A 72,089-nucleotide genomic window follows, 5' to 3' on the forward strand; every position below is an offset into this window, starting at 1 on the left:
AATCGCATTGTTAGCAAATCCCGGAGTTTGGAAGGTCGGATTTCATCGTTCTTTATACCGTTGTGATCCTTGCGTCAAGAGTAAGACCTATATACCATTTTTATAATGTTTCCTTAAATTTGGTTAAACCGTAATTTGGGAATTGGGGGTTTTGTAGTATGTTATGCTTGGTAGTGATTATATGTTTGTATGTTAGGAGGAGGATTCGTGGAGGAAACCTTTTGATATCAGCTGTGAGATCGTCTGATTGTTGTGCTTTCCAGGTAGGGTTTCCCTACTCAGTATTAGTTACATAATGTGTGGTGATTGTGCTGTAATTAGTACTTGTTGTTTGGTTTCAGTAACGGTTGTTGATTGATTGTTGTTGATGGATGTGATTTTTGTCTCGGTTCTCGAGATGCGTTCTCGGCTGAGTGAAGTCACTTGCGGGAGTGGCTTCACGCCCTAGTTTCGCCCTCCGTGGAACCCGCCACGGGAGGGGATGTGCACATTAATGGGACAGGGTTATCGCTCGGTATGATGAGCGGGGCTTAGGTGGGAACGGCTGCGGTCCCCCACTGGCAAGGCTGGTCCAGTGGACAGTCGGTGACGGAGATGGAGTGGAGTGGATGATTGTGTATGATTGTATGAGATGTATTGTTTTCTGTTCAGTTGGTTATATGATTTATGTAAATAGTATCGACCCGATTATTGTTTTAAAACCTGGGGTGATCCATTCGGGGATGGTGAGCAGATATTGAGCAGGTATGAGATGAGTACTGGGATAGTTGGGATGTGCCACGGTATAATGATAGAAGTCTTCCGCTGTAGTTTAGTAGTTTCATGAGATTTCAGTTAGATCAGTAAACAGTCAGTTTGAGAACATGTATTGTACTTTTGGTTTGGTTTTGAGATTGTAACCTTTCACTAAGTATTTCTATTTAAACGTTGTTTCTCTATTGTTTATTTGATTATCATTGCCTCGGGTAACCGAGATGGTAACATCCTTATACCGGGGTGGTCCTGGTAAGGCACTTGGAGTATGGGGTGTTACAATTAATCTACTATTATTCGTATTATCGCCTAATTTCTGTTCGTTAATTTATTTGTTCTTTTTTCCCAAATTATCCGTTTATAAAAGTATTTTCGACATAAATCATTAATCCGTTGTAATTATTGTATTCTTCATTATTGTATTTATTATTGTATTTCTTTTATCGCATTGTTTGTATGCTTCCACATGTAATTTAATCTAAATCCCTAGTTCGACTCAATTGTATGTTAAATTAATTGTTCACCGACTTAGCCTAATTCTCACATGTTAGGATCAAAAATTGGATGTTGCATTGCATGCATATAATCGACAATATATCGAGTATAGACGATTTTCCCTAATCATTAGTAGAGGCCGCTATCGAGGCGGGCGGCATTAGGTGTTCGATCAAAAGAGCTTCCTAATACGTACGCTCACCCCTTACTCCAGATCTCTGTGAACATCCGTGTTCATTGGCATTCACGAGAGTCATTCTAGACATAGAATGCTAAGGGTAACGAGTTCTTGGTGTTCATGTCACTACTTTGTGTCTTGACATGGCACGAGGTATTCGAACGGTTTCCAATTTTCCACAATAAATTGGTGGCGACTCCACAAATGCAAACGCTTGTTTCCAAGCGCCCCCGTGGCCCGCGTCCACACATTGGAGTTAGCAATCGTCGCGAAGTAGTTACTCCGGAATCCAATGAACAACAACGATTACTTAGGATCAGCTTTCAAATTTGTGGCAGCTAAGGAAGAAGCGGTTGTCCGAGAAGCGAGACGAACGACAGCTTGCTATCTGGCTGAAAAACGTGGTCCAGAAGCTTCCAGCAAGCAAGACGAGATCACCACTTCTCTTGGTAATGGTCGGCAAGGCAGTTGAGGTTGCAACAGAAGAGAAAGGGGTTGAGGCAAAGAAAGCTCACAGACGAGGATGTCCCGGTCGTTGGTCGAGGAATCTTTTCCGCTTAGTATTAGAGGTGTTAGTCCCCTTGTAGATTTTTCTTTTAAAATAGAAGCTATTTTTATATTCCCTAACATATAATGCTTTAGGTACTTTTATAGTTCGACTATCTAAATCTACACTCTCATTTTTTAAAGATCCACTCTCCGGATTCCGATTCGCATTCTTCTGAAAGTCCTATCCTTTCACTTTCAAATGGAGTGAAGCCAGCGAAGGGGCTGAGGAGAGAACAAATGAATTGTATAAGCCCCTATACTCTTCCTTAAGGATGTCCCCCTTCAAGAGCTAGTCTAGATTAAGACCTCAATTTATCCTGTAGTTGGTTGTTGGCCATTGCATATTATGAGCAACAAAAGCAAAAGCAAAAGAGAGGCTGCTTACGGCACCCCGTGTTTCGTTCCTTTTCACAATCAACAAAGGTCGAGCTCGTGTGTCACTTTCAAACATTCTAATGACAAATGATGCCAAAACCACATTCATTACAAAAAAAAAAAAAAGATGAAAATCCAATATGGAAGACCACGATTTCACCATCGAGTTTTCCAGGACATCGTTTCATACAAAAATACTTTGAGCCATAATCATTTAAACATGGATCCTACAAACAACTAATCATCAATATCTATCTATATTATTAAAGGAAACTTTTTTCGAGCGTTTTTAGAGACTCCAAAATTGTCAAAACACATCAGCTTAATAAATAATGCTAAATAAATCTATAAGGAAAAAAACTCAACTATAACAACCGTACGGTACAACACTCCTATAACCTACCCAATTCTGTAAGAAATAAAACCCATAATTTTTTACTATTTCTATTAGAATTTTAGAGTGGGTAAACTTTTAGATTTAATTAGTTTGTGGTTTTCATGGTGGTCTATATATACTCTTAATTAAATGATTGTGTCCATCCTATCGAAATTTCTCATATACGTTCGTAGAGATTTTTTTTTTTTTTTTTGTTTTTTTTATACGGCTCTCCTTGTACAATTTCCTTGAATAGATGGCTCATATATATATATTTCTGATTTTGATTGTAGGTTTTTCATATTTATGAAGAAATGAGTCGTTTGGTTCACCATGGGAAGATAGAATTCCCGGGAAGATTAAATTCATATGAAGTTGAAAATCATGTGAATTGTAGAAATCTTGTTTGGTTGGATGTGGTAACTTGAATTCATGTGGGAACTCCTACTTACTTGAGGGGGGGGGGGGGGCTAGGTAAGTGGCTTCCTACATTATGTAGGAATTTGAGTTCCATAGGAAGTTCTACTTCCCATGAATTGGGAAACCAAACAAACCTTCATTTTACCTACTTCCCATAATTTTTCAATTCCTATGAATTGTAGGCTGCGCATTAGAGTTGAAGGGATTCACTATTATATGGTATTAATGGTAAGTAAGTTCTTAATTTACATTTATGTTTTGTACTTTTTGAAGTTTAATTATAGCATGGAGATGATATGACCCTAATTTTATGTGTGGTTAATCATTATTAACGTCATCAACAAAAACAACGTTTTACCTTGCAGATTTTTGCCCGGATTCTGTGTAAAGGTAATTACAAGTACAGTTTATCATGTTTCTCTCAAAAGCGTTTATAAGTTAACTATGATTTTATTTTATACGGAGTGTGTCATTAACAATATTAGGTGTTCCTTAAGATGGATATATAGTAATACCCCAATTGCATAGATCGATGAGACAAACCTTTTGATAATATCAATGCATTCTATTTTTGTCTTTATGTATGATACTTGACCCGTTTTAAAACGTCATCAACAAAAACAACGTTTTACCTTGCAGATTTTTGCCCGGATTCTGTGTAAAGGTAATTACAAGTACAGTTTATCATGTTTCTCTCAAAAGCGTTTATAAGTTAACTATGATTTTATTTTATACGGAGTGTGTCTTTAACAATATTAGGTGTTCCTTAAGATGGATATATAGTAATACCCCAATTGTATAGATCGATGAGACAAACCTTTTGATAATATCAATGCATTCTATTTTTGTCTTTATGTATGATACTTGACCCGTTTTAAATTTAAGACGAATAATCCATCTTAAATGAGAATTTGTACTCTTAACAATCAGTGCAGGTTTACTTACATGTATTTGGTGTATTTGGTTAAAGTAGATGCGAAGATTTGAGTACTCTTGAATCTTGATGTAAGATCAGGTCAATATAAAAGTTTGGCTTTTACATGATAAGTAATTATTTGTACAGTAAGTCTCCTTTATGAGAATTTATCTTATTTGTATTACTATGCTTTTAGCTTGTTGCAAATCAAATGACCGATGAAGGGTACTAAAACAGACGTATTCACGTATTCATCTCAATTGCATATAGTAATATAAGTGTATAATAATCTTATTATTATTCAAAAGGATTCCAAATAGATTTAATCTTACACGCTGTTGTTTCGTTTTGTGAAACTTACGGTCGAAATAAATAAAATAAACGTAGTAATATAGACGTATAATCTCATTTCCAATAAAACTCTCATAAACTAATTATTATTCTTTTAAAAGCTTATCTAACTACATATCAATCCCTCCAGTACCTTAACCCTCTTATAACAAATACGGAGTACTATTTGCTTTGCATTCAAATTTCTAATTTTAATCTTTTCATCTTGTGTGACATATTATTAGCCATATATATTTTGGCCAGGAGGCGGTGCGAAATTGTCGACGGAAGTGAGGTGGAATAACGTCTATCAAGCGGCCAATTTATTTATTCGTCTTTTACAAGACTTATATTGCCTTTGAACCCAAAAAAAAAAAAAAAAAAAAAAATTATATGTTGCCTTAAATGCATATAGTCATATACTGATATGGGATATTTTCAACGTAACTCTTCATATAATTCTAAGAGCTCAGTGGTATGTGGCACGATTTCGTAGTGTTTCATATGCAAGGACACAAATGTGACCTGATGATTCTTTTCATTTTTATTGTCGACTTTAAAACTATATAGGGTGTATACATTCCTAATAAATTAGGTAGTTTTTGAGACATCCAATATTAGTAAAACTATACTTCAAGCTACGTACAAATAGAATTCAACAAATTAAATTAGATACTCCCTACGAGTTTTAGAGATAAAATGAAAGTTCAGCAAAAAAACAATTACTTCGCACAAACTATGACTTTATTATGAGACCATTACCGTTTAAGAAGAAGCAACAAAAATAAAAAATGATCATTACAAATGCTATAAATTCTCCGTATTAAAATGGTTAAGTGAGAGACCATCTCCTCCAAATATATGATAAATTTAGTAACCGTAAGCATATCATCTAATCAAAGGCGGATTACCTAAACTGTATTGAATTCGAGTGCTTTTAGTGAATTAGGAATGTATTAGGATGAGTAGTCGGTTTGACGTTGGAGTTCACATCAAGCCTATTTGTAATCGGGAGTTCAAATTTGTAGTGGTTATTCTCAAACTTGACGTTTAACGGTGGTTCAAGAGACAGAATATTACAAGTGGCTTGTGCATCGCATGGGCATTAAATCTAGTATATATATATAAAAAAGAGGCTTTTTTCAGGCAATTCTAGAGTCTTCAACTATTCTAAAACACCTAAATAATTTTAAATTAAATTAATATTATTAAAACTAAATCTTAAAATTATTTTAAAAGTTAAAAATAAATCTTAAAAGATAGAGAGTTTGATAAGATGTCATATTTTAGTGAAATAGAATTCTACATTAAATTAAATTGGCTATATGCATCAATCAATCACATATCCATATAAAATAAAAAATTAATCCAAAATTGTTATCACATGGTTCACACCCATCAATCAATATAAGAATAATAATAATGAGAGTTATACTATATCTCTAACAACTTTGCGGTGATACTATATATACATTGCATCTCTACACGTACAAATATTATTGACGATTGATTGACTGCTGATTTATTATGTAGACTTTAAATTATATGTGGCCATTAATCTTGCTGATTAATACGTATGTTTCTTTACAGGAATGAAGGAGTCAAGAAGTAATACATAATATCGACATTAATTTGGTCTTCACGAGCTATACATGTGCAACTTCACCTCTCTGCAAAGGTATTCGTCAAAATATTGTTAGCATTTGATAAGTAGGACTTTGGCTCATTAATTTTAGAGCTCCATTTCTAGCGTGTAGTTTGTGACGTACTTTGCACTTTAAAAAATTTTTAAAATTGCGACTTTCGATTTTCATTATGTAAAGGATTTTTATTATTTGTCTAATATATTATCATTTGTGATTGTGGTCCCGCGTTTTAAAAACAGCTCCAAGACTATACAACTAGATGTACAATGCTCATTGTACATCCAAGGTTATTTTAGTCTTTTTCCAAATACTTTTACAAAAAAAAAAATAACGTAATCCAATTTTGAATCAAATCTTCCTTCTCTCTCTGACTGCTTCCATATTTTTCTAACTCCTCTCCATCTTCATCCATCATCCAGCTAATGAATCATATTCTCCTTTAAATTATTATAATTAATTGACTATATGGAACAAATCAATATGACGTGACTCGTGAGGAAGGAATTTTTTTATCCAAAATTTCTAATGCATGAAAATAGTTGAAGCTCGTATTCTTTTTACATTAGCTCGTATTCTTATCTTTATAGCTCGTATTTTAAAGCTTTTGATCTTTTAAGCTCGTATTCTTTTTACATTAGCTCGTATTCTTATCTTAATAGCTCATATTCTTATGTGCTCGTATTTTTAAGCTCGTGATCCTTTAAACTCGTATTCTTTTTACATTGGCTCGTATTATTATCTAAATAGCTCGTATTCTTATGTGCTCGTATTTTTAAGTTTGTGATTCTTTTAAGCTCGTATTCTTTTTACAGTAGCTCATATTCTTATCTTAATAGCTCGTATTCTTATGTGCTTGAATTTTTTAGCTTGTATTATTCTAATAATAGTTCGTATGATTGATGTAGAAATTTACCTCAAAGTATTATTAGATCCATTTTTCCTTCTTGATGATGATGTAAATTGCTTCTCGTTCACCAAAATATTGTTAGATGCGTTTTTCCTCCTTGATTATGATATCAATTGCTTCCATTTCACCATATTAGAATCAGAATTACGGAGAAAGGAGGTTTATCGTCGTTTAAGAGAAATTTAGTGAAGAGAAAGAGGAGGTAGGGTTTGTCGACTGAAGAGAAATCAAAATTAGAGAAAAATGGAGATGTGTAGAATTTTTTTTTTATTGGGCTTATATAGTTTAATATGTAATATATGGGCCTGTTGTACAATGCTACTGTACAATAGGTTGTAGGATCCTATTTGTGTTTTAAAAACTAGGTACATATTTATTGATGTTTGGATGGTTACACTTGCTTATTTCTACTTTCTCTTGAGTCTTGGCAGAGAATTGTTGTTATCAATTTGAGGATCTTAATTAAAAATACGTGTTAGTTCTTCTCCATTATTCTGTATTTCTGTTTTCTGTAACACTTGCGTTTAAATGTAAATATGATAGTTTTATGTTACTTTTATTTTTTACTCCCTTCATCGGTAAACAAATAAACAAGACATCATGATGGAGGGAGGGAGTTATTTAAATTATATTTTCCATGTTGTGTCTCCCACTAAATTAGTAGGAGACAGTCTCTCAAGAGACCTAATAATCGGGACGATGAGAATACGTATAACTCAATAGTCAATACAGTCGAGTTTAGATAAACTTAAACCACGACAAGCAAAGTTTAGATAGGTATAACTCATAACTCAATAGTCAATACAGTCGAGTTTAGATAAACTTAAACCACGACAAGCAAAGAACAACTCATTGGTATATGATATTTAGTTCGGTTTCATAGGAAGTCTCTCTACTACATCATAGTTGTAAACTAGTTTTCTTGCTCGTGCATTGCACGGATATGAAAATAATGTGTGATAAATTTCACAATAAAATGGAATATAGACATATAGTACATCGTTCATGTCTAAGATTTTATGTATGCCGCATGACCAACAAATAATTCCCGTTAACATAATATTGACATAAGAATAAAAGAGTGTTTGATTAATAAAATACTTTTTTTTTAGGAAAATAAAACCAATATGAAGTTTATACATATGATACTTGGACTGATAGTTTTTAGAATTTGTTCATTAATACCTGTTTATTTTTCAATTGGTCAAGGAAAACAATAATACCTACTCTGCATAATCAACTCAATGATGCAAAAAATCTCCTTCTTTCGACTAACAACCATAATTTAATCATTGCTGGATCAAATTGTAATTATGTAAAAACATTTAGAGGTAGTTAGAATGTTATATCTCGCGGTAAAACAATAGAAGTACGTTTGAATGTGAACCAAATTCCGACGCAATACTACATGGCTAGGGCTGCTTATGAACCACCCCCCCAATAGTCTTGGCCCCCATCTTCTCATTTAAAACAAAATCATTCACGCAAACCCCTATTTTTCTTCCCTATTTACACACATGATCTAAAACAATCTAATCCCTTGAAAGATCGATCATTGTCTCCGAAACTTATCTCAAATTTATCCAACCAAGTGAAAAACTAAACCCCTACTTCTAGAAAAATTCACCATCCAATGTAAATTATCCCTTACTCTCGACAATGTTGTTTTTTTTTTAAGAAAATAAAACCAATATGGAGTTTATATATATGATACTTGGGACTGAGAGTTTTAAATTTTGTTCATTAATACCTGTTTGTTTTTCAATTGGTCAAGGAAAACAATAATCATTATTGGGTCAAATGCTAGTTACGTAAAAATATTCACAGGTAGTTAAATGTTATATCTCCCGGTGAAACTATAGACGTATCTTTGAATGTGAACCAAATTCCAACGCAATATTACATGGTTGGGGCTACTTATGACACCCCCTATAACAATAGTCTTGCCCCCATCTTCTCATTTGAAACAAAATCCTTCACGCAGACCCCTATTTTTCTTCCTTATTCACACACATGATCTAAAACAATCTCATACCTTGAAAGATCGATCCTTGTCTTCGAAACTTCTCTCAAATTTATCCAACCAAGTGAAAAACTAAACCCCTAATTCTAGAAAAATCCACAATCCAATGAAAACTAACCCTTGCTCTCGACATTGTCGTTAGAATTATGATTTGAATTTAATTTGGATTGATGGGGTCAAGATTAAGTTTATCAATATGATATTTTGAGGTTTCTTGTTATTATTCATGTTACCTATATGTTTTAATGCAAGCGATATTTTGCTGATAAATAACCTTATTTATTATCACTATCCTCGTTAAACTCATCACCCTTCCACAAATGCACTCTCCCTCCACCCCACTAATTTACCCGCAAAATAAAACATCAGCCACTGTGATTAGTTCTTACTGCTTGAAACAACCAACAATCCACTACCACTATCACTACCTTTCTGCTACGTTTTACATTTAAGAAGTCTAAATCACATTCACCTCCATGAAACACCAATTTACTCCAGATGATATATATGGATCCTCGTCTCCCTTATCTAAGACAATTTATTTCTCCTTCAACAAAGATCAAAAGTTTAAGAAGCAATCTTCCCTCTTATCTCTCTCCCATTCCCTTCCTAGTCTTTTTCTCATCCCCTCCCCTACCTCCATTCCAAATACTCAAACAAAGTGTTTGGGTACTATGTTTGTAAACTGAATAAGTTTGAATATTATATATATACACGAACTTTGCTATTTATTTCATTTTGCATATATAAATCTTAGTACCCTCATCTCATTTTTATTGTCACTTTTTTTTCTTCAAATTTTATTATCTCATAATTATTATCCCCTTTCTAGATCTAGTAAGGAAAAACTTTAGTCAACCAACTCGTCGCAATCAACCTCATTCTCACTCGAAACAACCTTTAGCCCACTACTTAATCCCTTCGGTTCACACATAAAACGGTCTAAAATGCAAAGTTTTCATCTCTCTCTTGAAAAGTCAATCTAACTAACAGAAAACTAACCGTTACTTTCTGAACTTCATCATTTTTACATCCCAAAAAGATTAAGTTGAACATGACAAAAAAATGTAGAAACTTAGGTTTTGTTTGATAACGACAGATTGAACATTTTTTTTTTAGCATTTTGAGAGTTTTTACACTATTTAAATAACAAATGTGCTATTTTGAGTGTTGATCGTCGACATATTAAAATAGTAGATTGTGGAGTAATTTCATGTTTTACATTATGACCTTTAATTAGTATATTATAAGAAAATAAAAATTGAGTTTTTTTTTATCTCAGAGAAAATTAAAGATCAAATTTTATCTTTATCATATTTATAATTAATATTCTTCACTTAAAATATATAAATTTAAGCAAGTTCAAATAAGTTAGCTAAAAGTTATAAATCACAAATTGTACGAAGCAGTATAATTATTTTTTTTATTAATATGAAATAAATGTCATAAACTTCATGAGAATATTAATGCGGTAGAGAATTATAGAAGATTTGGCAAGTATGTGACCCCCTTTTAGGTTTAAACTTTTTTATTTATTTTTATATTTTTGCCTAAAGGTAGTTAAAGCATCGTATTATGCATGACGAATATGTCTTACCCTTCCCCAATTCGTATCTCTCTCTAAATTATAGTGATGATGTGCTCAATTTACACACAAAAGAAAAAATATATAGCATTAACAATAATTAGTTTGCTCCATATAATTGAATAATACCGTTTTTTATGCATGTAAATTTATCAGAAGAAAAGCTTGAGAGAGACGGTCTTCACTATGTTAGGGAAAGACTACTCTTACCCTTTTATTTGGTTTTCATGACTTTTTTTTAATGTTGATCGTTGCTTGAATTGAATCTTAACCTTATACATATTTCTATAATAAGTGTATCTAATTTACCTTCAAGCCTCATTCAAATCTATTTTATTACTCGTGGTACCATTTTTACTTTAAATTGTAAAACAATCGCACAATAAAGTTTTTCAAAACATTTTCTAATTTGTCATAATATTATATTTCGATTCGCAAATTAGCAGCAACTTTCTTTATCTTTTAATACTCCTTGAAAAATAGATATTAAACTTTGTACTTATCAATAATTTGTGAATATGTTATTTAAATTTTGATTAATATACTTTTATATAATGACAAATGAATGTAAATAATATAATAATAAATTATCAATAGAAGTTGAAGTTTATTGTGAGGGAAGTAACTTTAAAATTAGTAGGAGAAATACATATGATATTTGAAAAATAAACTTCGTAATATGTATAATTAAATATGACATTAGCAATAACAAAAGACGTAGGGGCATATTTCAGCGTTCATTTTACTCTTTACATGAGTAAATTCCATGTAGTACGTATTAATCATGCACATTTGTCACAACCCAGTTCGGCCTAGGGCATTTTAGCCTAATAATACCTCATTTTTTTAATCGAAAGTTGTTATAAAATTGGATATTATAAATATATCAAAGGTTTTTTTCCTTCTAATTTAATAAAAAGTGAACAAATACTAATGAATATTTTTTTAATATTAATAAATTGCAGATAATTAATTTATTTCCTGTTCCTAATAATAAAATTGTAAAATAATTAATTAATTCTCATTTCTAATAGGAAAATCATATTCCTAATTATAATAGAAAAAATTTAAATGTGTTATAAAATATGTATAGTGGATGACCATTATACCCTTACATCCCCAACCATTGTATCTATTCCCAACCATTGTAACATTTCATCTCCTTATCCTTTAGGAACCATCGTTACCTTTCATCAAAAGGTCTCTTTGTATTCTCTATATATATGCACATGTACATGGAATAATATAATATAACAATGCTCACTTTCTCTTATATTGTTTTCTCTCTTTATATTATCTTCTCTTATCAAATTAGAATTATAACACGTTATCAGCACGATTCTCTATTCAAGATTGATAACAAATTTGGGAGAACCATCAAATTTAGGTTTGTTGCAAACTTATATTTATTCAACTTTGATTTCGATTCATACTTAACAATTCTACCAAATTAATTTGTAAGTATTTCTATCTATACTAAATTTATATTATTATGATTATGATACATTTTTTTGTATGCATTCACTTGTATATTTGAATTCATTTGTTCACATAATCATTTCATGCACATAATCATAATGTTTAAACGTAGTTAAACATTTTATATTCCATAGTAGATGTGCGAGGTATATATATTTTTCTTATGCATGAGTCAATATTTTATTGCCCCAAGATTGTTGATGATCGAATGCTTAGGAGCACTATGTGATTGTTTATTTGTTTGGAGAATATTAGAACCTCTATATACTTGGCATGTGTGAATTATAACATATACGATATTTTAAGATCATGTCTCGTTGATATTGTTCATTTGCATCTTTGAATCTATATTCAAAAATGTTAGTAATTTGGCAATCTTTGATTTTTTTTTTTCGGATTTCGGTATAATTATTAATGATATTTATAAATTTGCAAGTTAATTCATATATGTGATCATGTTAGTTTTTTGCATTAACATTGTTAATTCATTGAGGGGTTTTTTTTTGTTCAACGATAATTTGGGTTTTGATAATAAATATTGGTCACTATTTCCCAATCTTTAATTATTTTATAAATTCCTCCGATTTTTATTGTTACATTATTCTTATATATCTTTATTAATGACTTGTTATATTGACCAAATCATTTTGTCCATTTGGTTCATATGTTAAATTATAATGCGGTTTGTGTAAGTAAATTAGCATCTGCTTTCACATGATTCCATCGTTGCGACATATTTATCCTCTTCTTTGCTAATTGTGTTCATGGAACATATTGCATTTGTTTGATAAAGGGTTTTAATCATTAATCATGAGAATTAATTATGTGACTTGCAGTATGTTATATTAGTAACAACATGATTTCATTCGTAAAATTTTATGTGAGGCGCCTCCTTGGTATCCGTGGAAATTATGACTACACATTTTGATAACGTTATATGAATTTTGTTTAATTGTAAGTGGCCATAACTTCACATGTAAATGGTAGTGGCCAAAAGTTCACGACTGTGATTGTATGAACTATATTTGAGTTTAAAATGGCTAAAGCGGTCTTTATTAAAGATTTTTTTTTTCGGAATTGATTTCGTGTTCGCCTATGTTCGCCTTTAGTTGAACAAATTAATGAAATCTGATTGAAAAGTCATAAATCCTATTCAACTAAATCTTAATACATTCCTAATAGTAAATGTGATATCTCATAAAGACTCTACCTGAAGTATAGATAGAAGATGTGGCTTAAGAATGAGCCTAATTAATGATGCGGCCTTAATTGAGCCTAATATTGTGGCATTTGGTGAGCAAAATAAGAAAGCCTTAATTAAGCCTAATGATGCGACATTTATTGAGCTAATTTCGTCCACCATTGAAAGAAAATATCTCATGAAAAGTCATGTGAGACTCATATATGTTAGAAGTTCGGTATGAGAAATACTATGTACGAGTTAAAATTTGAAATTCATACGATGAACTAAAATTCATGGAATTTACAAATATTCAAACTATGATCAGAAGTTCATTGTGTTTATAGATATATATTGAAATTGTGACCTGGAGTTCATAGTGTGTACAAATTTTTCACTTTTCATGTAATTAATATATTTTGAGCAATATTAACTCGGGATTATACATGGATATTTGCAAAATATGAGATACTCATAAAACTTGAAAATCATATCAAATCAATTCATCATTATTCCTTGAAGTGAATATGAAATTGCACACATAATAGATTTGATTGGACGAAATATACCAACAATGACAGTGGTTAAGTATGAGCATGTAGATATTTTCACGAGCTATGTGTTCATTTGAAAACACTGCTTTTTCCCACCAGAAGTGGATATTACTTCACTCTTGGAATAAAAGTGATAATTTGATCAACTTATGATATATTATAAAGTAATTGGCTGAATAATACAATTAATTTGAAAGTTGTTGAATATTGCATCACCCCTGAAGGGAATAATTGATTCGTAAGTTTGATTCTAATCAATTTACATGAATGTGTATGTCATCATTATATGTTGATGATTATAATTGTTGATCTTATGATAAAATTATATATCAAAAAATACTCAAAGAGTAATATAGTCATGTTCTCTAAAGGAATATTGATGAGTCTTGCCTACATATATGAGACACTTGTTGTGTCCTATGTCACATCATTTATCTGGCCAGATATGAAATTTTTAATTTGAGTTTATATGATACGAATATTGCTAACTTGATGATTAGCATGAGAAATTATAGCAACTTAAAATGCGGCGTGTGATAAGTGAAGTTTTCGAAACACGACCAATGCTTATGAAAGATTGACACGGATTCTGAGCAAACTGATAAAGTCGACATGAAATGGTTAAATGTGACAATGGAGGCCATCCGGGTTCATATTATACCCGTTTTCATAAACCTGGAGTTTATCATAAAGAAAAGATAAGTGCTGAAATTCTCTCGTGTAGAAATTTTATTAAAGGCAAGCCAATGCACTGAGATTGAGTATATGTGATGTTGGAGATCTAAACACTACTCGGAGTTGAATATAGAACTTAAATGTTCATGTATGGATTGGTGTTATATTCAAGTGGCTTATAGCTACATATTGAATTTTCTGAGTAATTTTCGTGATTAAAAATCACATTTTGATTATTATATGTAATCGGTGATCTCCTGAGTTGGGCATTGTGATTCAACATATATAAAATCCAACCAACTGCATTATATGTTACTCCCCGAAATATTTTGTTATTGTACAAAAATGCCCATGTAAAATCTCATCGGTGATATGAGAAATTGATGTCTAAGGTGGTTATGATAAATTTTTTACTATATATTGGTTATAGTTTTTACCATCTTAGGGGGAGAAAAGTGAGTTAAAAGCTGGTAAAAACAAATATGGAATGATCCCTTACTGAACCAGAAGTTCAAATAATGTTATACATCAAATTCACTGAGTAAAGGTTTTGAATTTGATATAACAAAAAAATATTTTTTTACCAGATTGATACATATACACCTGAAGTGTAATTCAATAAAAGTCAAGATGAATTGACGGTTCCACTATGAAAATGAAATAGATGATAAATAGCAAGATGAAGCAGTTGGTATGAAATAAGAATGCTATATTTGGAGTGTTCCCGAAGTGACACAGATATCTGAATGATAATAGATGGCCTAGATAAATATAATGGTACCAAATATATATTCAGATTCAGATATCATTGAACAGTACTGATATTATCAAAAGATGATAAATTATATCGATATGTTTATGGAACCTATATATATATATTTGCGCGCGATATCTTATGGACTCGTAATGGGGATCTTCTACTTAAGTCCATTTTAATTGTCGACATATAATCATTTATTAAATGAGCTCATGGACATGAAGTCCATACATTGACCTGAAGTCAATATATGTTATGAATCTTGGAAAATAAACTGTACAGTTGCATTATTGATTCATCACCATGTGCATTTAGAGATAAGTACATTATTTGTATATTAGATTTTATATGTATCCATCATTGCATTATTTTATAAATATTATTTAAAAAATAGGTTTCATGTCATATGAATGCATGTACATATTTCATAATATTGTTTTAACTTGTTATATTATTAAAAGGAGAAATGTTATCTTATAAGACACTCCAACGAGGATAATCCCTGTAGGAACCTCTTATAAACGATCATCAAATGATGATGATGCTTGATCAATTGAGTTTTGAAAACTCTTGGTTATAAATATAAACCTCTACCATACGATTGAAAGATTATCGTGATTAGTTCCAAAAGGGAATATTCAAAATACTAAAGAGTTTATTTGAATAAATTGTGTTGTCTCAACCTATAGTTGAGCATATGGAAATTCATATATGAATGAATTTCAGTAGCGAAAATCTATAATAAGGATGTCAATCCATACAGTAATAAGATTTGGCAAGAAAGATCGATGATTTTTCAAAGATGAGTTGTTAATCAGATTGATTCTCCTGAAGAGAATGAATTCGAAATGATAGTCGCACTATTTTTTCCTTCGACTAGGTTTTTTATCCCAATGGGTTTTTCCTAGCAAGGTTTTTAACGAGGTAGCACTATAAGCGCATTAATACGCTATAGTCATGATGATCATCATGATTGTTAAGGTGACAATTGGTACGTTTAGACATGCATATAATGTTATGTCATCCATTGAGAAGAATTAAAATTATTTTCTCTCAAAATTGCAAAGTGGTATTTTTGAAATGAAAATCAAAGAGTTATCATGAAATGATGACCATATCCAGATTATGAGTTCCGAAGAAATATGATACTGAAACTATCAAGGATTTCTATTGATTGAAGATAACAAGTTTATTATCAACCACGATGGGTTCTATTTCAACGATCGAGAAATTACGTCAAAGCATGGATTATTTCAAGATATATCAAGTTGTTTAATCATCAGGGGGAGTTAATACGCGTTTTACTCTTTTTCCTTATCCATGATTTTGTCCCACTGAGTTTTCCAAGGAAAGGTTTTAATGAGGCAGCTTGTTATGCGTGTTAGGAGAATATTGTCATCGTGAGACATTGTATTTTTTTAGGTAATGGTCATCCAAGAGGGAGTGTTATAAAATATGTATAGTGGATGACCATTATACCCTTACATCCCCAACCATTGTAACATTTCATCACCTTATCCTTTAGGAACCATCGTTACCTTTCATCAAAAGGTCTTTTTGTATTCTCTATATATATGCACATGTACATGGAATAATATAATATAACAATGCTCACTTTCTCTTATATTGTTCTCTCTCTTTATATTATCTTCTCTTATCAAATTAGAATTATAACAAAATGATTATTATCTCCTAATTCTAATAGTATAATTAGAAAAAAAAAGCCTTAATAAATTGTTAATTTATTTCCTATTTCTAATAGGAAAATTGTAAAATAATTAATTAATTTTCATTTCTAATAGGAAAATTATATTCCTAATTATAATAGAAAAATTGTAAATAATTAGTTATCTCCTAATTCTAATGCTAATAGTATAATTAGAAAAAAAAAAGCCTCCTTTAGTTATATACTAGATTTAATGCCCGTGCGATGCACGGGCCAGTTTGTAAGGTCTTATAATTCATCATTCAATAATAATCTTTGTAATCTATCTGGTTAGCTAAGTTAGATTGTAAATAGAAAAATCATATTATGTTAGATTTCGGCCATGTTCTTTTGGATTGAATTGAATGAAACTGAATTAAACTTAATTGAGTTGGATTTGAATCGAAATGAATAATGAAATCGAAAATTTGAATTGGCATATTTTCAGATAAATAGAGTTAAAATACTGAAATGAGCTGAATTGAGCTTAGTTGAACTACTTGAGTGAACTGAAGTGAACTGAAGTGAGTTTAGCTGAACTTAAGTAGCTGAAGTGAGATGAATGCGAGTTGGAATTAAGCTGAAAAGAACATGGCCTTAATAGATTAAACTGAGCAGGAATATGAGTCTAATAAATATTGTTATTGATAGTCTAATCAAGTCATTCAAATTCTTGGCATAGTCAGATCTGAGGGGAAAAAAATAATGTCTTGTACTCCATATGATTTATATTTTAAATATAAAAATAAGGTATATCACTCTTGTGATGTGGGCAAGTTACATTATAATTTTGATTTGTGGTACTGTTAAAACTTAAAGCTTTGTTCTTTTAAGTCTAACTCCATAGTATAAAATACAAAATAATTTCTTATGATTTTATGGCCTTTTTGTCAAATTCTTAGGAGTCGACGAAATCTTTGTAATCATTAAATCCTAATAAGTAATCATTTTAACATGAACAAATAATACATCTCACACTAACATGTTCAAGAAACTTTACACAAGAAATATGATGATCTAAAATCCTACAATAAAGAAATAGACAAAAATATATCATCTATGATTTATTATACCCCAACGAAATTGCATGCAATGAACACATCTATATATACACAAATTAAAGATGGTAAAGGCCGTAGAATAGGATTGTATTAGCCATTGTGTATTTGAGTGGCCTTGAGCAATGAGCATGATATTCCATTTAAAAAATAAAACGTACTTGAATAATAGGATTGCATTAGCCACTGTGTATTTGAGTTGGTCTACATATTCCATTAAAAAAATGAAACGTATTTGATCACATATAAACTCTCGGAATTCCTAATAATATTTTAAGAAAAAATCAACTAAATAACTAATAGATACGTAGTTTTGAAATACGGAGTAATAGACATGAACTAATAATCGAATCAAATTGCTTGCAAATCCTTGTTACTAATCAGTATTTTGGATGACTCTAAAAGACAGCTGAACTCGAAGATTATCGTTAGTGATATCCTCCATTTTATAAGTAACCATATTTACTTTCCCCTTGCATGTCAAAAAAAAAAATCGAATCGAACTTTGTATTTCGTACAACGTTAATGAAAATATCGACCTTATTTATTTGAAATTGGTACAATGATGCGGATCGGACCGAGCTAGCCCCACATTGTTGGCCAGCCTACCCTTTTGATATCGGGTTAAAAAATATCAATAAATTTGTCTCATGTATCTAAATAATGCAATATACTTAAGAGTTTTAGCATATTTTTTGATTCTTAGCCAAACTCTAAGAAAATATACTCCGTGACGTTACTCAACCATTGTAACTCAATTGTTATTTTGCTTGTACATGTCAAATCGTTTGGACTAAAGGAGTCATGAACTTGAAGAAATCTAAAATTGTTGTTACATACAATGCCTAGAGCACTTTGTAAGATTTCATTTGTAATCTTTTGAAGCGTAATTTTTCTTGATTTGTTATTAAACTAAAAAAAAAAGATATTTTTTCCCTAAATAGCATAGATGAAGTCAATAACATGACGACTTGTAGAAATAATGAGCAGGGTAGATCAAAAATACTACTCGGAGGTAATCAAACAAAATTACAATCATGAAATACTTTAAAGAGAAACAAATAAATCAAAAACCTTAATGTTATACTTCATCTGAGGTGCATTCGGTTGCAGTAGTATATATCTCGAATATAATCACTCATTAAAAACTAAATGTATGATCCATATAAATAAGTTCAATCTTGAGAATTTTATACTAAATTCTAATTGCAATTACGTTATCTAACCAAATTGAAGCTCGCAATAAATTTATTAGGTCTGGAAGAACAATGATAGATACATGTATCATGGCCAATTAATTTAGGCTTAGGATAGTAGTATAAACTACTATAATAACTAAAGAATTTGGACCCTATGTACAAAAAAAACTAAGAAAATACTTACCAACGGAGCCACTGAAAATATCTGGTTTATTGTTCAAACCATTATGCTGGTAAAAAACTGTCCCTTTGCGATTGCTAGATCGTCCATAACTATAACTGTAAAACAACAGAAGACATGTGAGCCTTTCTTATGTCCCTTTGAATATCATCTTTCAGAGTTGCAGGTCCTCTTTTGCTTGTTTGTTATCAAGTCTCAAAGTAACTATGATTACTAGATTACGTTAAATGTCAACGTCAAATCATTTAACTGGTTTCAATTTTTTTATTCAAAAATAACACCCATGTGAAAAACAGTTCTTGACCAGTTTTCACTAGGGTCATTTCGATCATTTGAAATCAATCAGCCTTCTTTTTGTTCTCGTAACACAACCCTCTTTACCTTTTGTGGGATCCCCTGAGGCGTGCTGGGACAATGTAATGTTGGTTGTTGAGTATGTTCTTGTTTTTTGATGCTAATTGATTATCTAACATGTTGTTTTGGTTGAATCTAGATATCTTCCGGACATAGTTGACATGGCTGGTCAGCAACAGAGATCCTCAGGATGTGAATGCTAGTTCGGATATGTGGCCCTGGATATTGCTGAGGCTGGAAACCGACTTCTATCCACCATGACTCTTCTCTTTGATATTGCGACTTTGTGTACATTGCTCAAGTAGAGAGTGCTTCTGTTTAATTCATTTTATCCTTCACATTCACATACGTATTTTTAGATAATTTTATCCTGAAGTGACTCAATCATATTCAGTGGCGAAGCTAGAACTTTTTAAATCTTTATTGGGGATGGAGCCGTGAAGGGCTAATTTATTGATTACTTGACATTATTTAATGGAAGTTTAGGCTTTTAGCCAATTACATGTTTATGTTATTCTTGGCCTAAAATACAATTCTTTTGGCAACAATTTTCAATATGGATTTGGAGGGCATATGTGCAAATCATATGTTCCACTATTATGTTTTATCTTGTGTCCTACAAACTCTCTTAATGACATGTCACCCTTAATCAAGGAAAAGATTACTTAAATTATACTCCCTCTAATTCGCTATATTCTTCTCTATTTCTTAAAACGAATTATTTAGGTTTTATTCCCTTTCTATTTTTGGTAACTTTTACTCTTATTTTATTCATCCCTCTCTCCTATCATCAAACCACCCAACTCTTTTAATCCTATTTTATTCTTTACTTTAATGTTTGTGACCCACAATTCATTATTTAACTCTTAATTATTCATCACTCTCTCCTATCCCCAAACCCCATCCAACTCTTTTACTCTTATTTTATTCATTTTCTTAATACTCGTGCCCATAAACAATGGGAAGAAAATAGTGGATAGGAGGGAGTATTAATTGGGTGATATGTCTAAAGTAAAGATTGTGGGACATAAAATGGAACATGAAAATGGGATAGAGAAAATCCGAACTTAGTGATAGTGCCATTTTATGTCGTGTCAATTAGGTGTTCTTAATCAAATAAAGTAGTCATGCGGAGTAGTTTAGGATGAAATAAAGCAAGTTTCGAGTTAAGTATGGAGTGGGCTTCTTAATTGTTTTACTTGTTGGTTTAATGTTTTTTTGTGGTTGATTCATGCGGTACGTAATGGTGGTGGAATCAAGCCAAGCCGGGTCAAACCACGGCCCCTCAAGCTAAGCCAAGAGAGGAAGTGAACCACAACCTAGGAGAACCTCAAAATATGAAGGATAGAAGAAAGGAAGGCAAAAATCAAAGCTCAGCAATCAGACCTCCACCGCAGGCTGCTGCCACCACCGGAGCCTGCGGACCCTGTAGCTGCCACATCTTTTAAATCCCGTCTTATGTGTTGTTTGGAGGCCCAACTCCGTGTTTAACCTAGGGAGAAGTGCAGCACTATATAAGCCTCACACTTTTGAGGACTCATTCATCTCATGCTTTTACTTTTTTTTTTTTTTTTTTTGCCAAGTGGAAAACTAGTATCTTACAAAGCAAAGGCAGCAGCAGCTAGTCTGTGCACCTTTTTATTAAAAACACGGAATAAACGAAATTGAAAAACAATGAAACTTCTGGCAATCACTCATTATAGAAAAATGAAATGTCCACCGCGTTAGTTCCAAAAAAACCTTTTGCCTCGGCTTGTATAGGAGATCCAGCCCAAATTCTCTCTGAATGTTCGAAAATGACTTGTCCAGTTTGATCTTTTATAATCCACCCGATCGCTGCTTCGCATGACTTGCGTCATCCTGCATCAACATAACCTCGCAAAAGAGCACAATGTTGTCCGTTACCAATAACAAAGATTGGATATCCCTCCATAACTAACCGTCTTTGATGCAACATGTTGTCATCATCATTTATTGACGTCCTTCCACCTTTGTTTTTTTTCATTCGTCATTTCCCAAGCTTGAGTTGCGCTCTGAACTCCTTGGTGATGCAATGCCATCAATGACATGCAATTTGGACTTACATTTTTAAAAATCATATTATTTCTCGTAGTCCAAATTACAGCCAAAATGCTCAAGAAAGTGATCGTTCCAGTTTGATTATCCTCATTGTTGCAGATGAAGTTTAACCAGTTAACCATTCAAACTTGAATAGAGACACTCCTCTCCATTGAACTACGAATACCAAGAGAAGATCATAACCACAAACGCTCAGCAAAACCACAATCACGAAAAAGGTGTTCTAGAGTTTCGAGCGAATCACTTTCGTGGCATAACGCACATGGTCCTGCCCAAGGCAAATCTCTTTTACCCATTTCTTCGCTCGTAGGAAGTATTGAAGTCAAAATTTTCCATACCAGTATTTTCCAACTTGCTGGACCGGTAAATTCCATAGTCGTTTTCTAATAAAAGACTCACACTGGGCCTGAATCCTTAAATTTATCTCTGGCATTTCTTTTAGTAGCATACCACTCGGTATGTGCTAGTTTATACGCACTTTTTACATCAAAAGATCCAACATATTTATCTTCAGTATATCTTATCATGTCTTTCACCCCTAATTTTGGAAACCCAATAATCATCAAATAAGGTCATTAGAAGTTCAACGTTCCAACCACCTTCATGATCAAGTAGATCCTTTACCCTCATAGCCTGGACATTATCTTCTGTTAAAACGTCGCAATTCATACGTGGTACTAGAATATCTCCTTGCACCCATTTATTGTTCCAAATAGTTAACTCCGGCTTGATACCAATTCTCCATACCATGCCTTTAGAAACCAACTCAAAACCCCATATAATACCTCTCCAACCCCAGGACACATTAGTAGCACATGTTCTTTACAAGTCCTGAAAATTTTCAATTGTACATCCATATTTTCAATTTTCAATTTTACTCTTAATCTTGTAGTAATTAAACTTTAATATTTCCATTTTAATTCCAATCTTTCTACAAAAACTTGGGTTGTAAGATGACTATGGTTAGCTAAGTTCTTATTTCTTGGTGTGATTCCTCCAAAGTTTTCAACTTTGGTGTTTGTAAGACTCTTTAATCCTTTCTTGTTTATCAATTACTCTTTCCTTGTGTTTATATCATATGTTAAGTGAATGAATGTATGGATTAGCTACCTTTGCGTGTTGTTTACTTAATTAGTGCAAATTTTAGAGAAGTGGGTTCATTTGTCTAAGATTGTTGAAACAAACTTGTTGTGTGTTAAATTTGGTTAAAGGATACATAATAAGTCGGGGAAGTGGTGATTGACCCCCATAACTTTGTGCAATTGTGAAATTAACCCCCACAACTTTCAATTGGAGTAATTTGGCCCCATAACTTACATAATAAGTGAAATTAAACCCCTTTATCAAAATCTCACGAGAAATTCAATTTATCATATAAAAAAAAAAGTAAAAATGGTTATGTTTTTATGAAAAATACAAAATAAAAGTTTAAAAAAATAAAATAAAAAATAGCATAAATTAGATAGAAAAAAAATTAAAAATACTTTACAAAAATCAAACAATTTATTATTTTTATATAAAGTACAAATTTTTCAACTATTTTTTACAATTTTTGTAAAAAAATTTCAATTTTGCCTTGGCAAAGCAACTCTAATTTTAATGCTAGTGGGCAATAAAATGGACATCTGTGCAATAACAAAATAAGCAAAATAGCTATTGCATCAGCCTTTACCACCGTATTCGGATGATTTGTTTTTTTTGGGACATCTCGCTTCTGTCGTCTCATTAGTTTTCGTCTGTGATGCAGGAGCAGGATGGCGCTTGATCTTGCGAAGATTTCTTTCTACTTCATATGATTCCACCTAACAGATTCATATATCCACAATATTTGTAAATTTATATCAGCATTGTTCAGAAACGAGGGAAAATGACACAACCACAACTACTTGTGTAAGAAGGCTTTACATACGCATTATTGCAACATGGCATTTACCCAATACTCTATAAATGGTATTCCTTGTCTCAAGAGTAAGGTTTATGCAGTTTCACAATACTATTCACACTTCGCTTTATTTCTTTTACACCAACTTTTTAACATTTTTGTCCTCATGAAAACATTGACATTCCCCAGAAATGTCGAATCAATTATGTAACATTTTTAAGATCACCTGCAAATTGCAAGACAAATGTGTAGCATCTGATATTGATTCTTACCGCTTTGTTGATTCTACTTGTAAAATCACCAGCTTTGACAGAGGCAATCCGTAAGCATTGCATAACAACACTATGCATAATACCAACTCCTCCACCCTTTTGAATGGCGCAGATATCTCCATTTGTATTTAAGGTTACAATCATTCTTCCTTTCATTACCGCCTCCTCATAGAAGGAAGGATCTATGACCTACATCAATTACATTGCATGTAAACTTCATTCAAACTGACGAGGGTGCTTAAAGGTCCTCAACTAGCAAGAATATAATTTATGTGCTTGGTACTTACCACAATGTTGTCAGCAGTGAAAAACGCAAATGTCACAGCAATCGGGAAATGGTGAATTATCAGTGGAATATCCCTCCATAACTAACCGTCTTTGATGCAACATATTGTCATCATCATTTATTGACGTCCTTCCACCTTTGTTTTTTTTCATTCGTCATTTCCCAAGCTTGAGTTGCGCTCTGAACTCCTTGGTGATGCAATGCCATCAATGACATGCAATTTGGACTTACATTTTTAAAAATCATATTATTTCTCGCAGTCCAAATTACAGCCAAAATGCTCAAGAAAGTGATCGTTCCAGTTTGATTATCCTCATTGTTGCAGATGAAGTTTAACCAGTTAACCATTCAAACTTGAATAGAGACACTCCTCCCCATTGAACTACGAATACCAAGAGAAGATCATAACCACAAACGCTCAGCAAAACCACAATCACGAAAAAGGTGTTCTAGAGTTTCGAGCGAATCACTTTCGTGGCATAACGCACATGGTCCTGCCCAAGGCAAATCTCTTTTACCCATTTCTTCGCTCGTAGGAAGTATTGAAGTCAAAATTTTCCATACCAGTATTTTCCAACTTGCTGGACCGGTAAATTCCATAGTCGTTTTCTAATAAAAGACTCACACTGGGCCTGAATCCTTAAATTTATCTCTGGCATTTCTTTTAGTAGCATACCACTCGGTATGTGCTAGTTTATACGCACTTTTTACATCAAAAGTGTTCCGGGTGTAATTTCGGAGCAGGATTATGACCACTTAAGCTTGTAGAATGACATCGTTTTGCTTGTCTCTTCCTTTCGCTCTCTCCTGTAAAGATGAACAAACTGAGGGCTCGGCTTGGTACCGAGCGTACTCACTCCGACGCTCAAGTCAGTAAACTTAAAGAGATAAGTTGTGTGTTAACTTGGCAAAGTATATTGTAGAGAGATAAGGGAGTTTATACCAGATTATTAGATGTTTTTCGGATAGTTTTTAGGATAGTTTTCTCAATGAGAGAAGTGGAGTATTTATAGACTTTCACCTTTTGTCACGTAGTGGCCAAGTGGCTAGCAGGTGGAAAGACTATCTTACCCTCGGCCGAGGGACCCATGCCGGGCCGGCAGGCCTGGTTGACTCCATGCCGAGGGGACTGGATGTGAGTACGCGGATATGCTTCTCGGCCGGCTAGTTGCCGAGACCGAGACCCAAGTGACAGGCCGACAGGCTTCGTCGGTTAGGCTGTTAATACGTTGACTTGCTGTCTTTTATCTTTGACCTTGCTCAATGTGTTGACTCGGTCAGCGGGTGCAGAATATGCCCCATCAATTTGCCCCCAGCGTAGTCTATGCCGTGGTATGGACCTTCGATGAGTGTTGAGCGTATTCTGCGCATGTCGATCTTCTGCCTCGGCTTGGTTCTGTTCAGGCCGTACCGTATCCCCCCTCCACATGGTTGTGTAATGGACATCCGATGTGGAAGAGAAAATGGCGCTGGCCGAGACCAAGGTTGAGAGTGCCGTTTGCTTTTGGTTGCCCCCGGCCGGTGCTGCCAAGCTTGGTTGATCAGCTGGCCGTTAGCAAGTAGATACCAAGGAGCGTGTTGAAGAAGATTCATCACTGTATGTCGATTAACCTTCCGTGGCTGTATGCTTGACACGTGGCCTGGTGCTGATTGGTGGACGCTTCATGGGCTTTGCTCTGATTGGTCCACTGAATGGGCTTTTCTCTATAAATAGAGCAGTTAGCCCCTCATTTTGGCCATCAAACTTCATTTTCTCAAAAAAATTTCCTCTCTCTAGTTTTTTTTCGAAGAAACTTCTCTCTAGTTTTCGAAGCGTTACTCGGCGTAACACTTCCTTTCAAGGTAAACAAACAAATTCTTCCCCAACTCTTTACTTGTTAATTAATTGTTGTCGCCATGTCTGCTGCTGATGCTCTTCCTAGTACCTCTACTCCGGGGGCGAACCGCCGCATCCTGATGAACAGGAGCCACTGGTTGTCACCCCGATAGGGTTCGGAGGGCGCTTGTCGCCTTCTCCTGAAATTGATGAGAAATTTTTGGAGGGTATTGATGATGATGATAAGGAAAGGACCCATTCTGACGTAGAGAGGCCGCATTTCTTGTGGCACGGCGATGCCTGCTCGATCAATCCTGATCGTGTTTGGACGAACAAGTTTGCTAGTTGTTCCGGGCCTGATCTTTTTGAAGATCATTACTCCTTCGGCAGGGGGTATAGAATTGCTATCCCTGAGGGTGATCAGGTGGTCTGTTGCCCTCCCGAAGGCTGTATCGGCGTGTACATCAGACATCTGGAGTATGGGCTCCGATTTCCTCTTAATGAACACGTCGTGGCCATAATCAAAGCCATGAATGTCGCCGTGGCACAACTGCATCCGTTGGCCATTAGGACTATTATTGGCTTTGTATGGTTATGTCTTTTCAAAGGGGAGGCCCCAACGGTGAACCTCTTCCGCCGGCTCCACCATCTTCGGCAGACTACCCTAGGCGGCTCGGGGTGGTACAAAGATCTGACCGAGCCGGGTTACGTCACCGTTTCCAAGCTGACATCTTGTAAGGACTGGAAGGGGCGGTGGGTATATGTTGAGGTTCCGGAGGACTATCCACTGCCCCGGTCCTTCCAGCGCCGCGTCAATTTGCGGTGTGAGAGTCAGGGGGAGCATGATAGATATGTCTCCCGGAATAAGCTTAAGATGGACGCCAAGAAGATCTATCTTAAGGAGGACGAAGAGCGGGCAATGAGCCTGTTCGAGGCTGAGAAGGATGGCACGCCGAAGGGATGGATGCCCCCGACGCAGATCGTCCTTCAAGACGAGCCGCTTTGCCACGTCGGCCTCATACCGGCCCTCGGCCAAGGTGAGTGGGGTCGGTGTGAGGCCCACCTTTGCTTTTTATGCTTCTGTATTTGCCCCGGTTTACTTCTTTTACTTAACTGTTGACTTTGTTTCTTGCAGATCGATTTGGCCGGGATCTCTCCGTCTCTATTCTAAACAAGTTGGGACTCGACCAGGACGGGAGAGTTGTTGAGCTGCATCCTAAGGCCGCGCCACGTGATCGCAGACCGGCCCCTCACGAACTTATGGAGCAGGCGATGAAGGCAATGGATGTGGCAGCGGCTCAGCGGAGATTGGCGGTAACGTGCGCGCCGGGAGACCAAAAACAACGTCTGCGGCGGCTACGACGCCAACTCCCACTCAATCTTCAATCCCCGCAGTCCAAAAGGAGCAGGTGGTCGTCAATGTTGAAGAGGACGTCACCGTTCTGGAGTGTCCTCCTCCTTCAAATAAGAGGAAGGAAACAACGCCTACTGCTGCTGTTACCGAGGTAGGGAAAGAGAAGGGGTCAGCCGACCGTCTGTCCAAGAAGGCCAGGACTGGTACGGATCTAACCCATGGCTCGGATTTAGCAGGTTCTTTAGGCATTCCTGATGACAGGCTCTCTGACATGTCAATGAATGTTGACATGGATGCTTTGTCTGGGTTTTTTGTAGATCAGCCATCGCCGGCTGTCGTTCTCACTGAACGGCAATTGGAGAAGCAGCCTGTGCAGATGGGCGATCAAAATGTCACCGTCGACTCCTCATCCCAGAAGGTTTCCCCCGCTCAGCTTAGGGCGGAAGGCATAAGGTTGTCCAAGAGGCTGGTGAAGTGGACTGAACTAGCCGGCGCTCATATTATCGAGCAAGAGAAGGTCATGGCTCAAGCTGCCCCTGCGCTTGAACGGCTTAGGCTCGAGCTTGCCGCTGCTAAGAAGGAGGCCGAGAGGTCGAAGAAGGACTTCCAGGCCGCCATGAAGGACTTCCTCGCTGAGCGAAAGCTTAAGGAGGAAGCTGAGGAGCTGGTCCTGGCCGAGAGGGCCAAGATTGAGTCTGCGCTGTCTGACGTCGCCAAGCTGCGGGAGGAGAAAGACAAATTTGAGGGCGGCTATAAGGCCATGGTTGAGCAGAAGGAGAGATGGAAGTCCCTGCATTCGGCCGAGGCGAAGGAGCACAAGGGCACAAAGGCTATCCTTGCTCAGAGGGAGAAGGATATTAAGATGCTAAAGACCGTCATCATCCCTGACATGTGTGCCCGGTACCGGGACCAAGCTGAAGATGCTACCAGGGATGCAATTAAAGAGCTCCTTCCTGAAGGCTCCTTCCCGTGGAAAGATTTTGACCGGCTTCTGGATGAGAAGGCCGCTGCTAAGGAGGCCAAGGCCGCGGGCGAAGGCGGCGAAGGCCGCTCAGGAGGTTGCGGAGAAGGCGGCCCGGGATGCTAAGGTGAAGGAGGCCAGAGAGGAGGCTGAGAGGGCAAAGGCAAGTGAAGCTGTCAAGCTTTCCTCTGGGCCGCCCAGTTGGTGATCTTTGCGCTCTCTGCTGCCGGTGGCGGCGCAAAGCAACGAGCATAGGGAGACGGGCGGTCGTCACCAGATTCACCCGGCCCTTCTGACAGCTTCAGCTGTTCGGGGGCCAACTATTGAGCCTTTCCTCCCTCCCATCCTTTTGGCGCTTCAAGTTTTAATGTTTGTAACCTTTTGTTGTACCTTCTTTTTTGATAAACTTTGGTAGGTTGTGTTTAGGCTATCCCTTTGGGGACGGCCGTCGACTTTGTTTTGCCCCACCTGTAAACATTTTTAATAAAGTTTGTCTATTTGCCTTCGGCTTGGCCGAGGCTTTGATCTCATTCTCCATTAAGTTGTCTTCTTACGTTTTTAACATATTGAGCGCTTTTTCGTTTTACCTTCGGCTTGGCCGAGGCAGTTAGATTGCGTATCTCAACTGTACTTAAACGTTTTTAAACATGTTGGCATGTCGGTCGCTTCCTCCTCCACTCCCGGTCTTAGCCGAGGCGGTCAGATTTGCGCTTCCCAACTGCTGTTGTGAACATGTTAGCGTATCGGTCGTTTCCACGTCACTCCCGGCTTTGGCTGAGGCAATCGAGGTTACGGCTCGACAGCGTTCGTATCTATAGACATATTGATCGCTTCCTCTGCCACTCTCGGATTGGCCGGGGCAACTAGATTTGCGTTCTCAACTGTACTTATACGTTCTTAAGCATGTTGGTCGCTTTCGTGAGTATCAACTGCATTTGTAGTGACTGCCCGGCTGGCGTCTACTAAGCATGTTGGTCACTTTCGCGAGTATCAACTGCCATTATAGTGACTGCCCGGCTTTGGCCGCGGCGTCTACTAGTGACTGTCCGGCTTTGGCCGTGGCGTCTACCTTGGTACGACTACGGAGGGGACTCTTCATTTTGATGGAAAACTTGGATCACTCTTCATTAGATATAATCACGCGTTGTGGTGCCCACAACGGTCTCGGACACCTCCGCCGCTATATGAAGTATTTTCTAAGGTTGTCTGTGTTCCAGTGGCTCATTAGAGGCACTCCCTCCATGTCTGTCAGCCGGTATGTCCCCGGCCTCATTTCTTCAACCACCTTGTAGGGTCCTTCCCAGTTGGCCGTCATTTTACCATGGATGTTTCCTTTATTTGTTGCGGCCGACTTTCTTAGGACTAGATCTCCTACTCTTAAGTCCCTTTTGTGGACTCTACGGTTGTATGCTCTTCTCATTCGGTTTTGATATACCGCCAAGTTGAGTCGTGCCGTGTCTCGACTTTCTTCGACCAGGTCTAGGGAGGCTCTCAGGCCTTCCTCATTTTCGACTGGGTCAAAGATTTGCGTTCTGAATGTCGGCACCGCTGCTTCAATTGGCAGGACGGCTTCAGGCCCATAGACTAAGTGGAATGGACTGTACCCTGTTGCCTCCTTTTCCGTGGTTCGAAGTGACCACAGGACGCCGGGTAGTTCATCAGCCCATCTTCCTTTTAGATCTTCAACCTTCTTTTTCAACCCGTTCAGTATTGTTTTATTAGCTGCCTCCGCCTGCCCGTTGCTCTGAGGGTGGCAGACGGAGGAGTATCCGAATTTGATACCGAGCTCTTCCAGCCAATTCATCACCATGTCACTCCAAAACTCTCGGTCGTGGTCAAATACCATGACTTGGGGTAACCCAAAACAATTTATGATGTTCTCCCAAATCATCTTTCTTACGGCCGCCGTGGTCTTGGCAGGTACCGCGACAGCCTCGACCCATTTGGTGAAGTAGTCAACGGCGACGATCAGGTACTTCCTTCCTCTGGAGGCCGTCGGAAATGGTCCTAGTAAATACATCCCCCATTGTGCAAATGGTAGGGGACTAAGTACCGGTTGCATGTCTCGGGAAGGTGCATGTATTACCGGAGCATGCATCTGACAATTCTTGCACTTCTTGGTTTTGGCCCTGGAATCTTTCAGCATGGTAGGCCAGAAGTAGCCGGCTCGGAGAGTTTTGTGGGCTAGCGTTCTCGCCCCCATGTGATGTCCACAGATGCCTTCGTGAATCTCTGTCAGTATAAGCTCCGCGTCGGCTGGGCCGACACATTTCAAGAGTGGTCTTATTACGGACCTTCTGTATAATTCTCCTTCGAACACCAAGTACCTTGCGGCGATCCTTCTTATCTTCTGAGAGAGACTGCGGTCCTCCGGTAACTCTTTTGTTAGTTTGTATTTCATTATCGGAGTCATCCACGTCGTCTCGGCTTCGATGTCGCCCACCATACCAACGGTCTCAGTGATACTTTTAGCATTCCTGATATCCACCAGCACGGTTCGACTGATATTCTTGATGCTTGAACTGGCAAGTTTTGAGAGAGCGTCGGCTCGGTTGTTCTCAGACCTGGGGATGCACTGTATTTGGAAAGATTTCAATTTTGCGGTGTCATCTTTTACCCTTTCCAGGTACCTTACCATCCCATCGTCTCGAGCCTCATACTCTCCTCGGATTTGATTAGTTACTAAGAGCGAGTCTGTCTTCAACACAATGTGTTCCGCCCCGGCAGCTCTAGCTAACTCGACTCCAGTTATCACCGCCTCATATTCGGATTCGTTATTTGAGGCCGAGAAGGTAAACTTCAAGGCGTACTCAAACTCGTCTCCGTTAGGGCTGGTGATAAGGATGCCGGCTCCTGAGCTGTTCGCCGTGGAGGACCCGTCGGTATACACTTCCCATACGCCGGGATGTGATTCTTCTTGATATGTGCACTCAGCCAGAAAGTCTGCAAGTGCTTGCCCCTTTATCGAAGGTCTCGGCTTGTACTGAATGCCAAAGCCGGAGAGCTCCACCGCCCATTTGATAAGTCTGCCGGATTTTTCGAATTTTTCTAACGCTTTCTCCAATGGCTGGTCGGTTAAGACCGTCACGGGATGCGCGTCGAAGTAGGGTTTCAGTTTCCTTGCGGCAACGACGACGGCGAGGGCTGCTTTTTCGATTAGCGGGTAATTTCTTTCGGCGGCCAGCAGTGTATGGCTGATAAAGTAAATTGGGTGTTCTTTGCTTATTTTCTTCTCGACGATTACGGAGACCGACCGTAGCCGAGGTAAGCGCTAAGTATAGATATAGCGTCTCCCCGGCGTTGGCACCGGACAGGGTCGGAAGTGTTAGAAGGTGGGCTTTCAGCTGCTTGAAAGCCGTGCTCTGTTCCTCCCCCCAGCTAAAGTCTTTATTCCCTTTCAGCACTTTAAAGAAAGGAGTGCTCTTGTCGGCCGACCGAGAGATGAAGCGGGCGAGGGCCGCCATCCTTCCGGTCAGCATCATAACCTCTTTTCGATTTCTCGGCTCCGGCAGGTCTAGTATTGCTTGGACTTTCTCTGGATTGGCATCAATTCCCCTGGCGCTGACAAGCACGCCGAGGAACTTGCCGGCCCGGACACCGAAGTTGCATTTCATTGGGTTAAGCTTCATCTTATATTTCCTTAGTGAACAAAATGTCTCGCTCAAATCGGCCAAGTGCTCGCTGTCAGACTTGCTTTTTACAATAGCATCGTCGACGTAAGCCTCGATGTTTCGCCCTTTTTGATCTTGAAACACTTTGTCCACCAGCCTAGTGTAAGTTGCGCCAGCGTTCTTCAAACCGAACGGCATCATTTTATACATGTATGTGCCGTTAATGGTGATGAATGCGCACTTAGGCATGTCTTCTTCGGCCATAAACACCTGATGATACCCTGAGAAGGCGTCTAGCAGGCTTAGCATGGTGTAGCCTGCCGTTGCGTCAATTAAACTATCTATTCGAGCTAAGGGATAACAATCTTTAGGGAACTCTTTATTAAGATTGGTAAAATCAACACACATCCTCCACGCCCCTGACGATTTCCTCACCATTACAACATTGGCTAGCCACTCAGGGTAAGTACAAGGCATGATAAAGCCCGCCGCTAATAGTTTGTCTACTTCAGCTTTGATGGCCTCATCCTTCTCGGCCGAGGAGTTCCTCATCTTCTCGCTTTGACGGGCGAGCGGTGGAGAGTACGTTCAGCTTGTGAACGATCACCTCCCGACTCACGCCTGGCATCTCGGCGGCCGAGTATGCGAAGACATCTTTGTTCTTCCTCAGCAGGTCTAGGAGATCGGCTCGAATTTTGGCTCCGGCCGACACCGAGCGATTACGGTGCGCCCGGGTCAATTTCCACTTCCTCGGTCTCGGCTCCTTCGACCATGCCGATGTTGGTGTTCATCGGATCACCCTCCTGCTGTAAGGATGGGCTCTTCCCTTTCTCTGATTTCTTCGCCACTTTGAGGGATTGCATGTTGCACCCCCTGGCAGATACTTGGACATTGACTATTTCATCTCTTTCGTCCTTTTAGACGAGCTTTTGTGCTTCCCCCCGGTCCGAGACATACATCAATGTCAGGGCCCGGATGGACATCACTGCACCGGCCTCGCTCAGAGTGACTCGGCCTATGAGAACATTGTAGGCAGACGAACCATCAATAACCACGAACTCAGACAAAACATTTTTGGCCGCATCTGCTTGGTCGAACATCACCGGATCTGATTGACCCCTGGGTACAGGCCGGCCCCAGAGAAGTCTGTATAGCGGGTTAGCGCAGGGGCTCAAGTCTCCAATCTTCAGACCGAGATTAAGAAAGCACTCCCTGAACATGATATTCGTGTAGGCGCCTGTGTCAATCAGGCACCTTTTGACCAAGTGGTTGGCTATGTCTAGGTGGACTACGAGCGGGTCGCTGTGCGGGGCGACGACTCCTTCGTAGTCCTTCTTTCCGATGGTTATATCGGGGATTGTGGAAGCGGGGATCGCTGTTTTGGGCACAAAGTTGATGGCTTGGTATAGCTCATTCAGGTGTCGTTTGTGCCCATTAGCTGACCCACCGTTCTCGTTCCTCCCGATGACAACCTGGATCACTCCCATCCGCTGGAATACTGATTTTCTGTTCGCCCCGTCGGAGCTTGTTTCTGGGCCTCCAGCTACATACTTGCTGAGGGCCCCCTTTCGGATCGCTCTTGATGGCGTTCCTCGATGCCGAGTTGTCGGTCTTATGGCCGATCCGGCCGTGGTACTCGCAAAGCGGCTTGTGTCGCCATCCCTCCTCGCCTTGGGGGGCCTTGCCCATTTCTGCCCTTCGGTCTTGCTTAGGGTAAAGACCTCGGCTGGTGATTTGACCAGGGGGTGAGACTACTGTACCGCTTATGGGTGTATGGTCCCGAACTCCGCCCGGCGCCCGCCGAGTTCTGTTTCCTATTAAATCTCTCAGGCCGTGACCTATTCGCGTTACGGCGTCCTTCATCTACGTTGTCCCGGTGGCTCTTCCTCTCTGGGTGCCCAGCTTCACTGTGGCCTACCTAGGTCTTGTGATAGTCCTCCACCTTTACGGCTCGATCGGCCATCTTTACGGCGGTGTCGAGGTTGAGGTCCTCGCACTTGATCGCCTCGTTTTTGAACTCGCCTTTCGGGAGGCCTTTCATCGGTGCGAAGGCCGCGGTTCGGTGTTCGGATCACGGATCCGCTTGAACTTTTGCGTCGAATCTCTTCACGTAGCCGGAGAGACTCGTCCTCCCCCGTCGGATAGTGAGGAGATCGATGTTTCCACGGCCCTTCTCTTGTTGCAAGCATACTTGGGCTATGAAATTGTCCCTCGTGTCGGCATAACAAGATACCGAGCCATTAGGTAGCCCCTTGTACCAACTCGGGCCATCCCATGCGGGGGTCGTTGGGAAGACTCGGCACCATACCTCATCAAGGTTGCTCCCATACCGACATGTACGACTCGAAAGCCTCGGAATGGTCGGTTGGGTCGCTATCCCCTTTGTATGATAGGGGCGGCAGCTTCAGTTTAGTCGGCACAGAGACTTCGAGGACATAGGCACTGAGGGGCTGTCTGACCACGTGTCGAATGACACGCGGCGATCGGCTCCTCGCAACCTTAGTCCGGCTTCTCTCCCTCTGGCGGGAAGGGCTTCTTGTTGTCCGACTTTGGAGAGTCGGACTTCTTTCATTTCTTCGGGGGTGGCCTCGTTGTTTGCCGCGCGACGCTGTCCTCCCGCGAGTGGGGGAAGGACTTAGGTCTGCCACCGGCACCACGGCTCTGCGGCGTCCTAGCATGGCCAGCTCCTTGTATCGCTCCGGACAAGTTGTTCGGAGTCACTTTATGGGCCCTGGTCACCTGTGGGTGCGCTGCCGTCACCGTCGTCGTGACAGGGGTGACCGGCGTACTACCCATCAGTCCAGAAAGACTTCAATTTGGTGCATCGACCACATGTCCCATGTGTGACTTGGCCTGGTAGGCGCGGCGTTCGGCTCTTTTGGCATCCCGTACGCCGGTTCGATGACTCTGCCGGTGGGGGACTGCCCGATTTCAGAATTAGGGAACGTGTCATCCTGGAAGAATGCAGTTCCTTCACTCATAGTTTCTTGTTGCTTTGACATCTTCTTAGCTTGCTGAGTGGGTTTTGTTTTGTTTTTTTTTTTTTTTGTAAGGGAGGTGACTAGCTTTTAGTATCTAATCCCCACAGACGGCGCCAATTGTTCCGGGTGTAATTTCGGAGCAGGATTATGACCACTTAAGCTTGTAGAATGACGTCGTTTTGCTTGTCTCTTCCTTTCGCTCTCTCCTGTAAAGATGAACAAACTGAGGGCTCGGCTTGGTACCGAGCGTACTCACTCCGACGCTCAAGTCAGTAAACTTAAAGAGATAAGTTGTGTGTTAACTTGGCAAAGTATATTGTAGAGAGATAAGGGAGTTTATACCAGATTATTAGATGTTTTTCGGATAGTTTTTGGGATAGTTTTCTCAATGAGAGAAGTGGAGTATTTATAGACTTTCACCTTTTGTCACGTAGTGGCCAAGTGGCTAGAAGGTGGAAAGACTATCTTACCCTCGGCCGAGGGACCCATGCCGGGCCGGTAGGCCTGGTTGACTCCATGCCGAGGGGACTGGATGTGAGTACGCGGATATGCTTCTCGGCCGGCTAGTTGTCGAGACCGAGACCCAAGTGACAGGCCGACAGGCTTCGTCGGTTAGGCTGTTAATACGTTGACTTGCTGTCTTTTATCTTTGACCTTGCTCAATGTGTTGACTCGGTCAGCGGGTGCAGAATATGCCCCATCAAAAAGATCCAACATATTTATCTTCAGTATATCTTATCATGTCTTTCACCCCTAATTTTGGAAACCCAATAATCATCAAATAAGGTCATTAGAAGTTCAACGTTCCAACCACCTTCATGATCAAGTAGATCCTTTACCCTCATAGCCTGGACATTATCTTCTGTTAAAATGTCGCAATTCATACGTGGTACTAGAATATCTCCTTGCACCCATTTATTGTTCCAAATAGTTAACTCCGGCTTGATACCAATTCTCCATACCATGCCTTTAGAAACCAACTCAAAACCCCATATAATACCTCTCCAACCCCAGGACACATTAGTAGCACATGTTCTTTACAAGTCCTGAAAATTTTCATTTGTACATCCATATTTTCAATTTTCAATTTTACTCTTAATCTTGTAGTAATTAAACTTTAATATTTCCATTTTAATTCCAATCTTTCTACAAAAACTTGGGTTGTAAGATGACTATGGTTGCTAAGCTGATTCCTCCAAAGTTTTCAAAACTCTTTCCTTGTGTTTATATCATATGTTAAGTGAATGAATGTATGGATTAGCTACCTTTGCGTGTTGTTTACTTAATTAGTAAATTTTTGGTTCAAGGATTGTTGAAACAAACTTGTTGTGTGTTAAATTTGGTTAAAGGATACATAATGAAGTCGGGGAAGTGGTGATTGACCCCCATAACTTTGTGCAATTGTGAAATTAACCCCCACAACTTTCAATTGGAGTAATTTGGCCCCATAACTTACATAATAAGTGAAATTAAACCCCTTTATCAAAATCTCACGAGAAATTCAATTTATCATATAAAAAAAAAGTAAAAATGGTTATGTTTTTATGAAAAATACAAAATAAAAGTTTAAAAAAATAAAATAAAAAATAGCATAAATTAGATAGAAAAAAAATTAAAAATACTTTACAAAAATCAAACAATTTATTATTTTTATATAAAGTACAAATTTTTTAACTATTTTTTACAATTTTTGTAAAAATATTTCAATTGCAAAATATTTTTTCAACTTTTTTTTACATACGTATGTAATTCGGTATGTTTTTTGTTAAAAAAAAATAATTAACAATTTTATGTGAATTTTTTTTTGAAATGTTGAAAAATAGAAAAATTTGAATATTTTTTTTGCCCTTTTATTATATTTTTTGTCATGAAAATATTTTATTTCGACTTCTGATTTTAACACAACTACCTAACAAAATATTTTGCAATTGAAATTTTTTTACAAAAATTGTAAAAAAAAGTTGAAAAATCTGTACTTTATATAAAATAATAAATTGTTTGATTTTTGTAAAGTATTTTAATTTTTTTTATCTAATTGTGCTTTTTTTAATTTTTTTTTGTAAACTTTTATTTTGTATTTTTCATGAAAACATTAACCATTTTCACTTTTTTGATATGATAAATTGAATTTCTCGTGAGATTTTGATAAATGGGTTTAATTTCACGTATTATGTAAGTTATGGGGCCAAATCACTCTAATTGAAAGTTATGGGGGTTAATTTTACAATTGCTCAAAGTTATGGGGGTCAATCACTACTTCCCCCCGCATAATAAGTAGGAAAGTTTATGCCTTTTCTTATTTGTATGGGTCCATCTTATGAGAATTGATTTTAACCTACATATCTTGGTACAAATCTTCATGGTCATGTTTGGTCACCTCTCATGGTATTGAGTTGTTGGGTGAATTTGATGGATGCATATGAATGGATATATTTATGCGTGTTACAATTTTGATATGGTGGTAGCAGGTTGATAATATACGAAGAGTAAAAAGAGTCTAACTTACCCATTGTTGCTTACTAAAGAGAAATTACACCAAGTCCCTTCTCATATTGATTTCTTGCATCCTAAGTGTTTGTTGAATTGTCTCTTTAGCAAAGTTGTCATCTTTTAATCATTCCTCATTTTAGTTCTAAACCAAAGCTTCTTCCTTTATGTTTCCTAAATGTTGATCATTGTTAATATCCATTGTTTGTCACTAGTTTTAATCATTGAGACTTAATTATCTTTAGCACTTTAATTAATTGTTAAGTCAATAGTTTACAATTCAAGTCTTTAGTTTAAAAGTCTTTCTCTTGGGTTCGACCCTAGCTTGCCATTTTAGTACCTTGTTGTTAGAAGTTAGTAGAGTCTAGTTAGGTCTATAAATTATTTATTTGATAGGTTAATTAGTGGATTTACGACACCCTAGTCTTTTCCCATCACTTAGCCCAAGCTTAGCGTGTGTTACATGAGTGTGTGATGGATTATAGTATCGCTCAGTTAGCCATTTTACAAAATCTCACAAGATCCAAGTATTATAATGAGATTGGTACATAAGATAATCACAATAAGGTGGCTATTTAGGTTCATAGGTTCAATATATATTAACATATACGGTATATGAATCAATTGTTTTTGTAATTTTATACTTTGTCTCGCTTACTAAACTTTAGGTTACTATCATAAATATGGATCAACTACGTAACTCAACTCATGAGCACTTAAATCAACCAACAAACTAAGGGGGTGTTTGGTTGAGGGGTTTGGAATGGATAGGAACCAACAAACTAAAGTGTTTGGTTGGCTTGTTTTGGAATGGAGTTAGATTGGATGGATTCTAACTCCATTCCAATTTAATCTCATACCTAAGTTTCAAGTTTCCAACTCCATTCCCTTATAGTGTAAAAATAAACATACCAAACAAGTTTAGAGTGGTATGGGGATCTCAATCCATACCTCTATGGTATGAGATTCTAATCCATTCCATTCCACCATCTTGAACCAAACGACTCCTAAAGGGTTGTTCTAATTTCCTATCCGTATTAAAACTCAAATCAAGATTCAAATCAAGATTAAACGGAATGATGCACCCTTAAAAACCTTGTGTATTAAACCTTGGCGCCTCCCGCACATTTGCAGAAGTGAACTTGTACTTTTAACACCATAACAGTTCCACAGCTGCTCCAAACTCATTCTCTCATCTTTCTGGTATTTACTTCATCCATCTCCCTCTCTCTTAATTCACTGCATTATTCACTGATCATTAATCATTAATATATAATTCCTTTTCAAGAGCACAGTTGAATTGTGTGAGATTCTAGTTGAATTGTGTTATACTCAAATCAGTCTTATAAGGTAATTAATTAATTTCTGAAATCATTTTATTACTAGGTTAACAGATATATTTGTGTGAGATTCTAGTTGAATTGTGTTGGGTTTCACATTTTCTTATCAAAGATAGTAACTTTATATTTCAAAGTTGCCTCCCACCTTGTAATTTGCCCTTTTGATTAGGTTAACAATGGAGCACATTGCTCTGTCTTTTAGCCTATCTTACTCGGACTCGTTACCAAGTATTCGACACGGAGGCTGTCCAGGGGTCAACCTTGGCTACTTTTATGAAAATTTCCCATTTTTTGGCTTAAAACCAGGTGTTCAACCATCATATTCATGTCCGACTGTTGACGAGTCGGAGTAACATTGATTCTTGGCATGCCCAATTATTTCTTCCCGGAGTTGCCCACCATTGTTTATTACTACTAAATATGTTGTGATTTTTATAGTGTCAACTGTCAAGGGATGGAGCAAAGATTAGCTAATTGTTGGAGTATGACTCTGAATGAGAAGCACTTTATTGAGACAGCCTTGCTTTCGGATCTTCGGGTAGATGGCCGTCAGCCCTTTGATTATCGTCGCTTAACTATCAAGTTTGGCCGGTAAACTTCCTTGCTTTAGTTGTGGTTTTCATTTTCTCAAGTGGGTTGTTCAAGACAAGTTTTTTAGGCTTTTTTTATCCCTAACTGAGCTACTGGCTTGATTTGTACTTGGTTTAGTAATTATTCTAACTTATTGAATACCAGCCTATTTAGTTGGTTGTTCAAAGCGGAAGTAGGTAATGAGAATAAGCGAATATTTATAAATGCTCCAAAGTCCCATTTGCTCTTGATGATGGCTTGGCTGATTTGTTTTTGTTTGTTGACAACCACAACCGATATCTTACACAATATTTGACTCCCGATGCATATGACAGTGTAAAAAAGTTTGCGATCGTTATCAAATGAATAGTATAGAAACCACAGATGTTTCCCATGTAGTATTACTGGATAGTTTCTGATATGATGTATGTTATGTAATGCATTGCTAACTGGGAGATAAGTTTCTTGTACGTTGTTCATGTGCAGCGAAGATGGTTCATGTGAGGTGCAGCTTGGCCAAACTCATGTTATGGCCTTTGTTACTGCTGAACTTGTACAACCATACAAAGACAGGCCAAATGAAGGCTCACTTTCTGTTTTTACTGAGTTCTCTCCTATGGCTGATCCGTCATTTGAGGTTGGGCGTCCTGGAGAGTCAGCGGTGGAATTGGGCCGTATTATAGACCGTGGTCTGAGGTCTATCCTTCGCCTTTTCCTGCTATTCATATAATAACTTGTTATCTTTGAATCAGTGTCAGTGCTACAGTTTGCATTTCCTAGATGTCCATTTCTTGGTTTGTGTATAATTTATAGTCACCGAGGTTTTAGCGCCCATAGTAGAGCAACCCATGTTGCTGAACAATGTGAAGATGAACATGGGTAATACTAGCCATTCTTGTGGCCCGTCTACTGTTGGTCTAGCGTAAGATGTGTAATTGTCGCTAAGGCATATCATACCTGGATATAGGTAGAAGATGTTCTGTGGGTGGGAATTTCAGAGTCTGATAAATATTAAATTGTTCAGAATATGTGTTTACTGATTACTCCCGCTATTCCTATCATAGTTTGCTTTTGCTTCTGGATTTTTATTTTTTATGCAAACACATGCAACTGGTTAGGGAGTCGACTACTCATTCAGTCACTCTTCACTGTACATATGGCTAAAGGGAAACACAAACTGTTTGATGGGACATGCTATAATAGAATATGTAAATTCTTGGCGGGGGCATAATAAAGACATAATATAGAAGACGTAAATTAGTGGCTTGGACGGACTTAAATTGAATATGTTAACTATGTGATCGGACAATAGGAGTACATGCTATATTTAAGATGAGTCTTTGTATTGCTCTTTTCCTCACACTCTTAGTTTTGTGTGCTTTAGCATCTTGACATCGGAACACACTTTTGCAGGGAGAGCAGGGCCATTGATACGGAATCACTCTGCGTCCTTGCTGGAAAATTAGCGTGGTCTGTTCGTATTGACATTCATATACTAGATAATGGAGGGTATGCTATAATATTTTCCATTGTAAGATAGGTGTTTCAACCCTTGTATACTTGTGGCGCTAAGAACATGGATATGACAACCCATATATCTTCTTGGAAGCAGGAATCTAGTTGATGCATCAAACATTGCCGCTTTGGCCGCTCTAAAGACCTTCCGAAGGCCTGAATGTAGCTTGGCTGGAGAAGATGGGCAAGAAGTAACAGTACATCCACCTGAGGTGCGTTACCCCATTATTGCTACCACATTATGTCAAAAGGGACTTGTTTGTGTTCTCTAGAAGATCACAATTAGATGATTTATGGCTAGAGTAACCAAGTTGTAAGGATTAAGTTCCTGAAATATTAAGAGGTGTTCTCCATTTCAAACTACTAGCACTGTTAAAAATGGCAACAAGCTCTATTCCTTTGGCTTTGATAAGTATTTGACCAATACGCAATGTATTGATTTGACATTTTGGTTCAAGTCCTAGAGTGATAAGCGTCATTCTCCTGCTTGATTTGAGATGGAGGCTGGGAGAGAATCTATGTAGAGCACAAAAACATTATTATTTCAGTTGCTCGCACCGAGGTAAGAGGGTTGGGGGTCGAATGTACCAATACTGAAAATTGTTTTGCGTATCGTGAATGACCACTACTTCATTATACCAGAAATGCTGGCTTTTTAACGTAGCCATTTCTCATACTTGGTGGTTGTCCTTATTCTTAGATACACAATTCATATTTTGATTGATCTTTTCTTGATGAATCACCATGAAACACTGTAACTGTTACTTTGAACTGAGTATCTATTTTATTATGCTCCGGCAGGTGAAAGAGCCGCTTCCACTGATAATTCACCATTTCCCGATTGCTGTGACATTTGCGTTTTTCACTGCTGACAACATTGTGGTAAGTACCAAGCACATAAATTATATTCTTGCTAGTTGAGGACCTTTAAGCACCCTTGTCAGTTTGAATGAAGTTTACATGCAATGTAATTGATGTAGGTCATAGATCCTTCCTTCTATGAGGAGGCGGTAATGAAAGGAAGAATGACTGTAACCTTAAATACAAATGGAGATATCTGCGCCATTCAAAAGGGTGGAGGAGTTGGTATTATGCATAGTGTTGTTATGCAATGCTTACGGATTGCCTCTGTCAAAGCTGGTGATTTTACAAGTAGAATCAACAAAGCGGTAAGAATCAATATCAGATGCTACACATTTGTCTTGCAATTTGCAGGTGATCTTAAAAATGTTACATAATTGATTCGACATTTCTGGGGAATGTCAATGTTTTCATGAGGACAAAAATGTTAAAAAGTTGGTGTAAAAGAAATAAAGCGAAGTGTGAATAGTATTGTGAAACTGCATAAACCTTACTCTTGAGACAAGGAATACCATTTATAGAGTATTGGGTAAATGCCATGTTGCAATAATGCGTATGTAAAGCCTTCTTACACAAGTAGTTGTGGTTGTGTCATTTTCCCTCGTTTCTGAACAATGCTGATATAAATTTACAAATATTGTGGATATATGAATCTGTTAGGTGGAATCATATGAAGTAGAAAGAAATCTTCGCAAGATCAAGCGCCATCCTGCTGCTGCATCACAGGACAGAAACTAATGAGACGACAGAAGCGAGATGTCCCAGCAAAACAGTCATCCGAATACGGTGGTAAAGGCTGATGCAATAGCTATTTTGCTTATTTTGTTATTGCACAGATGTCCATTTTATTGCCCACTAGCATTAAAATTAGAGTTGCTTTGCCAAGGCAAAATTGAAATTTTTTTACAAAAATTGTAAAAAATAGTTGAAAAATTTGTACTTTATATAAAAATAATAAATTGTTTGATTTTTGTAAAGTATTTTTAATTTTTTTTCTATCTAATTTATGCTATTTTTTATTTTATTTTTTAAAACTTTTATTTTGTATTTTTCATAAAAACATAACCATTTTTACTTTTTTTTTTATATGATAAATTGAATTTTTCGTGAGATTTTGATAAAGGGGTTTAATTTCACTTATTATGTAAGTTATGGGGCCAAATTACTCCAATTGAAAGTTGTGGGGGTTAATTTCACAATTGCACAAAGTTATGGGGGTCAATCACCACTTCCCCGACTTATTATGTATCCTTTAACCAAATTTAACACACAACAAGTTTGTTTCAACAATCCTAGACAAATGAACCCACTTCTCTAAAATTTGCACTAATTAAGTAAACAACACGCAAAGGTAGCTAATCCATACATTCATTCACTTAACATATGATATAAACACAAGGAAAGAGTAATTGATAAACAAGAAAGGATTAAAGAGTCTTACAAACACCAAAGTTGAAAACTTTGGAGGAATCACACCAAGAAATAAGAACTTAGCTAACCATAGTCATCTTACAACCCAAGTTTTTGTAGAAAGATTGGAATTAAAATGGAAATATTAAAGTTTAATTACTACAAGATTAAGAGTAAAATTGAAAATTGAAAATATGGATGTACAATTGAAAATTTTCAGGACTTGTAAAGAACATGTGCTACTAATGTGTCCTGGGGTTGGAGAGGTATTATATGGGGTTTTGAGTTGGTTTCTAAAGGCATGGTATGGAGAATTGGTATCAAGTTTCGGAGTTAACTATTTGGAACAATAAATGGGTGCAAGGAGATATTCTAGTACCACGTATGAATTGCGACATTTTAACAGAAGATAATGTCCAGGCTATGAGGGTAAAGGATCTACTTGATCATGAAGGTGGTTGGAACGTTGAACTTCTAATGACCTTATTTGATGATTATTGGGTTTCCAAAATTAGGGGTGAAAGACATGATAAGATATCGAAGATAAATATGTTGGATCTTTTGATGTAAAAAGTGCGTATAAACTAGCACATACCGAGTGGTATGCTACTAAAAGAAATGTCAGAGATAAATTTAAGGATTCAGGCCCAGTGTGAGTCTTTTATTAGAAAACGACTATGGAATTTACCGGTCCAGCAAGTTGGAAAATCTTGGTATGGAAAATTTTACTTCAATACTTCCTACGAGCGAAGAAATGGGTAAAAGAGATTTGCCTTGGGCAGGACCATGTGCGTTATGCCACGAAAGTGATTCGCTCGAAACTCTAGAACACCTTTTTCGTGATTGTGGTTTTGCTGAGCGTTTGTGGTTATGATCTTCTCTTGGTATTCGTAGTTCAATGGGGAGGAGTGTCTCTATTCAAGTTTGAATGGTTAACTGGTTAAACTTCATTTGCAACAATGAGGATAATCAAACTGGAACGATCACTTTCTTGAGCATTTTGGCTGTAATTTGGACTACGAGAAATAATATGATTTTTAAAAATGTAAGTCCAAATTGCATGTCATTGATGGCATTGCATCACCAAGGAGTTCAGAGCGCAACTCAAGCTTGGGAAATGACGAATGAAAAAAAACAAAGGTGGAAGGACGTCAATAAATGATGATGACAACATGTTGCATCAAAGACGGTTAGTTATGGAGGGATATCCAATCTTTGTTATTGGTAACGGACAACATTGTGCTCTTTTGCGAGGTTATGTTGATGCAGGATGACGCAAGTCATGCGAAGCAGCGATCGGGTGGATTATAAAAGATCAAACTGGACAAGTCATTTTCGAACATTCGGAGAGAATTATACAAACCGAGGCAAAAAGGTTTTTTTGGAACTAACGCGGTGGACATTTCATTTTTCTATAATGAGTGATTGCCAGAAGTTTATTCTATAATACTTGGGGTTGGAGGTCGCACAACAGGAGATCAAATGTTTGATCACAAAAATTTGGAATCTTGTTCCTAACTTTCATTGTTTTTCAATTTCGTTTATTCCGTGTTTTTAATAAAAAGGCGCACGAACTAGCTGCTGCTGCCTTTGCTTTGTAAGATACTAGTTTTCCACTTGGCAAAAAAAAAAAAAAAAAAAAAAAAAGTAAAAGCATGAGATGAATGAGTCCTCAAAAGTGTGAGGCTTATATAGTGCTGCACTTCTCCCTAGGTTAAACACGGAGTTGGGCCTCCAAACAACACATAAGACGGGATTTAAAAGATGTGGCAGCTACAGGGTCCGCAGGCTCCGGTGGTGGCAACAGCCTGCGGTGGAGGTCTGATTGCTGAGCTTTGATTTTTGCCTTCCTTTCTTCTATCCTTCATATTTTGAGGTTCTCCTAGGTTGTGGTTCACTTCCTCTCTTGGCTTAGCTTGAGGGGCCGTGGTTTGACCCGGCTTGGCTTGATTCCACCACCATTACGTACCGCATGAATCAACCACAAAAAAACATTAAACCAACAAGTAAAACAATTAAGAAGCCCACTCCATACTTAACTCGAAACTTGCTTTATTTCATCCTAAACTACTCCGCATGACTACTTTATTTGATTAAGAACACCTAATTGACACGACATAAAATGGCACTATCACTAAGTTCGGATTTTCTCTATCCCATTTTCATGTTCCATTTTATGTCCCACAATCTTTACTTTAGACATATCACCCAATTAATACTCCCTCATATCCACTATTTTCTTCCCATTGTTTGTGGGCACGAATATTAAGAAAATGAATAAAATAAGAGTAAAAGAGTTGGATGGGGTTTGGGAATAGGAGAGAGTGATGAATAATTAAGAGTTAAATAATGAATTGTGGGTCACAAACATTAAAGTAAAGAATAAAATAGGATTAAAAGAGTTGGGTGGTTTGATAATAGGAGAGAGGGATGAATAAAATAAGAGTAAAAGTTACCAAAAATAGAAAGGGAATAAAACCTAAATAATTCGTTTTAAGAAATAGAGAAGAATATAGCGAATTAGAGGGAGTATAATTTAAGTAATCTTTTCCTTGATTAAGGGTGACATGTCATTAAGAGAGTTTGTAGGACACAAGATAAAACATAATAGTGGAACATATGATTTGCACATATGCCCTCCAAATCCATATTGAAAATTCTTGCCAAAAGAATTGTATTTTAGGCCAAGAATAACATAAACATGTAATTGGCTAAAAGCCTAAACTTCCATTAAATAATGTCAAGTAATCAATAAATTAGCCCTTCACGGCTCCATCCCCAATAAAGATTTAAAAAGTTCTAGCTTCGCCCTTTGAATATGATTGAGTCACTTCAGGATAAAATTATCTAAGAATACGTATGTGAATGTGAAGGATAAAATGAATTAAACAGAAGCACTCTCTATTTGAGCAATGTACACAAAGTCGCAATATCAAAGAGAAGAGTCATGGTGGATAGAAGTCGGTTTCCAGCCTCAGCAATATCCAGGGCCACATATCCGAACTAGCATTCACATCCTGAGGATCTCTGTTGCTGACCAGCCATGTCAACTATGTCCGGAAGATATCTAGATTCAACCAAAACAACATGTTAGATAATCAATTAGCATCAAAAAACAAGAACATACTCAACAACCAACATTACATTGTCCCAGCACGCCTCAGGGGATCCCACAAAAGGTAAAGAGGGTTGTGTTACGAGAACAAAAAGAAGGCTGGTTGATTTCAAATGATCGAAATGACCCTAGTGAAAACTGGTCAAGAACTGTTTTTCACATGGGTGTTATTTTTGAATAAAAAAATTGAAACCAGTTAAATGATTTGACGTTGACATTTAACGTAATCTAGTAATCATAGTTACTTTGAGACTTGATAACAAACAAGCAAAAGAGGACCTGCAACTCTGAAAGATGATATTCAAAGGGACATAAGAAAGGCTCACATGTCTTCTTCAGGCTCATTTTTAATAGCGTTCTTAGCTATACACTGAAAAGCAGCTTCAACATTAACACCGTCCTTTGCAGAAGTTTCAAAGTATGGAATGTTCCCCTTCGACGCGCACCAGGCTTTTGCTTTCTTAGCAGAGACCTAGTTTTTCAGGGAAACTAATCTCAGTATTTAAAATGGCCAGTAATCGAGTATCCGAACAGCGTATAAAAACGGTACACGTTCTTACCACTCGGCTATTGCCTCCATCCACGTCCACTTTGTTACCCAATACAACAAATGGGAAGTTTTCAGGGTCATGTGGACTAGCCTACAATCAAACACAATAAAAAATGTCAATTCGGACTCGGATGAGATCATAAAGAGTGAGCATACAGGGTGCGTATCTAAGTGTTGGAATTGTCACGACTCAAACTTTGAGACATGGGGACATATCCTGAAAGAGCAAACTTGATTATAAAATTAATTTATTTTATGTTTTACTCAATAAAATAGATACAGTATATATTTGAGACATAAGAATGAAAACCCTAAAAGGTTACTATATGCTATTTACAGTAGTTATTCTCCATTACTTTTGTCATGCAAGCCTCATTTGTATCTCTCTACTAGTTAGAGCGTCGGATTATTAATGACCGGGGTAAGATTTCCATACCCATATCCTTGAATATTGAATGTTATGTAGGACAGGCCGACAGGTATGGCCCCCAAAAAACAAGGAGTCCAGGTAACGTAGTCCACAGGCCAAGTGGAAATTAGTTTTTTTTTCTTTATTTACCTTTATAAATAAAAAGAAGTTCAAAAATACCTGTAGCAGAAACTCCTCCCGCCATCGGTTCAAGTTATCGAAAGATTTCATGACATTTACATCATGCACAAGCACACAACAGTCAGCACCACGATAAAAAGCTACGCCAAGACTTTGGAACCTCTCTTGACCAGCTGTATCCCATATCTGAACAAGAGACAGCTCATCAAACAAACAGTAATATGACACGTGCAACTGTGCAAGCAGGTGATGTAAATGCCCGTGGTACAAAAATCTAGACCATTGGATTAGGGAAAGGTAAATTCATAAGCAGTAAACACTATAAAAATACCACTTACAAAAATAGTCTTGGTATAAAAAAACAGGCAAACAATTAATCATGTCAACATTTTCACGAAGCGGTAATCCATCACTAAAACGTGAAACTCTTGGATCAAGTATTTTAACGGCACTTAACAAAAGGTATATCAAAGATCAAAAACAAAACAAAAATTCCATAAGCTGCCTATTATACAGAATCAAGGAGGGAAAAATTTATACGCAGTTATATAGGCCAAAATTTCCTCCTCTATTGTCCAGCACTCTCGCTAATATAAACCCGTTGAGTGATGGTACGCATAAACTAGGTTCAAAACCAGTCAACATTAAGTTGCCCTTGTAGCGCAGTTTACATTAACAAATATATAAACCCCCTTGCCAGCATGGTTCAAAATCTCGGTCGAGTTTTATCGTATCGGCCGAGTTGTATCGGCTTTTCACTTTACCAATACGAGATATCACCGAGATTCACCTCAATCTGTCCGGGACAGCCGATTAAAGACGGATTATACCGCTACCACGACTACGACCGATACCGAGATTTTGAACCATGCTTGCCAGACAGCATTAGCAGGTCGATTAAAACATTCACCCTTTATTATCATATTATAATCAATCAGGGTAGAGTTATGAATGAGTGAGATCAGCATACATGTGGCTGAGGTTTACCGGTGAAGCAATGATAACCCTACCTCCTGCCAACTTCACAATCACTCCACAAATTACCTCCCAATTTTGCTTGATTTAAAAGGCACATACTAAAACTCAGTAAGTCTCAGTAGAAGCTGCCTTCCATTCCAGATAGTCATCTATGCCAATCATCATTCTTATATAATCAACTTCAAAATCCTTTACGGTTTAAACTTGAACGTGAAAAAAATGCTAACGCTATTCCGCTAATAAGCAGCTACAAACAAATTTTCAAACCTTACTTAATCCATTATTCAGCACAATAAAACCATATTGCAAAACCGTGATTTAGGATTTAGACAAGCTGTCTTTACATTGATTTCACATTACTACACAGCATATCATAATTCATACATTTGCATCCAGAAAGAAAGAGTGTTGGAATTCACCTGCAATGTGAATAGCCTGTCATCAATCTGAACTTCTTTAGTCAAGAAATCAGCCCCAATTGTGGCTTTATACTGGTTACTAAACTTATGATTAACAAATCTGACCGCTTTCATTAAGGATAAACAATCAAATCACACCACAGTTCCTTCAAATTGCAAAAATAACCCGTAATTCAAAATTCCAAAACAACCCATAATTCAAAATGCAGTATAATAACAACATTACCACAATGGTACCCGCAATTGCAAGCTAAGGTGTTTACCATTGTGTTAACAATATAAAGAGATTGTTTCTGAATGACTCGGGTGAAAATTCCGTCAACAATTACATCGAATGACTGCTACTTCACAATAATTCAAAATCCAATATCAGCAATATTTAGACATACATACATTGATACAACACCTATGAGTGATAATATAAAAGTAACCCATGATTCAAAAACAAGTCAGTCAGTCATAAACAAATCATAATTTATAACAAAAATTAGGTAAAGATTGGAATCTAGAAAGGATACTGATTCATCAACGACGTCTTCCCAACCCTGCAAATCAAATCAAATCAAATAAAAAACAATTAAAAATCAAATCAAAGGCATGAAAATTGATTAATTTTGAAAACAATATTTTATAAAACAATCTTTGAATAAAAAACATGATTTAGGAGGAGAAAGATTACCCACTATCACCAAGGATGATGACTTTCAGAAGCAATCGTCGGCGGGAAGCCATTGTAACGATATTAGACGATTAATTAATTAAAATTTGTAAACTAACTGCAATTTGATGATCTCAAAAAGAAAAAATAAATTGATAATAATCACTCGGAAATCAAATCGTAAGCAAGTTTTTGTTATGTTTTTCAAAGTATTGTTGCCAGATCGGCCCAGATGGTTGTGTGTGGACCATGACGTAGATTCGGTTGTAATTCAAATTGTTTTTTAGTCCGTGACTGATAAATTAAGGGTGGTGATTTTCACAGTACTTTTTTTACTCATCTTAGTATACTATTAATATTTATGTCCTTTACATTTCCCCTCCAATTTTCTCTCTCTAATATTTCTCTAATCTATTTCTCTCTAATTTCACAAATTCATTCTCCTATTATTTTTATACACGTACTCAACAAAGAAAGAAAAACAAAACCATTACAACTTACAAATGTACTACATTAAGAATAAAGGGAAAAATCAAGCACAATCTACGTACAACACCACATACGTACTACATCGGTCTAAACAATACCACCACATTCGTGTACGATGATTTTTATTTGAGACGGTTCTGAGTAAGAATTAAGATTTTACCGTGACGCCGTGAGGCATTTTATGTTATCAGGACTAAGGGAAGCTTAGGCTCCGTTTGATATGACACAGGGTAGTTTATTTGACCAAAATTTCAAATTCTGCGATATTTTTGCAAGTGTTTGGCAAGTAGCTTATTTGGTCAAATAAGGTACGAAATGAAATCTTAACTCAGGTAGCATTTGAGAAATCAGGTACCTGAAATGACTTATTTTCCATTTTGTACCCCTTTATTTTATAATATTAAATAATTTTCATATCCTTTTACGTCATTTTACCAGAATCAACTACCTTTTCAGCTAGTTTGTCAAACACATTTTTATATAATCAGTTTACCTTATCAGCTCCTACTTTTCAGCTAACCTTATCAGTTAGCTTTTCAGGTTTCAGTTAGCTTTTCAATTTTCAACTATCTTTTCAGGTAGTTTTGCCAAACAGAGCCTTAGTTTGGATTCTAAATGAAAGGAAAAGGGATTGTTTGTTTCATCGGTTTTACCTTTTCCCTACTCATTCTTTCCCATAACCTCAAATCCTTCTACATCCATCCCCCCAATATCCCTCGATCAACCCATTCCCTTTCCCACACAAACCCTAACCACTAACAACCACCAACTCCATCCCTCACATCAACAAACCACGACCACAACAACCTCTCACCACCATTGCCCGACAACCGCCATTGTGCCGATGACCAGGGTCATCGATGTGCCCACTATCCGTTGTTTATAGTGTAAACGCAACCCCGACCCCCGCCCAAACCCGATAAAAAAATGCTCTTGGAAGGGATTTTTTATGGGGTTTTGGTGAGTTTTGTTTCAGGGAAAGGAGGTTTATTCGGCGATAGGTGGTGGAGGTCGGCCTAGGTAACACAAAAACGGACACATGACACGGACACCTGACACGACATCCCATGAAATTTTGGGACACAGGACACATTATTTAAACTTTATAAAATATATATTTTATTGTTATAAATAACGTACGTTTTTATTTTATAAATATTTTTGATATTATTCTATCGCACAACGATTAGGTTTGCCGTACTTGCGGCTTCGAGTGTTAGGCCGTGAAACATTGTCTCATTCAAAAGATGAGTGTGGCGGAGATGCGTATGTTGAGGTGGATGTGCGGCCATACAAGAAAAGATCGATTAAGAAATGAGATGATTAGGAAAAAGGTGAAAGTGACGCCAAAAGAGGACAAGATAATGGAAATTGACTAAGATGGTTTGGCCATGTGAGAAGGTAAACTATGGACGCGCCAATTAGAAGGTTGGAGATCTGGGGAACAGAAAAAGGTTGCTAGGGGTTGAGGAGACCAAAATAGATATGGTGAGAGTGATAGAGCACGATATGATATTTCTCGGGCTTGACGAGGGAATGGTGACAGAGAGGGCACAATGGAGGGAGATGATACATGTAGATTTTTAGTATTTGATGTCATTTGAAATATTTAGCGTTTTTATTTAATTTTTAAAAATTTATTTGTTCTTTATGGATTTATTACACGTTTTTACCAACAACTTTCTTATATATTAATACTTGGTTCACTTTTAAGGTATTCCGGTCTCTTACGTTTACTTCGACTTTCAAAATCGTTTTAATCTTTATTCACGATTTAAATTCTAAGTTTTTTGTAAAAGAAATCCGGACTTCGATTTTAAAACTGATAAGTTTACCTTGTCTTTTGTATTATGTTTCACTCCTCTTTTCTTTCACTTTGCCTTTTCTATATATTCGCTTTTTGAGGTGTGTGATCACCCGTGAACGGTTTTAAAGGAAGATTCATGTCAACCAACCCCAAATCATGTTACGATTAAGGCTCCGATGTTGTTGTTGTTGTAAATGTATTTGATATCACTACAAGAAAAACTAAACAAAGTGACCGAAATTTGGCGGCGATATATATAGTCGCCAAATTGGCGTCGATTTTCAAATTGGCGTGAAATCGATCGCTAATAACATTATCTTTTTTTAAAAGGGAATCAAACTTAGCGACCGAGATTTTAAATTTGGCGGCGATTTATGGGTAGTCGCCAATTTGGCGACTGAAATTCAGTCGCCAAAATGAATTTCAGTCGCCAATTTTTTTAATAGAAACCAGCCTCTCTCATACTTTACTCTTTACGAAAAAAAAAAAAAAAAAAAAAAAAAACGGAGAGCGAGCGAAAGCAAGCGGAGCGGCGACACAACCAACCAACAACACCACACAACCACCCTTCCACCGCCATTTCCACCGCCATTTCCACCGCCACATCCACCCTCTTTAATTAGGTTAGTTGTTTTTGTTTAATTTGGTTTAATTAGTTTAATTTATTAGATTAATTTGTAGTTAGTTTGATTAATTTGTGGTTAGTTGGTTAGATTTATTTGTAGTTAGTATGTTTGATTAATTTGTAGTTAGATTTAGTTTAATTTGTAGTTAGATTTAGTTTAATTTGTGTTTGAATTAAAAGGGAATGATTAAAGGGTTTTTTGTCTTGGTTTAGGGTTATGGGTGGGGGTGGTTCGGTGGGTGGTGGTCGCCGTGATCGGCCGTGGTTAGGGTGGATCGTGGGGTGGTGTTTGGTGTTGGTAGCTAAATGAAACCGTCTCATTATCATTAGTATTAAGCTAAGTGGGAAGTCTTAATTAATATTATTATTATTACTAAGTTAAGTGAAACCGTCGTATTATTATTAATATTAAGCTAAGTGAAATCGTCTTTTGCATTAATGGAATTAGCTAAGTGGAACCGTCTTTTGGATTAAGAGAAATTAGCTATTAGCTAAGTGGAACCTTCTTTAGGACTTGATTTTGATAAATTTAGTTTGATAATTCATGTTATTGATGAATTGAGGTTGAATAACCTTGTTTTTTTTGTTTTTCTTTTCTCTTTTCCGGGTTGTCACCGCATGTTGCTAGGCACCACCGTCTGTGATAGGTTGCTTCTTGTTTTCTTTTCATTTTTGCTTTTACTTGATTAGGTAACCTTCTCTTACCAGTTACCTTTTAAATTTACTAATTTTAGTTCAAATTATGCTACGGACTTTAGGATAGAAACCTTTATTATGTGGTTGAATTATGTTATTGATTGACTTAATTAATTTAGTACTTGATTGTGTTGTTGTTTGATTTGATGTTGACTTAATACCCGTTCAAGAATTACTCCTAATAGTCCCCATTTTGGGATTGTCTTTGTACGTTTCAAGTCATTTAGGTAGTAAACACGTACTTGTGATTTATTAATGAGGAATGAGTTTGGTGGCGATCCCTTTAATGTTCTCCGAATACATGTATATGTGGAGTAATTAGTTATTCTACATAGATGTGTATTTGGAGAAGAAGGAATTTGCCGAATTTTTTCCTCATTAATAAATTACAAGTGTGTTTGCTAGTTACTTGAAACGTACATTGACGGGTTTAGGTTGGAGTGATAAGGACCCCATTCGAAGATGGATTACTTATTGACAATATTTATATATTGTTTTCATATGTTTATTGTATAATGTGGAGTATAATGTTTAAATTTTGTATGTAATATTATTGTTATTTTTTAAAAATGTTTAAATTATTGTGGGGTCTTCTTTAGATTAAAATGAAGAGATTGGAACGTTCATGGATGTATGAAGGAAGATTAGACCATTCCAATAACAAAAGACGCCCTACCGCTAGATTTATAAAGGGTGTTAGCGAGTTTATTGAAATTGCTAAACAACAAGATGAATATGACTTGGTAGACAAAAAAACTTAGGTGTCCTTGTGCCAAATGCAAAAACCTGAAATACCAGCTTGACATTGGAGTAGAAGAACATCTCATTATAAACGGGTTTAAGCCAAATTATTACAATTGGATTTCACATGGAGAAGCATATTCTCCAATTCATGAACAAGCTCACACCCAACAAATACAAAATGATGAGAACCCATATAGAGAGATGGTTGTTAATGCTATGGATTCCACTATTTTTAATAGTGATGACCATACAACCATTTTTGAAGAACAACCGCCACACCCACAAGCAAAAGCCTTTCTTGACATGTTAAAAGCCTCAGAAAAACCCTTGTATGAAGGAAGCAGAATGACATTGTTACAAGCCGCTTCTAGGCTAATTACCTTGAAATGTGAGTTTAATATGCCATTTGTTCTTTGTTGATGGCGTTGCCTCGTTCCTTGAGGAATCTTTCCCCGATGATAATATCATGACCGAAGTTTCTACACTACCAAAAAAGTAGTTAAAGGTCTTGATTACCGCATGAAAAGATTGATGCATGTCTGAAGGATGTATGTTATTTTGGAAAGATGATGCTTTGCTTGACAAATGTAAAGATTGTGGGGCGGATAGATATGAGACAAGTGAAGGAGATCTGATTTTGGTGTTGAAAAAAGGCAACGGTAGTAAGAGGGCCAAAAAGAGTAAGAAACCAATAGCATGTAACCAATTGTTTTACTTTCCTCTCGCACCAAGACTTCAAAGAATCTATGCCACCAAAAACATTGCCGAACAAATGAGATGGCACAAAGAAAACCCACGTGCTCCGGGGAAGATGAGTCATCCTAGTGATGGGGAAGAATGTGTTGGAGCTTGTGTCCTCCACAAATTAGTGTGATAACATTTGTAAATCTCTTACAGGTTCACAAGGGTATACTTCGTATATTTAATCAGTTGATTAACGTTTACCTAATAACGGTTGGCTTGCTAGAAAGTTTGACGTTATTATCATACAGATGGCGGTGATCAACGGGTCCCTAAAGGTCACACCTATAGGATGTGTTTGAGAAATGTGGTTATAGAAATATAATCACATTGATGCCCAAAATGACTAAAAAGTTAGTCAATGTGTTGATGAGATAATTATTTAATGAAAATTAAATAATATTAGTTGAGACGAATTAACTGTCAATTCGTAAATTAAATATAATAAGTTATATTTAATTAAATATATGTAATGTTAGCTTGGATGAATTAATCTGTTAATTCATAATTAAATATAATCAGTTATATTTAATATCAACAAGATGAATGTGTCATAGTGGTATCAGAGCACTAGGCCACGAATTTTAATCTTGATGATTTTCATGGACATGCAGATGTCACAGTCTATAAGCCATCACCTTAGTTTATTCATTCTCGCATGCTAGATTATAGTTCACATAAAATGAATTAAAATAAAGTTGATGGGATCTTCCTCTAAAACGGAAATTGAGATTAGTCTTTATAAGGGCAAACATCTATGAATCCCTTCTTCATGGGTAGGCCTAATATGACCCCTTCTACGTTGGGTAAGTAGTTGTGTTGACTTAGTTTACCTCAACATCATAGTCCGAAAAGTTTCTCGTGATTATGATGGACTAAAGATAGTATTTACAGAAATTTATCGACCAAGAATTCTAACGGTAGAATTAGCTAAAAGGTTAGCTTATCAATTACAGAGAATTGAGTCTTGGGATCATTTATATAATTCTTGAGGGAGGTCAATTGTGTAAATGTTTTGAGTCTTCGCGTTATGACATTAGTTCATTAGACTTAAAATTAAAACGATGCACATGCTTATTATTTTTATTCTTCTTTCGCAGTGTAGAACACGATTATTTTCGATAATACTGTTACAACAAATGGCTGGAAATAACGCAATCCCAATGCCTAGTGCCACACTAGATCGTTCATCCTGGCAAAAAGTGTTCATGGACCAAATGAATCAGTCCACGCGGATCGAAGAATGATGGGTCCAACTTTGCGGACTGGGAGGCGGCACTACGGAATCTTTGCCATTGCTTGACGGTAAGCTCGGGTATTTAAGCGAGCCAATACCGGTCAACCCAGGCCCAAATGCAGGAGCCAACGAGTCACTCGCTTATAGTGATTTCTTTATGGAAGCGGGTGCGATAAAGAACGTACTCCTCTTTGCAATGGAAACCAATTTGCAGAGACGCTTCATTGCCCAAGGTGTAAACAAGATTTTCACCACGCTCACTAATGAGTTATCAAAGGCACCGAGAATCATTACATATGAGCATACCTGTCGCTTCTTTGATGCGAAACTCCAGAAGGGCCAACCGGTTAGCCCACACATTCTTCACATGATTGAGAATGTCGAGAAGTGGAGGCCTTTGAATTGTAAAATCGGTGAGAGCATTGTCATTGACCGAATTCTTCATTCTCTTCACGATGGTTTTGCCCTTTTCAGGGCGAACTACTACATGAATGACTTGAAAAAGAGTCCTCATGAGCTACACTCCTTTCTCGTACAGACCGAGAAGGATATGAAATTGAGTGGGAGCATGAAGCAGGATGTTCTCACGATTTACAACAAGGGTAAAGGTAAGGGCAAGGCTCATGGCGACCTAGCTGTAGGTAAGCCAAAGTTTAAGAAGCCAGGAAACAGTAAGAGTGCGTCTGGTGAGACTAGTGGCTCACAGGGTAAGGCAAAGAGTAAGGGCGGTGACATAGAGTGCCACCATTGTCACAAGACTAGACATTGGAGGAGGAACTGTCCCGTCTACCGTGAGGACATTAAGGCAGGCCGCGTCGTTCCTGTTGGTATGTCATCTTATATTCATATGATTGAGATTAACCATGCAAGTTTCGGAACTTGGGTACTTGATACTGGTTGTGGTTCTCATCTGTGTAATTATTTGCAAGGCCTAAAGAACATCATACCTCTCGAAAAAGGTGGTGTGGACCTGCGAGTCGGGAATGGAGCACGCGTTGCTGCTGCCTCGAAGGGAACATATGTAATCCAACTCCCTAGTGGTCTTGAGTTATTTTTAAATAACTGTTACTATGTACCCAGTTTATCTAAGAACATTATTTCTGTTTCCGTACTTGCTAAAGACGGTTTTACATTTTCAATAAAGGATAATAGTTGTATTTTCTCTTTTAATGAAATGATTTATGGCAAAGTAGTTTCCATGAATGGAATTTATATCTTAGATCAAACCACGGAAGTATTACACATGAATAATAAGAAATTAAAGGTTGGTGACAAAGATCAAACCTATCTATGGCATTGTCGAATGGGACACATAAATGAGAAACGCGTGAAGAAACTCGTCGATAATGGGACTATTCCCGCATTCAATTTTTCTACATATGGCACGTGTGAATCATGTCTCATTGGCAAGATGACTCGAATTTCCTTCAAAGGTGCTGGAATGCGCGCTAGTGACCTATTAGGACTCATACATATGGACGAATATGGACCTATGTCAATTACCGCTAGAGATGGCTATAGATATTTTATCACTTTCACGGACGATTTGAGTAGATACGGATATGTCTACTTAATGAAGCATAAAAATGAGTCCTTTGAGAAATTCAAGGAATACCAGAATAGGGTACAGAACCAACTGGGTAGAAAGATTAAAGCACTCCGTTCAGATCGGGGTGGCGAATATCTTTCAAATGAGTTTGATCAACACCTGAAAGACTGTGGAATCGTTTTGCAGTTAACTCCACCTGGAACACCTCAATTGAATGGTGTGTCCGAACGGAGAAATCGGACCTTACTTGATATGGTTCGATCCATGATGAGTCACACGGTAGTGCCTGATTCATTATGGGGTTATGCTCTTTTGTCAGCCGCTCTTATACTTAACTGAAGTCCGTCTAAAGCTGTCGACAAGACTCCATATGAAATGTGGAAAGGAACGGTCCCTAACTTGTCCTTTATTCGGGTTTGGAGCTGCGAGGCTTATGTCAAGTGGAGACACGAGGATAAGCTCGGCCCGCGATCGGTCAAGACATACTTTATAGGTTATCCAAAAGGAACATTTGGTCATTACTTCTATTCGCCTACCGAACATCGAGTTTTTGTGGCGGCTAGTGCGACGTTCTTAGAGAAAGAATTTCTCGAGAATAAGTCGAGTAATAGAACCTTCGAGCTGTCGGAGATTCCATAACCAACAACCGAGGAACAGATGGAGGAAGCTATACCTTCAACTGGTGATACGGTTAATATTCCTGAGGAACCTAGGAGGTCGGGTAGAGACTCTCATCCTCCGGACAGATACATTGGTATGGTCGAGGAGAATGACGTTTTACTTCTGGAAAGTAATGAACCCGCAACCTATAAAGGTGCTATGGCTTGTTCCGACTCAAAGCTATGGCTTGAAGCCATCCAATCCGAGATGGACTCCATGTATGAGAATAACGTATAGGATCTAGTTGATTTACCTAATAAGGTAAAACCTCTACAGTGTAAATGGCTTTACAAAATAAAGCGTTATGTAGACGCGCAACCAGATATCTATAAGGCACGACTTGTGGCAAAAGGTTTCACTCAAGTGCACGGATTGCATTATGATGAGATTTTTGCACCTGTAGTCATGCTACGTTCCATTCGGATAATCTTAGCGATTGCCGCATTTCATGATTATGAAATTTGGCAAATGGATGTGAAAACCGCCTTCTTAAACAACGGTTATTTGGAGGAAGAGTTCTACATGGTGCAATCCGAAGGTTTCATAGATCCTGAGCATCCTAAGAAAGTATGCAAGCTTAAGCGTTCCATTTATGGACTTAAGCAAGCTTCTCGGAGTTGGAATCATCGTTTCGACCAAGTGATAAAAGAGTATGGTTTCACTCGATCGGTCGAGGAACCATGCCTGTATATCAAGTCGAGTGGGAGCAAGATTGTATTCTTGATATTGTATGTCGATGACATATTCTTGATTGGGAATGACATTCCTCTCCTATCTTCGGTTAAAGAATGGTTGAAGAACCATTTCCAGATGAAAGATCTGGGTGAGGCACAACGCATTTTGGGAATCCGTATCTACCGAGATAGATCACGACAGACGTTATCACTTAGTCAGGAGTCTTATTTGGATAAGGTTCTTGAGAGGTTCAGCATGACCAACTCCAAGAAGGGGAACCTTCCTATGACGACTGGGATGAAGTTGAGCAAGTCTCAGTCACCCACGACGCCTGAAGGGATAGAGCGCATGAGTCGTGTTCCTTATGCATCTGCAATAGGATCGATCATGTATGCCATGATATTCACACGTCCAGACGTGACAAATGCATTGAGTATGACGAGTCGGTTCCAAAAGACTCCAGGTGAAACACACTGGATAGCAGTCAAAAATATCCTCAAGTACCTACGGAGGACTAAGGATTGAGTATTGATTTATGGAGGCGATACTAAGCTATGCGCAACCTAAGATTCTGCAGATGCTAGCTTCCAAACGGATCGAGATGATTCAAAATCTCGATTCGGGTTCGTCTTCACTCTTAATGGTGCTGCGGTCAGCTGGAAGAGTTCCAAACAGTGTGTTGTAGCAGATTCTACTACTGAATCCGAGTACTATGCCGCCGGAGCGGCAAAGGAAGCGATATGGATGCGTCAATTCTTACAAGGGCTTTCGATAGTTCCTAGTTCGAATGACCCGATCACCATCTATTGTGACAATAGAGGTGCCATCTTCCAGGCTAAGGAGCCAAAGTCTAGCAACAAATCTAGACATGTACTTCGGAAAGCTCACCTGATCCGTGATTACGTGGAGCAATAAGAGATAGTGATTGACAAGATTGCGACGGATGATAACATCGCGGATCCTCTCACCAAACCGTTGAATTATGATAAGCATGTAGGGCATGTTAATTCCATGGGAATTAAACATGTTCCTGAGTTGTAGTACTTGATTATGGATTTAATACATTATCTTTTCATATACTATTTATAACTTCATCGTTTTATATATAATATTTTGTTTTTCATGTGGATTGTACTGATAACATTGAACGCCACAAAGTGAACTGAATTACATTATATTTGTTTTGGTCCGTAATCGCCAATGTGAGCTGATAACTCTGGCTATTACATTGTGCAGTCGATTGATGGTGGGTTCAACGAGCCATAAGTCAAACGGTTGAGTGATCGATCACAGATGCGAGATTATGACGATACCTCGTAGGACAACTTTTTGTGACAACGTAATGGAGTCCTAAATGTTTAAAACATTCGGTGCCAGGTCGTGGATAGGACATCCGCAGGATTCGAGTTGAGGAAAATATCCAACCCTTATCAGGTATAGTTATTTCTCAGGGCCACTCGAGGAGTTGTAACAGAAATGCATGGCCATGCTCGAATGTTGATTCGTTTATCAGTTAAGTTACTCTCTAGTCGGGGAAACCACTCTTGATATTGATCGCTTGTAAAATACGACCTTTGTGAATTCGGATTTGCAAATTGTTTTACATTGAGTGGGAGAAATTTAAGGATATGAGAATCGGTTATCGCACATACACTTGTGAGGACAAGTGGGAGTTTGTTGGAGCTTGTGTCCTCCACAAATTAGTGTGATAACATTTGTAAATCTCTTACAGGTTCACAAGGGTATACTTCGTATATTTAATCAGTTGATTAACGTTTACCTAATAACGGTTGGCTTGCTAGAAAGTTTGACGTTATTATCATACAGATGGCGGTGATCAACTGGTCCCTAAAGGTCACACCTATAGGATGTGTTTTAGAAATGTGGTTATAGAAATATAATCACATTGATGCCCAAAATGACTAAAAAGTTAGTCAATGTGTTGATGAGATAATTATTTAATGAAAATTAAATAATATTAGTTGAGACGAATTAACTGTCAATTCGTAAATTAAATATAATAAGTTATATTTAATTAAATATATGTAATGTTAGCTTGGATGAATTAATCTGTTAATTCATAATTAAATATAATCAGTTATATTTAATATCAATAAGATGAATGTGTCATAGTGGTATCAGAGCACTAGGCCACGAATTTTAATCTTGATGATTTTCATAAAAGTGTACGTAAACAACATAAGGAATTTCGAAAAGAAAAAAAAATTCGGCTGTTAATTTTTTTTTTTGGGCCGTGAGGTAAATTTGTTTTTACCGTCTGTTTTTTTTCGGTTTTTCCTCTTATTGTTGATGATTTAATTTCCATATGATTCATACAAATTATTGTTTTAATCAGTTAAGATGATAATAAAATGAATTTGTAGATACCTTGATCTAATTCGGATTAAATTGAATTGTATATTGGATAGTCATGACGATGATTCAAGAACTTGTTTTTGCTATATAGTTTTAGCATATAAGATTAATCATGTTCATTAATTTATTTGCTAAATCATGTTCTAAATAGCAACTGTAAACTTTTCTTCATCGTTTTTTATCTAGGGTTTATTGCGAGAGAGAGAAAAAAAAATAGACGGCTTAATTTTTTTTTTAGGGTTTGCCGTGAAAAAAAAAAATAAGACTTTCTGTTTTTTGTTTTTCTAGTAAGCGAGAAGAAAAAAATTTGGAAAGTTTTTTCTTTTGTTTTCTTAATTCAAAGAAAGAAAAAACTTGGAAATTTTTTTTTCCTTTTGTTTTCCTATTTGCGAATATAAAAAGGGGGGGGGGGTTTCTATTTTATTTGTGAGCATTTTGGAATTATATAAAAAAAAAAAAAATTTGTTGTTTATTTTTCCGGCCGAGACCAAATAAAAATTGTATTTTATTTTATTTTATTTTGGCCAATTAGTTATTGTGAATCGGTTCACAATTTAAAGATACCGAATAAAATTTTGACGGATAGAATTCATATTACAAGTTTAATATGGATTAAGAATGAAATTAATGTGATTAATTGCAGAATTGTCACTTAATTTAATTTAAATAGGTGGTTTGGATAAATTAATCAACATAATTAAGGAATTGTGTCATGTATGTTTAATTTATTTTTAGTTGATGCTTTTAATTTTGTTGAATGAATCGAATGAATGGATTTTATTTACGTATTTAATTTTGCAATCGGTTGTAAATTGTAATACTTAGTGTGGCCTTAGTCAAATTATGTTTTCGTAATGAAGGAAACGTGATTTTTTATGTAATTATGAGATCTCGAATCTCCTTTATTTTAGTTTTGGGTTTTGAAATTAGAATGTAATAAATAGGTCAATTATGTAATTTTATTTATTGTAATTTCAAAGAAGACTAAAGATGGAGATTGAAGCTCACTCCCGCTACATGGATCAAGATGGAACATCAAGACAAGCTTCTCGGGTCCAAGGATGGATTCCAAACTTGTATTTATTGTTCATTTTGATAGGATAGGCCACACTAGGACTTTTACTGTTTTTACGTTTTTCATTATTATTGCTTTTCATTCACATGTTAGTTAATGCATCATATTCCGCCTAAAACCAAACCACCTACTACTAAAATGCATGCTAATTGACTCCATAATTCGGTCAGTATAAGAAAGAAAAGGAGAGAATTATTCTACCCTAATTCTTTTTCTTGACCTAGCCTCTCTCTCTCATCAAAAAAACACAAAACAACTAAATTTTACAGAAAATTTTAGATCGATTCTAGCACAATCAATAGGGCATATCTCATATCGTCTTGGGTGCAACTGATAGGCGAATATCAATCTTGATATTGTTCTTAGGCCAATTTTGCTAGGACCGAAGGTTAATTCTGAATCCTTTATACTTTGTTTATGTTTTGTTTATGACCATTGATCATCATTGTTAAATTCGTTACAATCCTTCTATATTAAGGGAAGTATACAGATTATTTCCCACAGAATGGAAACGATTTGATCAGATGTATCCTGATTTTGCCAAGGAACCCCGCAATGTACGACTTGGCTTGTGTACGGATGGATTTGATCCTTTCGGTAATTTTGGGAGGAAGTATTCTTGTTGGCCCATTATGGTCACACCATACAATTTACCACCTTGGTTATGTATGAAAAGACCATTTATCTTCTTGTCACTTATTGTTCCCGGACCAAAAAGCCCGAAATGTAATTTGGATGTTTATTTACAACCACTGGTGGAGGAGTTGAAATATTTGTGGGAAGTTGGGGTGGAAACTTATGATGTGTCTAAAAAACAAAATTTTCAACTTAAAGCTTCCCTTTTCTGGACAATAAATGATTTTCCCGCCTATGGTATGCTATCTGGGTGGTCTACACAAGGACAAAAAGCATGTCCTTGTTGCATGGAGGAAAGTAAAGCATTTTGGCTTCTCAATAGCAAGAAAATAAGCTGGTTTGATTGTCATAGATGCTTCTTACGAGAGGGAAATCCACATAGGAGGAACAAGAAAAGTTTCACAAAAGGTAAAGAGGTGCTTGATGCCCCTCCGAAACGAGTGCCTAGGGATGAGATATGGAAGACGGTATGTGATTTACCATCCCCTATTGATGGTAATGAGGAAGAATTTAAAGAATTGAAAAAGCAGAAAAAACGGTTGGTTTAAAAGAAGCATTCTTTGGGACCTTCCTTATTGGAAGACAATGTTGATAAGACATAATTTGGATATAATGCACATAGAAAAGAATTTCTTTGAGCAACTAATTGACATGATCATGGATGTAGAAGGTGAAAAATGTGATAGCATTGCTTCTAGAAAAGATTTGCAGAAATTTTGTCATCGTCCCAAATTACACATTCGCGGCGACGGGTCTAAGCCAACATCCATTTTCACTCTCGACAAAGCTAAGAGAAAGGTATTGTGTGAGTGGTTACAAAATTTGAAGTTTCCTGATGGGTATGCATCAGATTTTAGTCGATGTGTTGATCTTAAGAAGCTGAAGTTGCAAGGCTTGAAAAGTCATGATTGTCATGTTTTCATGGAGCAATTATTACCCGTTGTTTTGAAACACCTCGTGCAGACAAACGTTTGGAATGCAGTTGTTGAGATTAGTCAATTCTTCCGAGATTTATGTGCCTCTTCAATATGTGTTGATGACATGATTAAATGCTGGAAGAGCAAATACCACAGATATTGTGTAAGCTTGAAATGATCTTTCCTCCTGCATTTTTTAACTCCATGGAGCATCTACCGGTTCATTTGCCATATGAAGCCAAAGTTGGGGGACCCGTCCAATATAGGTGGATGTATCCATTTGAAAGGTAATTAAGATAATCTAGCTACTTTTAAATTAAAATTAATAATAATAACTAATCTATTTATTATATGTTAACTTTATTATTAATAAAACTCATCATTAACTTTTATAGGTTTCTTAATCATTTGAAGAAAAAAATTGGTAATAAAGCTAGGGTGGAAGGTTCTATATGCAATGCTTATTTAACGGAAGAGATTGCAAACTTTTGTTCTCTTTACTTTGAAAAACATATAGAAACCAAAGCAAAAAACTTGAATGTTGAGAAACCGGATGAAATAGACGGAAGTTTACCCGAATTTTTTCAAACTCAAGATGATGAAGGGTGTTCATCAAAGGGGCAAACAAGATATTTGGATGATAAGGAGTATAATCGTGCCCACCTTTACGTGCTATCTAATTGTGACCTCTTGGAATCATACGAAACACAATTTGTTAATGATTTCATTCAGAGGAATCCTAATATAAGTAAGGATGATGTTTGGGACAAACATGAGGACCAATTTCCATCATGGTTTCAGAAACATGTAATTGAGTTGAATATTCAAGATGATTTGATAAGAAGTTTGGCTTTTGGTCTTTCAAAAATGGTAAGAACGTGGAATCGATACTCGGTTAATGGGTTTAATTTTCAAACATTCAACCACGGTAAAGGTAAGGCTAGGTGCAATTGGGGGGTTACTATTTCTTCTCTTGATGACAACGAATACTATGGTATAGTTGAAGATATCTTTGAAATTAGTTATAATGGACGTGACCGAGCTTATAAAAGTGTCTTATTCAAGGTTGATTTGGAAGGATAATTCTGTATTTGGAATGAGAGTACATGAACAATACAAGCTTGTAGAAGTGAATCGTACTAGAACATACTCTAAGTATGATACATTTATACTTGCACATCAGGCTCATCAAGTGTATTTTGCTACTTATCCAAGCACAACAAATGATAGAAATCAAAATGCGTGGTGTGCAATCTTTAAGACAAAGGCACGGTCACAAGTTGATACAACTTTTTTCCAAGAAGAAAACGTTTCAAATGAAACACTTTTGTCTCCACCCGATGAAATCAACTATGAGCATGAGAATAAAGATGGTGAAGACATGAAAGAGGAAGAATATTATGATGTGGAAGAGAGGCTAGGGGGAGGATGAGGCGGAGGAGGAGGAGGAGAGAAGGGAAGAAGAGGAGGAGAGGAGGTGGGAAGAGGAGGTGAGGAGGAGAAGGGAGGAGGAGAAAAGGAGGAGGAAGGACGAGGGGTTTGGAGAGGAAGATGATTATGATGATGATGATGACGATGATGAGGATGAGGATGAGGATGAGGATGAGGACGAGGGGTTTGGAGTTGAAGATGATTAAATTGGTATAATTTTGTATTCCTCAAGAGTAAATTATTAAAATTTAGAAGTCTGTATAATTTTCATTTATCATTATTTGTGTTAATTTTTATTTGTATTATCTGTTGAGATGGTGGGCGGTCGAGGTAGGAAGCGTGGAGGCGGCTCGGGTTACGGGATGAGTACGCGTGCGGAGGAGGGAGGAGGAGGAGTTTGTGCGGGAGGATTCGATGCGGGGCCAGACGGTGACGGTAGCAGTGAGAGGCGCGCTACCGACGAGCCGACAGTACCGATACGGTGACGCTTTGGATCATCGGATGATTCTTGAGCGGCGGGATTATGGTAAGTTTTATTCTTTATTAGTCTACTATTTTTATTTTTTTTTTTGTAAAATAATAATTGTTTCTAATTTTACACGTTCAAAATAAATGCAGGTTTATGGACGATTGCGTGATACGAGGTGTCACGAAAAGCACGAAGACTAATTTCGTGGGTCCAATTCCTACATCGTGGACACAAGCTTCTAATGCACAAAAAGAGGTGTGGTTCAATAACTTTCGGGTATATATTTTAGTAATTCTTTGTTTTAGAAACCAAATAATTAATTTTGATAATTTTTTTAAGAACCAAGGTTATACTTTTATTTTATACTAATATGAAATTTTGTCGCTTTTTTTTTTTTGTAGCTATCATTTGCTTGGTCACCGTCTCAAGAACAGAATGTCCGTAGCGGGTACAATAGCGTTGGTACTCGACGATATCGGGACGTGATGCGGAAGACGATCGAGGCCCCGAAGGAACCAGAGCACATGAAAGGTATTTTAATTAACTTGTTTTGTTATTTGTATTAATTAGCATATACTCTCTTATATTATAAATAATATCTGTAACTTATTAGTTATGATTTCATATGTGTAATTGCAGGTGACAAGTATGAAGGCTTAATAAAGCATACCAAAAGTGAAGCTTTTAAGAAGAAGTCTAAGCAAGCATCCCTCAACAAAAAAGGAGGAAAGGAAGATGCCGTGAACGAGCCTACTCATTTCGCGGGTTCACGATCGTTCTGGGATCGTGTATTGGGTGTAAGTTTGTCTATTATTTCACACTTTTTTTGGTTTTCAATGCAACATGTTTATTTTATGTTAGATTTTTTGTTGATTTTCTAACATGTATGTTTTTTTTCATTCAGAAAGGAAAGAAGAAGTCAAAGCCGATTGCGACAGATCATCGGAACTCATTTACGGACACGCATTCCGGGGTTGACCACAAAGGGGTTAGAAGTTGGACTAAGCCAAAAGACAAGCAATTATATGTAAGTTTTCCCTAACACTTAATTTTTGTTAATTTATTCTCTTTTAAAATGTCGTATATAAGGTGGTTACCATATTAACTTACAACCATTTGTTTAATATTGTAGGAAGCATTTGAACAAGAAAAGGCCGCCAATCCAGAAAAACCGGATAATGGCATATGGTATGAGTTGGTGAATGGCTTCAAGAAAGGGCACGTGTATGGTACCGGAAGTTCAACACCGGCTTTCTATAAGAAAACGCGTAGGAGATCGACTTCAACAATTCCCAGCAACACGTATCAACCGAGAATTATTAGTCAACTTCAAGCTCAAGTAAGAGAGCGTGATGAACGTGATGCCAAACGTGATGAAGAATTACGCCAAATGAAGGAAAGAATGGAAATGTTTGAGAATTGGTGGCAAGGTTGTAACCCCGGACCTAGACCCAACTACGATCCAAATGATCCGCATGGTCCACAAGGGAGGAGTGGAGCCGGTGTTGGCTTCCAAGTAAGATGATTTTAGCATGTAAGCTTGTAAAACTTGAACTTTAGACTTGAACTTTAGAATAGCTTAGCTTGTAAAACTTTCATTTTCAATATATGAAATGAAGTTTGAGAAAATGGGTGGTGTTGGGTTGAAATGTATGGTGTTGTGTGTGTTGAAATTTGGGATGTATGGCGATGAAATTTGGGTTGATGTATGGCGTTGTATGCAGGTTGGCTAGCATTGAAAACGAAAAAAATCACAAAAACTTACAGCAACTTTGGCGACTGAAAAGGGCTTTGGCGACTGAAATTCAGTCGCCAAATTGGCGACTGATTTAATGTAGTCGCCAAAATGGCGATCAATTTCGATCGCTAAAGCTCTTATTCGATCGCCAAAGTTTCTCGGTGAAATCGCTACGTCACCCAAATTTGGCGACTAATACCAAATTTAGCGGATCGAAATTCGATCGCCAAATTGGCGACTACCTAAAATCGATCGCCAATTTAGCGACTATTTTTTCGATCGCCAAAGTTAGAAAAGGCGATTAAGGTCATGACGCGTTTGGCGACGATTTCATCGCCAAATTGATTTTAGCGACTGATTTCAGTCGCCAAAATCGGTCGCCTGTTTTAATTCTTTTTATAGTGTATTAAATTTAAATAATTGAAGGTAAAATTTGACTTTGACCATAACTTATTCTCATTTCTCCCTCAAACCCATGTTCTAATTAATCTCTTTCAGTCTTTCGACATCTCATCCCTCGTTTATAGTTATCCGACACGTTTAGGCGTGTGTTCGCAAATGTCGCATGTCGGGCCTTTGGACGTGTAACACCCCTAATTTCCATAATATAATTCTTTAATTTTATTTTCCCATATTTTATATTTTATTTTCAGGAAAATATCCGTCTCTTGTCTTTTGGGCTCGTTGGGCTTGAAAACGGTGAAGACCCGCTCCTTCCTTGGGTCTCACGTGTTTCTTGGTGTAGATGGGTGAGTTTTGGGCCTAAACTTAGAATAAACCCATGAGCTTTTCTATAAATAGGAAGGAAATCAAACCCTTGATTCTCTTTTCTCACAAAACCCTAAACCTAATCTCTTCCTTCTTCTCTCCCTCTTTGTCTTGCACGCCCTACCCCTCTTTTAGGGTTTTCGTGTGCCTCCTTTCTCCTCCATCATCTTTCGTGCTTAGATCGATCCTACTTCTTGGATTTATCTATCTTCTTCGTAAGTTTTTATGTTTCGCGTAGTTTTTTATAATTTTATATATATATATATATATATATATATATATATATATATATATATATATATATAGTGATAAGATCATTTGAGTCCATGTCTTACACTTGAGTCCATAAGTCCTCCTTATAGCCATTGGATGAGGAAGATGGAGGGTTGAGATTGGAAGCAAAAAAGGATGGTTAATGTCTAATTAAACACTTCCCCTCTCTACTTTACTAATCCATACTAATTAAATTTTAATCCACTATATAAGATTTATTTTTCCACCAACTTCTCTCTCATTCACACAATTCACTTTTCTACTCCCTCTCTAAAACCCAAATTAATTCAAAACCCAAATAATTCTCTCATCCAAAAAAACCCAAATAATTCAAAATCTAAAAAATAAAAAAAATTCCCTCCATTTTACCACCACCGTGACCTCACCACCCCACTACCGCCTCCTTCCACCTCGCACCTCGCACCACAAACACCACCCACAACCGACACCACCTCACCCATCGCCACCACCAATCACCTCCTCGGCTCCTCCGCCTCCCTCCTCCTACTGTCGCCCACAACACCACCACCACCTCACCCATCGCCACCACCAATCACCTCCTCGGCTCCTGCGCCTCCCTCCTCCTACTGTCGCCCACAACACCACCTCACCCATCGCCACCACCCATAACAAACAACACCACTCACGGCAACCACACCCCTCACGACCACCAGACACTCACGGCCTCCCTCCTCCGTCTTTCAATTCCAGATCTCTCTTTTTTTTTTTTTCTTCAGTTTTGTTCGTTTGTGTGTGTGTTTTGGTTTGTCTGTCGTTTTTTTTTTGCTTTTTCTGATTTTTTTTTCTTTTGTTTTTAGGTTTGTCAGTCGTTTTTTTTTTTGTTTTTTCTGATTTTTTTTTTCTTTTGTTTTTTCTGATTTTTTTTTTCTTTTGTTTTTACATGTTTTGTTTTTTTTCATTATGAACTAGATATTTAAAATTTTTAGATCTCACATAATATCTAGTTTTAAAAATTTCAGATCTTAAAGTTTTGTTGTTGTTGTGAATTGTTATTATAAATTATATTATATTTTGATTTTAATATTAAATCTACTAAATATGAAATATTTTCTTTATATTTTTTTTCTTAGTTCTTATTTTTATTTTGTGAGATATTTTTATTTTAGTTTTAGATGTACAAAATAGATCTAAGATTATTTGTTGATTTTAATCTTAGATATATTTAAAATATAGTCTTATTTTTAAGGTATTACACTTTTTCCATTAAAATTACACTTTTTTTATTAAAATAACACTTTTTTTCGGCTAGAATAACACTTTTTTGGCTAGAATAACACTTTTTCTCGCTAGAATAACACTTTTTCGACTAAAATTACACTTTTTCTGCTAAAATTACACTTTTTGTTGTTGTTAGAATTACACCTTTTTCGGTTAAAATCACACTTTCCTCCATTAAAATTACACTTTTTTTCTGTTAAAATTATACTTTTTTTTGCTAGAATAACACTTTTTTCGGCTAAAATTACACTTTTAGTTGTTAGAATTACACTTTTTTCTGTTAAAATTACACTTTTTTTTGCTAGAATAACATTGTTTTCGGCTAAAATTACACTTTTTGTTGTTAGAATAACACTTTTTTCTGTTAAAATTGTACTTTTTTTTTGCTAGAATAACACTTTTTTCGGCTAAAATTACACTTTTTGTTGTTAGAATTACACTTTTTGTTGTTAGAATTACACTTTTTTCTGTTAAAATTGTACTTTTTTTTGCTAGAATAACACTTTTTTCGGCTAAAATTACACTTTTTGTTGTTAGAATTACACTTTTTGTTGTTAGAATTACACTATTTGCTGTTAGAATTACACTTAACTCTATTGGACTAATGTTACACTCTCATTGGACTTGGTCATATTCTCATATTCTCATTGGACTAATGTTACATTCTCAATGGACTAAAATTACATTCTCAGTGGACTAAAATTATACTTTTCTGGACTAAAATTACACTTTTCTGGACTAAATTTACATTCTCCTTGACAAAAAATAACAATCTTATTGGACTAAAATTACACTTACCTGGACTAAAATAACACTTTTTGTCATTAGAATAACACTCGTAAAATGCTAAATTACAATAACTTGTGATAAAATGACAAAAATTCAAAATATTATTCGTTAAAATCACTCGAAAAAAATTGAAGTTAAACTTGTAAAACGCTAAATTCTCGAAAATATTTCTTAAAATTACACTTTTTGCTGTTAGAATTACACTCGTAAAATCCTAAAATGTCGAAAACTTATCTCGAAAAAAAAAAAAACAAAATTCGAAAACTTGTCTAAAAAAAAAAAACGAAAAAAATAAAAACGGGAAAAATGTTAACAAAATTTTCATAAACTTTGAAGTATAAGACAAAATATGGTGTTAATTGTGTATGATAATGAATTAGTGAATGTATTATTAAAACTAGAGAGAGAAGTGAATTAATTAGTGTTAAGTGTGTTTTTTGCTTTCAATCTCAACCTTCCACCATGCATGATCCAAGGGTTGTGGGAGGGACTTATGGACTCAAAAAAAAAAAGGGACTTAGATTCGTTAGTTAGTTAGTTAGTTAGTTAGTATATTTATTAGATTCGTTATCTTTGGTACGTGGATGATTTTTATAAAGGCGTGGAAACTGCACCTGGAGAAGACATCTACATCGTTGAAGACGATCTCTAGGATTTAATTGCTTAATAAGGTAACTAGGTGTTTTCCTTTAATTGTGTTTATGCCAATTGATGTAATTTACACGATTTAATAATTGATTTGTGTAAATTGGTACGTGTTTGATTGTTTATTATCATGTTTAATTGTATTTGTGTATTTACGTATGTGTTTTATTGTTTAAATTGCATAACGTATCTTGCCTATGTTGGGGCTGGTGTCCTTACAGTTAGTGCAAGGACTCACAAATCTCTAAAAGGATCAAAGGGTATACTTTTGTATTATAATCAGTTGATCCACGTTTATCAATAACGGTTGGCTTGCTAGATAAGTTTGACGTTATTGTCATACAGATGGCGGTGATCAACTGGTCCCTAAAAGTCACACCTATAGGATACGTTTGAGAGATGTGACAGTATGAAAATACAGTCATGTTGATGCCAAATTTGACTAACCAGTTAGTCGGAGTTATTGACTAATAATTAGTCAAATGCGATGTTGAGATATTCTATTTAATACGGATTAAATAAAATGGGCTAAGGCGAATTAAGCAGTTAATTCGTAAATTAAATATAAACGATTATATTTGATTAATGTATATTGAATTAATTATACAATATCGTCTTTGTCGGACATGTATTAATATTTCAACTAACCCGTGTTATTAGTTGATATTTTAATAGCCGATAACCGATGACGATTTATAATAAAAACCGCGTCATATACATTTAGCAATTTTCGAGCCGGACCACGAGTTAAAATTAAGAGGAAGTGGAAGCCCACTTCCCCATGAGGGCTCACGGTTGGCCGAATGGAGGAACAAAAGGAGAGCCTCTCCTCCTTTCTAACCTAATCATTCATTTTGACAAAAATATTAGGGTTTCAGAGTATTCTTCTCTGAAATTTCTAGATCTCACATCGAATAACCTCACAATAGCTCTCTCGATATTGCAAGTCAATTAGAGAGCATTTCTAGCACAAGGGCATAGTCTCAGACGGTCTTGGGTGCAACGATTAGGAGGAAATCTCTGTTGATTTCTGTTCTTTACGCCGCACATCAAAGGACCCGAGGTTGATTCTTTATCTTTATCGTTTTCTATTGTATTTCGTTTATGACCATAAATCGCA

At 36.9% G+C, this 72,089-nt stretch overlaps 2 protein-coding genes and 1 long non-coding RNA gene across 7 annotated transcripts; 1 reads left to right on the top strand and 2 right to left on the bottom strand.

The window, feature by feature from the left end:
- Positions 1-23,510: 23,510 nt before the first annotated feature.
- Positions 23,511-24,283, bottom strand: LOC141652294 (uncharacterized). Its single transcript, XR_012547113.1, has 3 exons — positions 24,216-24,283; positions 23,929-24,117; positions 23,511-23,576 (listed from the first exon to the last, which is right to left on the bottom strand). It is a non-coding gene; the product is annotated as an uncharacterized LOC141652294 (long non-coding RNA).
- Positions 24,284-38,528: 14,245 nt separating this feature from the next.
- Positions 38,529-43,362, top strand: LOC141653576 (exosome complex component RRP45B-like). Of its 5 annotated transcripts, none has more exons than XR_012547460.1 (9): positions 38,529-38,627; positions 39,203-39,355; positions 39,821-40,030; positions 40,748-40,843; positions 40,947-41,061; positions 41,651-41,731; positions 41,830-42,018; positions 42,371-42,499; positions 43,341-43,362. XR_012547460.1 is itself a non-coding variant. In XM_074461396.1 (9 exons), the coding sequence occupies exons 3-9, from the start codon at positions 39,219-39,221 to the stop codon at positions 42,446-42,448; spliced, it is 906 nt and encodes a 301-aa protein (XP_074317497.1). In that variant the 5' UTR covers positions 38,540-38,627; positions 38,713-38,774; positions 39,203-39,218; the 3' UTR covers positions 42,449-42,694. The 5 variants fall into 5 exon arrangements, 4 of the variants coding, with proteins under 4 accessions (XP_074317495.1, XP_074317497.1, XP_074317498.1 ...); XM_074461396.1 differs by lacking the exon at positions 43,341-43,362 and adding an exon at positions 38,713-38,774 and having other exon boundaries at positions 38,540-38,627; positions 42,371-42,694; XM_074461397.1 differs by lacking the exon at positions 43,341-43,362 and adding an exon at positions 38,720-38,774 and having other exon boundaries at positions 38,542-38,627; positions 42,371-42,694.
- Positions 43,363-45,818: 2,456 nt separating this feature from the next.
- On the bottom strand, positions 45,819-49,733 carry LOC141653577 (ras-related protein RABG3c). The gene is made up of 7 exons (XM_074461398.1): positions 49,412-49,733; positions 49,251-49,277; positions 48,733-48,832; positions 47,375-47,521; positions 46,796-46,876; positions 46,562-46,707; positions 45,819-46,187 (listed from the first exon to the last, which is right to left on the bottom strand). Exons 1-7 carry the CDS (start codon positions 49,462-49,464, stop codon positions 46,124-46,126), a joined length of 618 nt encoding a protein of 205 aa, XP_074317499.1. The 5' UTR covers positions 49,465-49,733; the 3' UTR covers positions 45,819-46,123.
- Positions 49,734-72,089: the final 22,356 nt, after the last annotated feature.

The sequence above is a fragment of the Silene latifolia genome, chromosome 4 (genome assembly GCF_048544455.1).
Source record: "Silene latifolia isolate original U9 population chromosome 4, ASM4854445v1, whole genome shotgun sequence".
Classification (NCBI taxonomy): Eukaryota; Viridiplantae; Streptophyta; class Magnoliopsida; order Caryophyllales; family Caryophyllaceae; genus Silene; species Silene latifolia.

What these genes read in the sequence shown, in the direction of transcription:
- LOC141653576 (XM_074461394.1), top strand. Translation starts at nt 39,219, where the DNA reads ATGGAGCAAAGATTAGCTAATTGTTGGAGTATGACTCTGAATGAGAAG. An exon ending in TTAACTATCAAGTTTGGCCG is followed by an intron (nt 39,356 to 39,820) that starts GTAAACTTCCTT and finishes GTTCATGTGCAG; the next exon opens with CGAAGATGGTTCATGTGAGG. An exon ending in CATATACTAGATAATGGAGG is followed by an intron (nt 40,844 to 40,946) that starts GTATGCTATAAT and finishes TCTTGGAAGCAG; the next exon opens with GAATCTAGTTGATGCATCAA.
- LOC141653577 (XM_074461398.1), bottom strand. Translation starts at nt 49,464, where the DNA reads ATGGCTTCCCGCCGACGATTGCTTCTGAAAGTCATCATCCTTGGTGAT. An exon ending in GGGAGGAGTTTCTGCTACAG is followed by an intron (nt 46,877 to 47,374) that starts GTATTTTTGAAC and finishes GTTTGATTGTAG; the next exon opens with GCTAGTCCACATGACCCTGA. An exon ending in ATGGAGGCAATAGCCGAGTG is followed by an intron (nt 46,708 to 46,795) that starts GTAAGAACGTGT and finishes CTGAAAAACTAG; the next exon opens with GTCTCTGCTAAGAAAGCAAA.